This window comes from Vombatus ursinus, unplaced genomic scaffold (assembly GCF_900497805.2).
Source record: "Vombatus ursinus unplaced genomic scaffold, bare-nosed wombat genome assembly UNPS02014818.1, whole genome shotgun sequence".
Classification (NCBI taxonomy): Eukaryota; Metazoa; Chordata; class Mammalia; order Diprotodontia; family Vombatidae; genus Vombatus; species Vombatus ursinus.
This window is the reverse complement of record NW_020954596.1, coordinates 34,282,335-34,354,423: the sequence shown is the minus strand read 5'-3', so window position 1 is coordinate 34,354,423 and position 72,089 is coordinate 34,282,335. Positions and strand designations below refer to the sequence as shown.

At 40.1% G+C, this 72,089-nt stretch overlaps 1 protein-coding gene across 4 annotated transcripts; it reads right to left on the bottom strand.

The window, feature by feature from the left end:
* Positions 1 to 13,376: 13,376 nt before the first annotated feature.
* LOC114023431 (sodium-dependent phosphate transport protein 2B-like) lies at positions 13,377 to 44,504 on the bottom strand. Of its 4 annotated transcripts, XM_027836047.1 has the most exons (15): positions 44,420 to 44,434; positions 44,252 to 44,333; positions 43,957 to 44,163; positions 34,755 to 34,869; positions 34,513 to 34,650; positions 29,686 to 29,814; positions 27,004 to 27,147; positions 26,375 to 26,486; positions 24,133 to 24,328; positions 23,270 to 23,365; positions 22,652 to 22,772; positions 20,671 to 20,838; positions 19,904 to 20,020; positions 19,656 to 19,780; positions 13,377 to 16,454 (listed from the first exon to the last, which is right to left on the bottom strand). In XM_027836047.1, the coding sequence occupies exons 4-15, from the start codon at positions 34,864 to 34,866 to the stop codon at positions 15,834 to 15,836; spliced, it is 2,079 nt and encodes a 692-aa protein (XP_027691848.1). In that variant the 5' UTR covers positions 34,867 to 34,869; positions 43,957 to 44,163; positions 44,252 to 44,333; positions 44,420 to 44,434; the 3' UTR covers positions 13,377 to 15,833. The 4 variants fall into 4 exon arrangements, with proteins under 4 accessions (XP_027691848.1, XP_027691849.1, XP_027691847.1 ...); XM_027836048.1 differs by lacking the exon at positions 43,957 to 44,163 and having other exon boundaries at positions 44,420 to 44,436; XM_027836046.1 differs by lacking the exons at positions 43,957 to 44,163; positions 44,252 to 44,333 and having other exon boundaries at positions 44,420 to 44,504.
* Between the last annotated feature and the right edge of the window lie 27,585 nt (positions 44,505 to 72,089).

Here is a 72,089-nt window from a genome sequence, read left to right as displayed (position 1 = left end):
TTTATTACCATTTTTATTATAAATAGCAACTCATGGAAAGGAGCCAAGATGGCAGAGTAGAGGCAGCCACCCAGCCAATCTCTCACAACATTCTCCTCCAAACAACTTTAAAATAACACCTTGAATCAAATTTTGGAGCGGCAGAGCCAAGGAAAGGTTACTATGAGACATTGTTCCAGTCCAAGACAACTTTAGAGGGCAGCAAGAGAGGTCTGTGAAACTGGGTGAAAGGCCAAACTATAGCATAACAGAGGTAGCACTCTCAGCCCAGAGATGATGAGAGAGTCTTTTAATGATGGCAAAGAATTGGAAATTGAGGAGATATACATCAATTGGGGAATGGCTGAACAAGTTGTATATGATTGTGATGGAATACTATCATGCTATGAGAAATGATAAGCAGGATGCTCTCGGAAAAACCTGGAAGGACTGATGCAAAATGAAATGAGTAGAACCAGGAGAACATTATACACAGCAACAACAATATTGTACGATGCTCAGTTGTGAATGACTTAGCTATTCTCAGCAATACAAGGATCCAAGACAAATTTGAAAGACTTCTGACGAAAAATGCTATCCACCTCTAGAGAAAGAACTGATGGTGCCTGTATGCAGATAGAAGCATACTTTTTCTTTATTTTTCTTGGGTTTTTTTTGTCATGTTTTACATGACAAATGTGGAAATATATTTTGCATGACTATATATATATAACCTATATCAAATTGCTTGCTTTCTTAATGAGGGGGTGAAAGGAGGGAGGGACAAAGAGAATTTGGAACTCAATTTAAAAAAATGAATGTTTAAAATTGTTTTTACATGTAATTGGTGAAAAACATTAAATTATTTTAAAAAAATTTAAAAAATAGAATAGGCAAAATGGAAAAGAAGGTACAAAAAAACACTAAAAAAAGAGAACTCCTTAATAAGCAGAATTGACCAAACGGAAAAATAGGTATAAAAGCTCACTGAAAAAAAATTCTTAAAAATTAGAATTTGGCAAGTGGAATATAGTGATTTCATAAGACATCAAGAAACAATAAGCAAAGTAAAAAGAATGAAAAAATGGAAGGAAATATGAAATATCTCATTGGAAAAACAACTGACCAGGGGGGTAGGGAAGTGGTGCAGTGGATAGAGCACTGGCACTGGAGTCAGGAGGACCTGAGTTCAAATCTGATCTCAGACCAGACACTTGTCACTTACTGGCTGTGTGACCCTGGGCAAGTCACTTAACCCCAATTACCTTGCCCTCTCCCCAAAAAAAGTAGATCAAGGAGAGAGAATTTAGGGATTATTGAACTACTAGAAAGCCATGATCAAAAAGACAGTCTAGACATCAAAATTCAAGAAATTATAAAGGAAAACTGCCTCAATATCTTGGATTCAGAGGGTAAAATAAATAGTGAAAGAATCCATGGATCACCTAATGAAAGAGATGACAAAATGAAAACTCCCAGGAATGTTATAGCCAAATCCCAAGACTCTCAGGTCAAGTGAGCAGTCAGAAAAAAACAACTTAAATATTATGGAGCCACAGTCAATATAACACAAGATTTAGCAGCTTCCACATTAAAGGAACAGAAGCCTTAGAATATAATATTCTGGAAAGCAAGGGAGCTAGGATTGCAATCAAGAATAACCTACATAGCCAACATGAGTATAATCCTTCAAGGAAAAAAACAACAGGTATTTAATGAAACAGAAAACTTTCAAGCATTCCTGATGAAAAGACCAGAGCTGAATACAAACTTTGACATCCAAAGATAAGACTCAAGAGAAACATAAAAAGATAAACATGAAAAAGAAATCATAAGGGACTTAGTAAAAGTAAACTGATTACATTGCTACATGGGAAGATGATACATGTCACTCCTAAGAACTTATTATTATGGCAGTTAGAAAGAGTATACATAGACAGAGGGCATGGGCATGAGTTAATTATGTTGGAATGAGCTAAAAAAAATTAAGGGGTGAGAAAGCGGGATGCATGAGGAGATGGGAGAATGGAGAATCAGAATGGGAAAATTTCTACATTAAGAAGATGTGTGATGAAGAACTTTTACAGTAGAGGGGAAAATGGGAGTAAAGTGGGAAATGCTTGAACCTCACTCTCATCAACATTGGTTCAAAGAAGTAAGAATATATATACACACTCAGTTGGGTGTAGAACTCTATCTTACCCAACAGAAAAGCAGGAGGGGAAGGGGATAAGAGAAAGCAGGAAGGTGATAAAAGGGAAGACAGATTAAGGGAGACAGGAGTCAGAAGTAAAACAGACTTTTGAGGAGGGACATGGCAGAGACAAAGAAAGAGAGAGAGAGGAGGGAGAGAGAAAGAAGAAAATAGAATGGGGGGAAATACACAGTCATAACTGTGAACGCAAATGAGATAAACTGGATATAGATTGATTGGATTTAGATCACAGAATGAATTAGAAACTAGAATCCAACAATACATTGGTTACAAGAAACACATTTGAAGCAAAAAGATACATACAGAGTTAAATAAGGGACCAGAGCAGAATCCTTCATGCTTTAGCTGAGGTCAAAAAAAAAAAAAAAAAAGGCAGGAGTAGCAATCATGATCTCAGACAAAGCAAAAGCAAAAATAGACCTAAATAAAAGGGATAATCAAGGAAAATACATTTTGTTAAAACAGTACCATGGACAATGAAGTAAATGCCAAAAAAATTTACAGCAAGTTTCTCTGATAAAGGCCTCATTTCTCAAATATATAGAGAACTGAGCCAAATTTATAAAAAGAAGATCCATTCCCCAATTGATAAATGGAAAAGGATATAAATATACAGTTTTCAGAAGAAGAAAATAAAGTTATCTATAGTCATGAAAAAAGTGTTCTAAATCACTATTGATTAGAGAAAGGTATATTAAACAGCTCTGAGACATCACCTCATACCTATCAAGAATGACAAATGCTGGAAGGGATGAGGAAAAATAGATACATTAATGAATTGTTGGTGGAGTAGTGAACTGGTCCAACCATTCTGGAAAACAATCTGGAACTTTGCCCAAAGGGCTATAAAACTGCATACTCTTTGATCCAGGAATATCCCTACTAAGTCTGTACTGCAAAAAGAGTAAGAAAAATGAAAAGGACCTGAATGTATAAAAAATATTTATGGCAGCTCTTTTTGTGGTGGCAAAGAACTGGAAATTGAGAGGATGCCTATAAATTGGGAATGGCTGAACAAGTTTTGGGACACAATTGTAATGGAGTACTATTGTGCTATAAAAAAGGACAAGGGGGTGATTTCAGAAAAAAAAAAAACACATGGAAAGACCTATATGAACTGATGCAAAGTGCAAGTGGGAAGAATTGGGAGATCATTGTGCACAATAACAGCAATGTTGTAATGATGATCAATTGTGAAAAACTTGGCTACTATGATCAATTCAGTGATCCAAGACAATTCCAAAGGACTAAATGATGAGAAAATGTTACCCAACTCCAGAGAGAGAACTGATGAACTGTGAGTGCAAATTGAAGTATAATTTTCTCACTAATTTTTTTTTGCTGTTTTTAAATGGCATGGCTAATATAGAGATATGTTTTTCACAATTTCACATGTAAAATTGATATATTATTTACCTTCTCAATGGGTAGGGGAGGGGTAGGAGGGAGGAAAAGAATCTGGAACGCAATATTTATTTTTTTACTTCTAAAAAATTTATTTAGTATTTATTTTTCCATAGTTACATGTGAAATCGATTTTTAACATTCATTTTAAAAACTTTGAGTTCCAAATTCTCTCCCTTCCTCCCTCCCTGACCCACCTTATTGAGAAGGCAAACAATTCTATATAGGTTATACATGTGTAATCATGCTAACCATGTCCATAACAATCATGTTGTGAAAAACATAGACCAAGAAAACCCCCAAACCTCAAGAAAAATAAAGAAAGCAAATAAAGTATGCTTCAATTTGTATTCAGACACTATCAGTTCTTTCTCTGGGGACGAGCAACATTTTTCATCGTAAGCGCTTCAGAGTTGTCTTGGATCATTGTATTGCTGAGAATAGCCACCTCATTCACAGCTGATCATCTTGCAATATTGTTGTTACTTTGTACACAGTACATTTCATTTTGTATCAGCTCACGTCTTTTCGGGTTATTGCACAATAGTATTCCATCATAATTGCATACCACAATTTGTTTAGCCATTCCCCAATTGATGGACATCCCCTCAATTTCCAATTCTTTGCCACTAGAAAAGCATTGCTATAAATATTTTTGTACATATAGGTTCTTTTCCTTTTTTTTTCTTTTTTTATCTCTTTTTGGGTACAGACCTAATAGTTGTATTGCTATGTCAAAGGGTATGCACGGTTTTATAGCCCTTTGGGCCTAGTTCCAAATAGCTCTACAGAATGGTTGAATCAGTTTACAAATCCACCCACAGTGCATTAATATCTCATTTTCTCCACATCCCCTCCACCATTTGTCATTCTTCTTTTCTGTCTTATTAGCCAATCTTATAGGTATGAGGTAGTATCTCAGAATTGTTTTAATTTGCATTTCTCCAAACAATAATGAGTTGGAGCATTTTTTTTTATAAATCTTTTTTTTTTTTGGTTAGGCAATAGGGTTAAATGACTTGCCCGGGGTCATACAGCTAGTAAGTGTTATGTGTCTGAGGCTGGATTTGAACTCAGGTCTTCCACAATCCAGGGTTGGTGCTCTATCCACTGTGCCACCTAGTTGCCCCCCCCCTTTTTTAGGCAACTGGGGTTAAGTGACTTGCCCAGGGTCACACAGCTAGTAAATGTCAAGTGTTTGGTCTGAAGCCGCATTTGAACTCAGGCCCTCCTGACTTCAGGGCCAGTGCTCTATCCACTGTGCCACCTAGCTGCCCTGAGTTAGAGCATTTTTTCACATGGCTATAGATAGCTTTGATTATTTCATCGGAAAACTGTTCATTTCTTTTGATCATTTATCAATTGGGGAATGGCTCTCATTTTTATAAATTTGACTCAGTTCTCTTCATGTTGGAGAAATGAGGCCTTTATAAAAGAAACTTGCTTCAAAAATTTTTTCACAGTTACTATTGCTAATTGTGTTTCCCTCCATTCTATTCATGCCCCCATTTATTCTATTCTCTCTCTCCTTTTACCCTGACTCTCCTCAAAAGTATTTTTCTTCTGACTACCACCTCCCCCAATCTGCCCACCCTTTTTTTCCCCCCCCCCCTTTCTCTTATCCCCTTCTCTTCCTACTTTCCTGTAGGGTAAAATATATTTCTATACCCAATTGAGTGTGTATGTTATTCCCTCTTTGAGTCAATTGTGATGAGAGTAAGATTCACTCACTCTTCCTCACCTCCTCCCTCTTCCCCTCCACTGTAAAAGCTTTTCCTTTCCTCCTTTATGTGAGATAATTTACCCCATTTGACCTCTCCCTTTCCCTTTCTCCTAGACATTCTTCTCTCACCCCTTAATTTTATTGTTTTAGACAGCATCCCTTCATATTCAACTCACACATGTGCCCTCTGTCCATATATACTCCTTGTAACTGTCCTAATAATAAGAAAGTTCTTATGAGTTACAAGTATCATCTTCACATGTAAGAATGCAAATAGTTTAACTTTATTAAGCCCCTTATTATTTCCTTTCCTGTTTATCTTTGTGTGCTTCTCTTAAGTCTTGTATTTGAAAGTTAAATTTTCTATTCAGCTCTGGTCTTTTAATCAAGAATGCTTGAAAGTCCTCTATTTCAGTGAATGTCTATTTTTCCTCCTGAAGGATTATACTCAGTTTTGCTAGATAGGTGATTGTAATCCTAGCTCCTTTGCTCTCCAGAAAATCATATTCCAAGCCCTCCAATCCTTTAATGTAGAATGTGCTAAATCTTGTGTTATCCTTACTGTAACTCCACGTTAATTAAATTGTTTCTTTCTGACTATTTGCAATATTTTCTCCTTGTTCTGGGAGCTCTGGAATTTGGCTATAATATTCCTGGGAGTTTTCATTTTAGGAACTATTTCAGGAAATGATTGGTGGATTCTATCAATTTCTATTTTACCCTCTGGGTCTAGAATATCAGGAGAGTTTTCCTTGATAATTTCTTGAAAGATGATGTCTAGGTTCTTTTTTTGATCATGGCTTTCAGACAGTCCAATAATTTTTAAATTATCTCTCCTGGATCTATTTTCCAGGTCAGTTGTTTTTCCAATGAGACATTTCACATTTTCTTCTATTTTTTCATTTTTTTGTTTAGTTTTATTGTTTCTTGATTTCTTATAAAGTTATTAGCTTCCATTTACTCAATTCTAATTTTTAAGGAATTATTTTTTTCAGTGAGTTTTTGTACCTCCCTTTCTATTTGGCCAATTCTGCTTTCTAAGGCATTCTTCTCCTCATTGGCTTTTTGTACCTCTTTTACCATTTGACCTAATCTGTTTTTCAAGATTTTTTTTCTTCAGTATTTTTTTGTGTCTCCTTTGCCAAGCTGTTGACTCTTTTTTCATTATATTCTTACATCACTCTCACTTCTCTTCCCAATTTTTTCTCTACTTCTCTTACTTGATTTTCAAAATCCTTTTTGAGCTCTTCCATGGCCTGATACCAATTCATATTTTTGTTGGAGGCTTTAGATGTAGGAGCTTGGACTTTGTTATCTTCTTCTGAGTGTATGTTTTGATCTTCCTTGTCACCATAGTAACTTTCTATGGTCAGATTTTTCTCTTTTGTTTGCCCTTTTTCCCAGTCTATTTCTTGACTTTTAGCTCTTTGTTAAAGTACAGCTCTGTTTCCAGAGTGGAGGGTGCACCGTCCCAAGCTTCAGTGGTTTTGTGCAGCTTTTTTCAGAGATACTTTTAGGGACCTCTTAGTTTTCTGTTCTTCCAAGGTGGTATGAGCTAAGAAGAGGTGTGTTTACTACTGTCTTGGCCTGCACTCTAGTCTGTGAGTGACCACAAGCACTCCTTTCTGCCCTGAAACTATGATGAGGGTCTCCGCTCCATTGTGGCCACAAGCTGTGGTGTGCTAGTTCTCCTCCTTGCCCTGGGAATGCCATCCAGGACTGCAAGCTGGATCTGAGCAGGGTCAAAGCAACAGAGGCCTACCTCAATGCTGTCAAAGAGACCCCTGTAATCTCTTTCTGACCAACTGTTTGACAAACTTATCCTCTGGAAGCAGCTGTTGCCTCTGCTGATTCAGTGGCTCCCAAGGCCTGCTCCTGGTTTGCTGGGGCTAGGTCTGTGCTGGTGCAGCCTGTACTAGATTGTGTTCCACTCTCATCCAGGTGTAACAGACCTTTCCTGCTAACCTTCTAAGTTGTCTTTGGCTGGAAAGTTATTTCACTCTGTCCTTTTGTGGGTTCTGCTGTTCCAAAATTTTTTTTTTGCGGGGGGGGGGCTAGGCAATGGGGTTAAGTGTTTTGTCCAGGGTCACACAGCTAGTAAGTGCTAAATGTCTGAGGCTGGATTGGAACTCAGGTCCTCCTGACTCCAGGGCTGGTGCTCTATCCACTGCACCACCTAGCTGCCCCTTTAATAGCACTGTTAAAAGGTGTTTGAAGTTTTAGGGAGAGCTCAGGCAAGTCACTACTTTTTCTCTGCCATCTTGGCTCTGCCCCCTGGAACTCAAAATGAAAAAAAAAGTTTTAAAAAATAATAAATATATTTCTAAAAAGAAAAACAACAACCAAAGAATTATTGTACTATTAGAAAGTTATGATCAAAAACAGAGCTTAGGCATCAAATTTCAAGAAATTATAAAGGAAAAAAACTTCCCTGATATCATAGATCTAGAGGATAAAATACATTGCAAAAGAATCTATGAATCACCTCCTGAAAAAGATCCCAAAATGAAAACTCCCAGGAATATTATAGCCAAATCCCAGAGCTCCCAGGTCAAGGAGAAAATATTACAAGCAGTCAGAAAGGAACAACTCATATATTGTGGAGACACAGTCAGGATTACATAAGATTTTGCAGCTTCTATATTAAAGGAGCAGAGGCCTTAGAATAAAATATTCTGGAAGACAAAGGACCTAGCATTACAATCAAGAATAACCTACCCAGGAGGCAACTAGGTGGCATAGTGGATAAAGCTCTGGCCTTGCAGTCAGGAGGGACCTGAGTTCAAATCTGGCCTCAGATACTTGACACTTACTAGCTGTGTGACCCTGGGCAAGTCACTTAACCCTGATTGCCTCACCAAGAAAAAAAAAAAAAGAATAACCTACCCAGCGAACATGAGTATAATCTTTTGGTGAGGGAAAAGGGATGGATGTTTAATGAAAAAGAAGACTTTCAAGCATTCTTGATGAAAAGACCAGAGCTGAACAGAAACTTTGACATTCAGACACACGACCCAAAAGAAGCATAAAAAGATAAACATGAAAAAAAATCACAAAGGACTTGATGAAGTCCTACATGGGAAAACATTGCTACATGGGAAGAGGATACATGTAACTCTTAAGAACTTTATCATTATGAGGGTAGTTAGAAGGAGTGTACATAGACAGAGGGAATGGGTGTGCTTTGGGATTGTATTGATTGTGTTGGGATCATCTCAAAAAAAGTGAAGGAGTGAGAAAAAGGGATACACTGGGAGAAGGGGAAAGAGAGAGGTAAAACAGGGAAAATTATGTCACATGAAAGAAGTACACAAAGAAGAGTTTTTATAGTGGAGGGGAAAATAGGGAGAGGGTGGCGGGAAATTCTTGAACCTCACTCTTACCAGAATTGGTTCAAAGAGGGAAGAATATATATGTATGTATGTATGTATGTATGTATGTATGTGTATGTATGTATGTATGTATACATATACCACACATACATATATATGTATACACATACACATATGTACACACACACACACTCAGCTGAGCATAGAAATTTATCTTACCCAGCAGGGAAATAGGAGGGGAAGGAGACAAGTGAAAAGAGGAGAGTGATAAGCATTTGGAGCCTTTCAGTCCCCTGACATATAATTTCAACCCACTGAACATTGCTGTTGTTTGTCCTTCATTCTAGAAGAGGGTCACTGACACCTGCAGGGTGATGTCTTGACTTGCAAGTGAATTGAATTTAAATGAGGCAAAGTCATCAGCCTCACTCTCTTCTCTAGCATCATTGGAGTCCAGTGGCAAGATATAGGTCTGGACTACTGGTGATGGCCAGGGATGCAGTGGGGGACCCTGGACAAGTAACTTTTTGTCTCTATTCTTCAGTTTCTTCATTTGCAAAGCCAAAGGGTGGTACTAGAGGATCTCTTGTGGTGCTTTTGATGGCTAATATTTGTATTTCAATGGCTCTGTTATCACATTGCTGTAGGTACTTCTTCAAGTGGGGCAGATTGGATTCTATCCATGCCTTTTTATTTTGTCCAACTCCCCCCATTCATCACCCCATACACTCATTTTGTTGTGAGATTTCCTCTATGTCTTGATATTGTGTGTATCCCAATGAAGCACTTCTTCGTTGGTAATATGTTTCAGCCTATTCACATTCATCATGTACCTTTCTACTACCCTTGAGATGACCTGCAAACTTATTTTCTTGAAGACTTTATAGTATTCCATTATCTGAAGCCATCCAACACGTCTGAAAGATTGTTGATATTAAAAAGATAGGCTGTTATTTGAATTTTTTTTGAGGCAATTGGACTTCAGTGACTTACCCAGGTTCACATGTCTAGTAACTATCTGAGATCAGATGTGAATTCAGATCTTCCTGACTCTAGGGCTGGTGCTACATCCACTATACCACCTAGCTACCCCAAGATAGGCTGTAATTTCAAAGATTTCTGGTGAATGTTTGGGGTAAGATCAAGAATCCCCAAAGGAATTCTTTAGCACATACTTTTTCTTTGTCCTCTACTTTGTACTTTAGTTATTTAGGAATATGCTACATCCCCATACTTCTTGGATCAAGGGGGAGAGATTGGGGGCCTTAGAGAACTGTGGTCTGAGCAAAGCACTACTGATAAACTCTCCATAGAGGCTGTCAATAATATAAACAAATGGGCTTGGCTAATGATACCTTTGACAATCAGCTGATTGTGAATTTTGACTTTTGAGGAATTTGAACTCCATGTAAATAATCAAGAAATCATTACTGACAGTCACCTTTGTATCTCACCTGTCTCTTCCCCCTCTCCCCAACTAGGATTATAGGGATCATCTCTTTGGCCCTGTCACTCTATTTGGCTTTTATTCCATGTGACTCTGGGCCTGTTAGGTTGGTGCCAAAAGTCCATTGGTCCTCCTTTCTTCCCAGGTATTTCAAAATATCCAGATTTTCTAGTGTTTTCAAGGCAGTCTTTCAAAGACCTCCCTAAATTCTCCATGTTTTAAGCTCTAGACATTCCCTTCCCTTCCTTGAAAGCTTCCGTTTGTCCACTGTTCTGTATGTCCTTTAAGAGCTCTCTGACTATTTTGATATATTCCTTGAAATTATAAATTTGTCATGGACAAGTATTTGACTAGTTACTTTTGAAAAGTATCAGAATTGAGTAAAATTTATAAGATTACAAGCCATTCCCCAATTGATAAATGGTCAAAGAATATGAACAGGCAGTTTTCAGAGGAAGAAATTAAAGCTATCTATAGTCATATGATAAAATGCTCTTAATCACTGTTGATTAGAGAAATGCTAATCAAAACAACTCTGAGGTACCACATTATACCTATCAGATTGGCTAACATGACAAAACAGGAAAATGATAAAAGTTGGAGAAGATGTGGGAAAATTGGAACACTAATGCAGATGGTGGAGTTGTGAACTGATCCAACCATTTTGGAGAGCAATTTGGAACTATGCCCAAAGGGCTATAAAAATGTGCATACCCTTTGACCCAGCAATAGTACTTCTAGGGCTGTATCCCAAAGAAATCATAAAAATGAGAAAAGGAACCACATGTACAAAAATATTTATATCACCTCTTTGTGTGGTGGCAAAGAATTGGAATTGAGAGGACGCCCATCAATTGGGGAATGGCTAAACAAGTTGTGGTATATAAATGTAATGGAACACTCCTGTGCTGTAAGAAATGATGAGCAGGCAGACTTTAGAAAAACCTGCAAAGACTTATGTGATCTGATGCTGAGTGAAAAGAGCAGAACCAGGAAAATATTGTGCACGGTAACAGCCACATTGTGCAATGACTAAATTTAATAGACTTATCTCTTCTCAGCAATGCAAAGATCTAAGACAACTCCAGAAGACTCACATTACAAAACGCCGTCCACATCCAGAGAAAGAACTATGGAGTTTGAATGCAGATCAAAGCATACTATTTGCTCTTTTTTATTGTTGTTGTTGTTGTCTTCTTTCTCATAGTTCCTCCCACTGGTTCTCATTCTTCTTTACATGAGTAATGTGAAAATGTTTAATATGAATGTATATGTAGACCCTATATCAGATTGCATGCCCTCTTGGTGAGGGGAAAGGTGAGGGAGGGGGAGAAAATTTAAAACTCAAAATCTTATGGAAGTAAATGTTGAAAACTAAAAATAAATTAATTAATTAAAAAAAGAAAGAAAGAAAAGTATCATCTTGTCTCTGCTGGTATCATAACTACTGGTTGCCTAAAAACTTGGTTCTGGAGTCCCAAACCACCACTGAGGAAACAAAATATTTAAAGGAAAATACACTTAAAAGTACAAGGTGGCTCCTGATATAAGATGGCTACTTTCACAGTATGTTCAGATAGTCTGGAATCTAAGGTCTCATATCCCAAGTAAGCTGAGAAAATGGCACACTGGTAGGAGTAGCCATGCTTGCCAACCCAGCATTCTTAGATTTCCAGGACTATCTCCTGGGTTTCACAACCTGTAGCCACTTCGCTGGGCTCTTTTGGTCTCCACTCTCCAAGTTCCTATTCTTCCTTAACCCATCTCCTCTTGAAGCTAAAGTCTCTCTGCTTCCCTCATATGGCTGAGTAATGCTAACTCCAATTGTTTACTCTATGTGCCCCATCTCCCTAAATCTCTGGGAGGAGAGAGCTTTAGATACATAGTATTTGCCAGAGTTGATATTCCCATAACATTTTAAAGGCTTGGAAAGCCCTTTCTCATTCCTTTCTTAAAATAACCCTGGGGGGTAAGCACTAGGTGTGCTATTTACTTTCTCCAAGTTCAGCACTCTTTATACTACCCCACAGTTGTGCAGCCATGGAAGAATGGTGCCACCCAAAGAGAGATTCTCCCGGCCAAGGGAGGAGGAAGAATCTTCTAATCTCAGCACAAACAGACTGGCACCAGACAACCTTTAAGCCTCTTTGATTAACCCCAGCCAAAGGAGAGGGCCTAATTTATGTCCTGAGAGCATAATGTATGCTCCCCATCCCAGCCACCCAGGCTAGACTGGCAAGTGTGACTTATTCACAAACTTATCTTCTGATGGCAAAGTTGATACTTAATAATGTACTCCTCGGTATTAGTGTGGACTACAGAAGAACAGGATAATTAGGAGAGTTTCCAAAGGGCTAGGTTTTCATTTGCATCTCAACCTTTGGCAGCCTCTGGCCCATCATCTGTCAGATCCCACCACCATTTTGAAATCAGTCACATGATGCTTCTCAGGGTACTGACTAATTAAATGGCATCTCCATGCTTTCTGGCTTGAGCTGATGGCAGCTCTCTGACCTAACTCCTTAACCTGGAAATATTCAATTAGAAAGAAAAGTACAAGAAATGATACCTTCTAACAATAATTATGTAGATTAATTTCAGGCTTCTAGATCCAGGAACTGGAATAAGAAAAAATAAAGGATCTCACAGGGTGGACCCTAACTCTAGCCCTAAGATTCTCAATCAGATTCCAAACAGGATACTTGATCTGACACTTATTTTTGCTAATTGAGGAGAGGGGTGAAGGGCAGAGGGGCTCATATGACCAGGAAGCATCTTGAAGAGTTTTTAAGGATAAGAAGAAAATGTTAGAGTAAATTAAAGTAACCCATTCCGGAACCTTCAAAAATGAATCCCCTCTGGGTTTGAATATTTTTTATTATTTCTTTCTTTCCAAAAATATTAAAATCATATTATGTACACAGATCACATGAATAATCCAAATGGAAAAAAGCATACAAAGTACAAATGGGACTACTGAGGTGCTTACCATATGTATTTACAGTGTGGGGTGGACAAGTTAAAAAGATATTGCAAAATATACAAATGTTTTTGCTTATGTTGGCTTTTTATATGTGTGTGTATATATATATATATGTATATATTTCATAGATAAACACTTTCTTGTTTCCAAAGGTGAGCAATATAAAACCAGAATCATACAGGTTATTTTCTATATAACATGATAAAAGGGGCAGCTAGGTGGCGCAGTGGATAGAGCACCAGCCCTGAAGTCAGAAGGACTTCAAATCCGGCCTCAGACCAAACACTTGACACTTACTAGCTGTGTGACCCTGGGCAAGTCACTTAACCCCAACTGCCTAAGCAAAAAAAAAAAAAAATAATAACATGATAAACTGTACAATTCAGTGACTATACATACAGACTATATTGGTATCTGTCTGAGAAAGGTTATACACATAGTAGAAAGTCAAGGTAAGCCTCCAAATGATCTGGGAGTTGGGAAATGGGCTAGTTGTTCTTCTTTCTCATCTTATATTCCCCTTTGCTACATACTGTTTGGAGCTGGGAAATTGTTGGTAGAGCCTAGTTAAGTGGGATGAGGTGGGAGTATTAGAGAGGGTGTGTTAGAGGGAAAGTGATGTATGTGGCTGGTAGAAAGGCAAGTGAAGATTCTTCTGTCTTAGAAAAAGGGCCCATGAAAGGCAAGGAGAAGGCATCTGAGCTGCTAGGTACAGGCTCCCTGACCCCACCCACGTGCACATACACATAACATACATCAAAAGGGGCTTTGGGACCAAGGCTGACTGGTCCATTCAACCTTCTGGCTTACGCTCAGCTCAAGCCTTTCCAGTCACATGCTCACCAATTAGCCTCTTTTAAGAAGCAGCAGTTTAAGGGCCAAAGAGGACAGGAGATGGAAATGGACAAAACTCATTCCTGGCAAATGAAAGAAAATCTGGAAAGAAGTTCCAGATTAGTCTTTAACAGGTTATCTTAAAACAAGGTGCTTTTTGTCTAGCCAGACTATCATCCTTTGAGGATATAGAAAATATAGATGGTCTGTCTGAGGAGGATCATGCTCTTGAAATCCACATTCTACCTAGGGCATGGCCACCTGCCACCCTACCTTCTCTCAATGGGTCTAGGAGGTTTTCCTTTCTGTGAAAGGGACAGAGAGACGCAAGGATCCAGAAAGAAGAGCTCACAGCAAGATCATTCACCTCAGAATCCTTCAACCCCACCCCCTTAAAAGGTTAGGTGGCTGGTCCACTGGCGCCTCATGGAAGGTCCAAGGTGGGAAGGACCTCTGAAGATGGTCCCCTGATTCTGCAGTCAGCTCAGTTTATTCTGTTCCCCCTCCATCTGAGGGCAAAACAAACTTCATGACATGACTCACAAACTACTAACTGGGGTTAGCAGAAGAAAAAGCTTAGCCCACAAAATATCAAGGCCAATTCCCACAGCCAGAGTTTGAGAGACTGGCAATGGCCTAAGATGGACAGAGGAACTGATCTTTTCTAACCATAACCTGCCCAACCTCCTCATGACATCTGAGGCACTTAGACTATCAGAGTGGGACCAGTTCTTAGCACTGACCTTTATGAAGCTGGCTTTCTGGAGTATCCCAGATTGAAAATGACTCATGGCAGAAGTCGAAGCTGCTGCTTAGAAAGAAGCTGCTGACCAATTAACAACTAAAGTGCTAACTGCCCTGGGAACATTCCCACCTTCGTATCTCTCCAATAGGAAGAAATCCAAAAGCACATCAGTGACCTTTTTTGCTTCTTAATTAAATTACTATCCTTTAGAAATACCTTTTCAATGTTCTAGAAATTGCCTGGCTTTGGCCAGCTTATAGACTGCCCAAGAGAAACTGTGGAGACAGTAAGGAGGGAAGATCAGGAAAGAGGGGGCATGAGCATACACAGTAATTCTACCTCACTAGAATTTATCTTTGGTACTGGGCATCATGGTCATCAGCCTATGGAGGCAGCCCAAGCCTACCTAACTAACCAGCATGCTGCTGACCACCAGCAGTTTCTCCTGGGCATGGGAAGGGTATCCACATAGTTTGCTGTAGATAAAACATAGTCCTTAACCTTGCCCTTCCTGCAAGTCTCCATATGGCAGGGAACGGAGGAACACGCGGCTTACTAAGACTGGGCTGGGTGGTGTATGTCACTGGCTGGCATCTTCTCACCCAGGCCTGCCCTGCCTCCAAGCTTTGTGGGACCAGGGAAGTACTGATTTCCTATTTACAGTCAGGTCTTTCCCGGGAAGAGCCATGTGCCTTAGCAACCAAACTCACACTTATTTAAAAATAAAAGTGTAACTATGTATATTTGAGCAACGGAATTCTTTCCGCAGGCTTTTTCCTTCTGAAAATTGTTTAGGGCTTTAAAACATGTCCTGTTGGTCAGTGGCTCTAATGTTTCTGGAGAGAGTGTAAGTAATTGGCCTAGTCAGAATTTATGTTGCAAAATCCCTATGGTTCTTGTCCCAGGCCTTTCAGGGAGCCAGAAATCAATGAGAGAGAATTGTGGCCCTAGTAAGGATGGTGCTTTGATCACTGTTTCTGCCAATACTGAGTCAGCCCTACCTGCCAGTGCTTTGGGTTCTGGGGTGAAGGGTGGGAATAGCAAATGTCTGGGACTCCATTTTTCCAATGGTAGATAGCTAACCATCTGCCCCTACCCTTCCCACGCTTCAAGGGAGGAAGGGCAAGAACAAGAAACAATCCATCTTTTCTCCTCTGCAATCACCATCCTGCTATAAAGCCGTGCTGCTAGAGAAGGTTTTTACATCTTGGTCCCCCTGCTGGGTCTCCTTAGTCACGACTGCCGTATTCTCATACACCTCGGAAACCTTGATGGGGATTTCCTTGACGTTCTCCTCATCTTCAAGCAGATCGCAGCACTTACTGCAGCGGCAGAACCGGGGGCAGTTGCACAGCAGGCAGCACGACCGGCAGCAGATGCGACAGCACCAGCAGCAGGGCAGCTGGCAGCAACTGCCCGTGAGCAGAGACACCAGCCCATCCCAGGGCTGAAGAGAGTGCATCCACAGGGGCAAGAAGTCCCAGGTTTGCAGTTTCTTAGGGAGAACCTGAGGACAGCGCGCTTGGAGCACCCGCATCACCAGCACCACAAGCAATACCAATAGGATGGGTGCCCCTACACCCACCAACACGGGCCACCCCGCCAGCGAGAGGCCAAACACAGCCAGGGGCACCAGGAGAAAGCAGAAGATCAGGTAGAAGATGGCGAACCAACGGTAGTTGGCTGTGATATTTCCTAGGCCCCTGGCAAGACGGATCGGCAGGCGTGTGAATGGGATTGGGTACCACAGAAGTATCCCAGAGATGTTGAAGAAGAAATGGCATAGGGCAATCTGAAATTAAAAGGATAAGATGAAAACTCATCTGACACATACAAGGAGTCAATCAGGGAGAGAGAAGGGAAATCAGGAGGCAGGTGGTGATGAGAAGGGAAGGAAAGCTCAATGGTGTCACAGAAACTATCATCACAAATATTTAAGGGCCAGGAACACCAGAGGCATCTAGTCCAGTCTATTCAGTTTTGCAAGAATATAGAGCAGCAGGAGATGGCTAGATGTTATGTTAAGTGTGACCTAGAGAGCAGTGGACCTGAAGTCAGGAAGACTTGGGTTAGAAGCTTGCCTTTCCCTCACTTTCCTCATCTGTAAACACAGCAACAGAGCCCTTAATTCACTGGGTTATTATGAATGTCAAGTGAGATCATTATGTAAAGTGCTTTGGAAACTTTAATGCACTCTACAAATAAGAGTACTCATTATGATGTCATGAAAAGAACAATGCATATGGGAGTCTGAAGACCTAGCTACAATTTAAGTCAACAAGCATTTATTAAGTGCTTCCTATCTGCAAAGCACTGTGCTAGGTGCTGGGGACACAGAAAGGAAAGGTACCTGCCCCCAATAAGCTTACATTCTGCTCTTCTGAATTTTGGTTCTGCCTCTTACTACCCGCATGGCCTTGACCTTCAGCAAAACACTTTTTCTTATCTACAAAATGATGACTAGATGATCTCAAGGATCCCTTCCAACTCTTAAATCCTGTGAAAATGGGCCTCTTTGCAAATGGGCATACAGGAAGGAACTAAATGCAATGAATAGCTTGAGTCCTGGCGTACAAACAAAACTAAGTTGATAATTTAAGCCACTTTTGCCAAGTTCCAAAGCAGTGGTTTCAAAAACAATTTACTTAATTAAAAACATTGTTCCAAATGGAATTAAGTACCAGTGAGTTAAAGAGCAATGAAATTAATAAAAAGAAATTATTGCATTCCAGAAGCACTGAGACTTTCATTGTAATTGTTTTCAAAATCAGTTTTGGAATTCATTGTTTTACAAAATTAATTTCATTGTCTTATCATGCTTTGAATCGAGTTCTACTCCTCACCCTGCCACCCACATTCCTTTGTCACCTTTCTCCTACCCAGGCTTTGCCTGGCCTGCCCACACACCAGCCTCCCTTGCCACAGAGGGGAGAGGAGGAAGAGGAGAAGACAGGTGCCTAGTGAGGCAACATTCACACTGGAGAATGTTCAGGGCACCCCCATCCTGTCCTTGTCTAGGCTGCCAATCTCAACCTTGACCCCTCCCTCTCTCTTGCCTTCCAAGGCATGACTTTCTAAGTCTTTCTGCAGCATCTCTTGTATTCATCCCCTCCTTTCCATTCCTGATGACATCACCAGATCTTCATTTTTGTGACCTGGGCTTTGTACTATGGTGGAAAATAACACTGCTTTTCCTCTGATTAGTACTATTTGTGTGATGTTGGGCAAGTCACTTAATCTCAATTCCCTCATCTATAAAATAAGTGGGGATTGGACGGTTTCTTTTCTTTTCTTTTTTTTTTTTTTGTATTTGTTTTTTTTGCTAGGCAATGGGGTTAAGTGACTTGCCCAGGGTCATACAGCCAGTACGTGTCAAATGTCTGAGGCCCGATTTGCACTCGGGTCCTCCTGACTCCAAGGCAGGAGCTCTACACACTGTACCACCTGGCTGCCCCTGGATAATTTCTGAAAGCCCTTCCATCTCTAGATCTATGACCCTAGGCCTATTCCAAAAGCCTCCTCCCAGCTGGTCTCTTGGCTCTAATACATCCCACACACACATACATTTCCCAAATCAAAATTCTGATGACACCTACCCTTAAATCCAATACCTGTTGCCTTCCCAACGTTTGAAGGACAAAAACCAAAATCCTTGGTTCAGCTTTCAAGGCCCTCTAGAACTTGATTCTCATCTGCCTTTTTCAGCATTACCTCCTGCTGCTTAAAGGAGACAGTGTCTACAACAGTCCTATTATCATCATTCATGTTAGGACTGCCTCTGGGACCATTATCATCCATTCCAGTGAAACTGGTTCTTCAGAGATGCTTGTTCACTGGACATATCCCTGGGACCTTTGTTCACATCCTTCTCCTTCTCATACTTTTCCTTCTGCTCTCTGCCCAAACAGATCCTCAATATACTTCAAGGAAGAGGCTTCTCTTTCCCCCATGAAACCAACAGTCACCTCTCCCTCCTCTAAACACAAAACATGGATCTATACCAGTCACCTAGCAAGTAACAGAGGTGGGATTCAAACTTAGGTCTTCTGACATCAAAGTCACAAGTTCTTGCTACCATACAACCTTTTCTGACTGATAGAAGGGCAAAAAGGAGGATGTAATCTATACCTTTTTCAATCATATTATGTGGGGGGCAGGGGATAAGGTAGGGGATGAGGAATGTAACTATTCACCATCCTAATTTGTTTATTACAGACACAAGTTTGAGATATTTAAAACATCTGAAATGGTTGGATTAGCTCACAATTCCACCAACAACGAATTAGTGTCCCATTTTTCCACATCCCTTCTAACATTTGTCACTTTCTCCTTCAGTCATTTTAGCCAATCTGATAGGTATAAAACAGTATCTTAAGGTTGTTTTAATTTGCATTTCTCTAATCAATAAGAGCATTTTTATGTGACTATACATTGTTTTGATTTTTTTCAAAGGAAAGCTGCATTTTCTTATCCTTTGACCATTTGTCAGTTGGGGAATGACTCATATTCAAAGGAAAGCTGCATTTTCATATCCTTTGACCATTTATCAGTTGGGGAATGACTCGTATTCTTAGTGATTTGACAAAGTTTGAGACCTTTATTTGAGAAACTGTCTATAAAAATGTGTTCCCAATTTTTTCCTTTCCTTCTGATCTTGGCTACATTTGTTTTATTTGTAGAAAACCTTTTTCATTTAATATAATCGAAATTATCCATTTTACGCCTACCTGCTTTCTATCTCTAATTTATTTATATATCTGGTCATTATTAAAAAAAAAGTTCAGCTTCTGAGAATAATAGATAGGGACAGTTTTCTAACCCACAGGTCACCATTCTAAGACAGGTAAGATCTCAAGAGTTATAAATGTCCCCTTGTGATATGAAGAATCTGATAAGAAAGAAACCAGCAGGTTTATTTGAAGGATTTAGTAGTAAGCTAAGAAAAAAAGAGCTTAATGGAAAGAGGTAATGAATCACAACTCTGCATCCTGACCTGGAGCGAACTTTGTAAAGTATTTCCAGGGCTAGCTAATGCAGCCAGGATGGCAGTGGTGGTGGTACCGATGTTGGAGCCCAAGGTTAAAGGGTAAGCTCTCTCAAGGCTGATCACACCGATGCCTAAGGGGAAAAAAAAGACATTGGATTCCATCCTGGGTGGGAATGACTGAGCATGGTGGGACCACATGTCAAAATGGAGACATGGGCATGTGAAAAGGGAAGGGGGAGGAAGAGAGGACTTACCAACCAGAGGAGTGATTGCAGAGGTGAACACAGAGCTACTCTGTACAAGAAATGTAATTCCAGCTCCAACTAGAACGGCGAGGTAGCCTGCCAGCCAGGTAAAAGGGAAGGGGAAATCTGGGAAACAGGAGAAGAAAAAGGCACCATTTCTACAAATGTCCTGGTCAGTATTTCATATCCAATGCAAAAGATCACTCTAAGGGCAATTCAAAAACAGTAGTTTTACTAAAAATTCATTCCAAAACCTCAAGCAGAAATAATTCCTAAGGCAATTAAAGGCAGTCAGCAAGGAGTTTCCTGGGTGGGGCAAAGGAGGGTGTCTCAGGAGCTCCCTGCCAACATCCTAAAAATTACATTTATACCCTTCTTTGCTCAAATGAGATAATATTTGTAAAAAGCACTAAGCACAGTGCCTAGCACATAGTAGGCATTATAAAAATGCCCTAAGGTGAGGGAACTCCCTCTCGCAATGCAGGCTGGCAGATTCTCAATAATGTATAATCCCAGAGAGTCACCCAGACCTCTGAGGGCTCTCCAAGACTGGTTCAATAATGCAAATTCAAGACAAAAGAGACAACATGGATTCCCAGGATTGTTGATCTGGAAGGAAAGAACACAAGGGGAGATCAGGGTCATCTGGAGTTCTTGTCTCCAGACAGATGGGTCAGGTGTGGACCTCAGTGAGCACAATGAGAGGAAAACCAGCAAGTGTCTTTTTTCTTAAGGACTCTGCCCACAGAAAGGCCCAGGGAGAGTGAAATGCCTACCTGTGTTGATGGTCTTCTTAATCACAGCAGCAACTTGTCCCTTGAGCACAGAGTTCAGGACCTTGACAATCAAGATCAAACATGTGCACAGGACCAGCAAAGAGAGGGCTAGAAGAATGAGGCCAATACCCAGATCTGAGAGATTGGCATTCACAAATGCATGTTTGCCTGGAAGGAGAAGAACCACTTAGCATCTTTCTCTTCCTCTTCATCACTTAAGGTACACAGTGTTATATACAGCACCATGCCTTGAATAAAGTGAGCCTAATTAAGCAAAGGTTTATACATTCAAAAACAAATCTCAAAAAATATGTAAGTGAAATCCAAATAACATTTAGCCCCAGGACCTACTTCAGACCTTTTTATAAGAAGCCATTTTTGATTTTTTTTTAATGAATAAAACTTCTTTATTAAAATTTAAGAAACATAATAGTAAGTTATTTTATGGCAAAAATATGCTCCATGGTGATCCTGTATAGTTCTTTTTCTTTCTTTCTTTCTTTTTTTAGGTTGCTTATATTTTATTTATTTATTTTAATTAATTTAATTTTAGTTTTCAACAATCACTTCCATAAGATTTTTAGTTTTAAATTTTTTCCCCTCCCTTCCCACTTTGCTTCCCAAGACAGCATGCAATTTGATATAGGCCCTACATATACATTCCTATTAAACATATTTTTACATTAGTCATGTTGTAAAGAAGAATTAGAACCAATAGGAGGAACCAAAAGAAAGAAGAAACAAAACAAAACAGAAGGAAAAAAAAGAGCAAAATAGTATGCTTCGATCTGCATTCCAACCCCATAGTTTTTTCTCTGGATGTGGATAGCATTTTCCATTATGAGACTTTTGGAAATATCTTAGATCTTTGCATTGCTGAGAAGAGCTAAGTCTATCAAAATTAGTCATTGCACAACATGGCACTTCTGATTTTTATTTATTTATTCATTCATTCATTCATTTGTTTAAGTGAGGCAATTGTGGTTAAGTGACTTGCCCAAGGTCACACAGCTAGTACACATCAAGTGTTTGGTCTGAGGGCGGATTTGAACTCAGGTCCTCCTGACTTCAGGGTCATTGCTCTATCCACTGCGCCACCTAGCTGCCCCTGGCACTTCTGATTTTTAAAAAGCTTTGAAACATGAGTGTGAGAAGATGCATTGACAGTTAAGTCCCTGTACACCCAGCATAACAAATGGAAAGAGCACTGGGATTGAAGTTAGCCATCCTGAGTTTGAATCTTGATTCTGCTCTCTGCTGTGCTCTCTGTGACAGCGGGCAGCTTCCTCCACCTGTCTGGGTGTCTGGTCTCCTGCTCTATAAAATGAGAGGGTTGGCTAAATGACCTCAAGGAAGCCTCCCCACTCTAACATTCTATGATCTTTGCACTAGAGATTGCATGTCCCCTTTCCCAAGAATGGATTTGCCTGAGTTTGTATTACTTATTCAGTTTAATTGTACAGAAAATATAATGAAGTACTTTGTAAAGTGTTATACAAATGTAATAACAACAATAATGACAGCTAACATTTATATGGTGCTTGAAATGTTGTATGGTGTTTGATCCTCACAACAACCCTGGGAGGTAGTTGCTATTATTATCCCCATTTTACAGATAAGGAAACTGAGGCAGACAGCAGGTTAGTGACTTGTTATTCAGATTAAGTCTCTGAGGCTGGATTTGGACCAGGTCTGCCTGCTTCTGGGTGCAGAGTACTAGGCACTGCATCATTATGAGGAGGGCATTGTTAGAATTGATGTTTAAACTTCAGTTCCTAAATTACTTCCTGGTAGTAAACTATAGACATTTAGGTAGGTAGAGGTAGTTAGTCTCTGGAGCCATTATACACTATTGGGTTCAGAGCTCTATCCACCACACCATTATGAGGAGGACACTGTTAGAATGGATAAAACCATGTTGAGAATAGGGTTAGAAATTCCTCTTTCACTCAGCAGACTTCCCAGAAGATTTCCTACTCACACTTGGCAATGTTCTCTTCATATGTTGTGTTCAGGAGGGTCCAGGTCATGTTTCCATCAGTCCAGCAGAGACTGGAAGAGGTACAATTTTCTGGTGAGGGAACGGTAACATTGCTTAAAGTCTAGATGACAAAATACAGAAAAAAATTTGTTACTAAGAATGATTATTATGTGAAGACACAATTTACAGCACTGAAGACATGAACCCCACTGGTCACTGAATCCCCACTTTCCCCCTCTTGTCTACTTCACCCTCCTCTTAATCCCCAGAGAAGATCTTTAGTCTTTGTGCTTGGTCTATGGAGCATTGGCTGAAGCTACAGAACATCTGGATTACTTTTGAAGGCCAGCTGAGCTGCACTCAGACTGAGCACTGTTACTCCAGAATGGGGACCTGGGCAGTCAATTGCTTTATTCCTATCTTGGAGTAGTCTTATTATAGTCATATTATGCCCCACAGTCTGAGGTGTAACTAAGGCAGGGTGACTAGAGTATTGGTCTATGGCACTAAATTTAGAGAAAACCAACAGCACTTGCAGTCCCTCAGCATCACAGAAGGAACAGAGAATTCTCAAACCCCCATCTATGTCCTTTTTTTATACCATTTTCTGATACTTACCACATTTTTAAAAGTTTCACACCAAATCTTTATCAGGCTTTTGTTTTTTGCTGCCTCATTTCCTGTAGCAATTTCATTTATGACTTTTTTATCCAGCTGGGGAAAGCAACAGACATGAGGAAAAGGGTTAGCCTGTTCTTCAGCTATGAGTTGTGAGTGAAAAGTTAATTAGTTACTCTCCTAGGGGCTCCAGGGTACAGAAGAGAAAACCAGGATGTGTGTAAAAGAGAGACACAGATGGGTCTCATTTCCAGAGGACTACACTTGTCTTATGTTAGTTTGACTAGGATCAGCCCAGATGAACCCTATTTGCCCCATTTCAGGGTGGCTCAGTAGACCATCAGCTCCTTGAAGCCAATGAGGGTCTCTCTTCTTTGTCATTGAATCCTCTAGTACCTGGTCCATGGTAGGAGATTAATAAATGCTGATTGGTTATGAGGCATCCCTTGGGAAAGAGCTCCTTTTGGGCCAGATGAATAGCAAAGCATATGCAGAATTAAAATGTTATTGCTAGAGACAGATACATCACACTGATCTAATGGGTAATAAATACAATGATATCAACATCATCCAAAAAAGAGCCATCTGGCATGAAATGGTAGAAATGCTTGAGTCTTGTTTTGGCCAGTGTGGTGGTGAAGAGTGAATCTCTACCCACATGCAGGTATAAGCAACCCAGTGCTTGCTCCGTAGCTCCACTCACCCAGGCAATGAAAGAGGGAATCACAGCAAATAGGAGAAACATCCAACTAGCACTACAGATGGGGGGAGGAGATTTTTAATTCCCCTTCCAAGGGAACCAAGCTTATCACTGGTGCTATTTCATTTTAAATTTAAAAATCAGAGTGAGTTCTGATGCCCACCTGGATGATGAGTTTTGTTAAGGGATCTGTGATGACTTTGAGGAGTTCAGGGGCATCATCTCCACTCTTGATATTAAAGGATTTCACTATGACATTGGTGAGGTGGTAGAGGTAGTTTGTGATCGCCTCCAGAGGCAGCAGCACCAGCACTGATAACCAGTTAAAAAAATCATGGACAGTAGCTCCTGCAAAAGCCCTAAAATAAGGAGAAAACCCAAAGCATTTAATGTTATGATATTGTCTTGTCACTCTCATTAAGTGCTTACTGTGTACAGAATGAGAAAGCATGGTGTAAATGTCATGAAAAAGACTAGCTTGAAAGTTAGGAACACCTGGTTTCAAGTCTCCTTCTAGTTATAGGACCATGAGAAGTCACTCAATACTTTCAGTGACCTAAGCCCCTGCTGGAGCTGCCAATCAGTATCAACAAAATGGTGGGGTTTCCACATTGGGAATTTCCTCACATCAGTAAGTTTCAGGTTTCCTTCTAGTTATAGGACCATGAGAAGTCACTCAATACTTTCAGTGACCTAATCCCCTGCTGGGGTTGCCAATCAGTATCAACAAAATGGTGGGTTTCCACATTGGAAGTTTCCTCACATCAGTAAAACCACAGATCCAGTTGCCCCCCAAAACTTAATAGAGCACATGAGGGGAAAAGACTGCATTGTCTACATACCCGCCTCACCATAATAACACCTGAGTTACTTTGCCATAGTGGCAAAATGGATAGAATACTGTACCTGGAATCAGGAAGACATGAGTTCAAATAAAATCTCAGAAGCTTACTAGCTGTGTGATCCTGGCCAAGTCACTTAATCTCTGTCTGACTCTTATTTATAAAAGGGGATAATAATAGCACATGCCTCCCAGGGTTGTTGTGAGGATCAAACAAGACAATATTTATAAAATGCTTTGCAAATTGTAAGCTTCTATATAAATGCTAGCTATTATTATATTACATGACACATAATATTAGATATTACATAGCTGTTACAAAGAGAGGTAGCTAAGTGACACAGTGAATAACATGCTGGACCTGGAGTCAGGAAGACTGAAATTCAAATCCAGCCTTAGACACTTACTAGCTGTGAGATCGTGACCAAGTCACTTAACCCATGTCTGCCTGGCTTTCCTGTGCTGTAAAAAATGGGGACAATAATAGCTCTTCTTTCACAGAGTTGTTGAGAGGATCAAATGAGACACATGTAAAATGAATAATAGCACAGTACCTGGTACATGGTAGGTGTGGTGCTTAATAAATACTCATTTCACTCCATTCCATTATCATTGCTATGAAACATGAGAGCTGTAGGGAAGCTCCCTACCATAAAGGGGCATATCATAGAAATTCTCTTCATTTCAGTTAAAAGTGTCTACCCTGTGACCAACTTAGGTCTATTGGGATAGACAAAGAAGCTGTTATGTTCACTTAGGTATTTATTGGACATTTAATCTGCAGGATCACCACTATGTATTGTAGCGTTTGTGATTCACAGACTGAAGCAGAATTGCATTAAAAAGTGTCAGTGGGAGTTAAATATGAGTGGGCCCAATGGCCCATAATGGTCAAAGGATGTATATACTCAGTTAAGCTCTTCTCCTGACTTGCTTCTATTGATTAAGGGACAAGGTATGACATTTATTGTCAAGGAAGTGTGCCATTTCTCCACACAAAGTCCTATCTGAGATTCCCAATCTGGCTCTGTCTCTGAGTACAGTACCCTGATTATATCACACAAGAAAGGCAAAAATGACACGATCATCACTTCTACAATTTTCAGTCTAACTTGCTCTGATCCCCTTATAGGAATTAGTAAAACCTGAAAACCAGTTCAGAAAATGAAATACTGATGATATTCCCTTCACTAGCAAGACAAAGATTTCCTTTGTCTTTTATTCGGCGGCACCACTACCACCCCCAATGACCTGTCACCTCTTCCCAGCCTTATTCCTAGAATATATTTTGCTTTTTATGAGTCTAGAAGAACAAAATGTAAAAGGGAATGCATTATACCAAAAATGAAATCATTATCAACCGATAATTTATGACTAAGCTAAGTCATTTGAACTGCTTGGTATATATGCTCATCCCACAATCTGCACTGTAACAAAGTCCATTGGAAAAGCCTGGGATGTATCTGTGCAGCTGAGTGAAGGTTTTCAACTTTGTTAATCAAAGATAGTTACTGCAGTGATGGAGAAGACATGACTAGCAAACAAGTGAGACAAAACTTCCTACCTTCGAAATTCATCCCTGTCTCCAGCCTGCATGAGGGCCACGATAGTATTGGTGACTGAAGTCCCAATATTGGCTCCCATGATAATGGGAATTGCTGCCTTTACTGTCAACACTGTCAAAGGAAAAAGGTAAATGAGGAAGAAAAAATGTGGAAATTCACAGGGAAAAAAAAAAAAGCTTAAACAAGTTAAAGAATCAGCTTGGAAAAAAAAAAAAGTTGGGAAGGCTATGGAGTCCAACCATGACCAAGAAAAGGAATCCTTTCTACAAGGTCCCCAACCAGTCACTCATCCAGCCTTTGCCTGAAAAGCTCCTGTGTAGCAAAGAACAGCTAAATACAGCTGAGACCAAGTACTCAGACCTGTAACTAGAGTATGAAATGGCAAGAAAACTAGAGACCACAGGAGGCAATGTTAAGGAGTGTCACACTGCTCCAATAGTGTCCGTGACAACAGCTCTGTCCCAAGATTGGAAAGATGGAAAAGCAAGAAGATAAAAATTAAAGGCCAGCCCACATTGTAAACAAATACATAATTCTAAAATTTGGAATGAAATTCTTTGAATGGATCCGGGCTTGCCTAACCAACAAGGCTGTGTGTGTGTGTGTGTGTGTGTGTGTGATAACTCACATGAAGAGGACACCATGCTGACAACGATGGACGAGGATGTGCTGGAACTCTGCACCATGACAGTCACTAACACACCAATCACCAAGCCTGCCACAGGATTGCTCAACACTGAACCATCACGGAAAATCTCCCCGGCCATTTTTCCTGCAAATGTAATGAAATTTTTAAAAAAATAATATATATGATAGTTGGTTGGGACTGCTGGGCCACAGGCCAAAGGCTAGGGACCACTGTGTGGGAGGTGGGGAGTGAGTAGGAATCACTGGCTGCCAAGGCAGGCAATGTGGCAAAGGGCAGAGGACTGAATTTCATTTTAGGAAGCCATGAGTCAGTTCCTGTCTCTGTCTCACTGTGTGAGCCTAGGCAAGGCACTTCACATTTCTGCACAAATTTTAAAGGGCCATAGAAATGCCAGTTATTATCATCTTTTGCCCTGATCCTCACCACATTCTCTCACTCCAGTTTAATGCCTCTGCTGTATCAGAACAAATTCACTTGCTATTCCTTGCACATACTTACATGTTTCTGTGCCTGGAAAGAATTACTCTGGCCTAGAAGGGTGCCTCTCTTTCCTCCACCCCCTCCTCAAGTATTCCTTCCATTGGAGGTGAGGGACACTCTCTTCCTTCAAAACTTTTCCACCCAACTGTATCCCTTACCAAGCATCTCTATTGCACTGAGGGATTCTAAGGCAACCAGTTAATGTAGTCTATAGAGCGCTGGACCTTGAATCAAGAAGACATGAGTTCAAATCCAGCCTCAGACATCTACTAGTTGTGTAACCATGGACAAGTCACTTAATCATTCTCAGCCTCAATTTTCTTCATTGTAAAATGAACCTACCTCACAGCGCTATTATGAGGATGAAATGAGATAATATCTGTTGAGTGCTGAGCACAGTGCCTGACACATAGTAAATGATATATAAATGCTTATTCCCTTTCCCATTTGGCTTATTTAAGGTATATTCATCTGTAGGGTGCTTATAAGACCTGAAATCCTTTTCATGTGCATGTTGTGTCATCCCAACAAAACTGCCAACTTCCCGAGGTTAGAGATGGGCTTTCCATTTCCTTTGTATGCCCCCATCCCTGACCCAGAGCTTAGTAATAATGGCTACCCATTATTAGTCTGCTGAGTAAAAGCATGAAGGTCAGGCTTTACTCAAAGGAAATGTATGAGTAAAGAATGTAGAATGAAGTCAATTGTCTAAATGTATGAGTAAAGAGCGAAGTCAATTGTCTAAATTGTTGTTACCCAGTCTTCTCAGATGTGTCCAACTCTTCCTGACCCCATTTGAGGTTTTCTTGGCAAAAATACTGGAGTGGTTTGCCATTTCCTTCTCCAGCTCATTTTACAGATGAGGAAATTGAGGCAAACAGGGTTAAGTGACTTGTCCAGTAAGTGCCTGGGGCCAAATTTGAACTTAAGAAGATGAGACTTCAGGCCTAGCACTCTATCCACTTCACCATCTAGCTGCTCAAATGGGCAAATGGTTGGAATAAAAAATAAATGACCATCTGTCCATGATATCAATTAAAGTCAACAATGTAGAAAACATACTAGGCCAGACTGGGGACTAAATACACACACACACACACACACACACACACACACACACACACACACCCCTGCAGAGTCTCTGCCTTCAAGCACAGATTGTTTTGAGATAAAACTGGAAGAATTTGTGGAGAGAATGGGGATAGAGGAAGGCTTGGACAAAGTGACCCCAATTTTCCTCTTCACTTTCTTAGTGTAAATCTGACCTGTTTCCCTTTTCTCAGATACCCAGTCCTGCTGCCAACACAGCACAAAACACACATATGCATCTTAGACAGATTCTAGTCTCTGAAACTAGAGATTATGTTTCAGACATCAAAAGAGGGATCAAAATGCAGAGTGCCATCCTCACCCCCAAAATCTTAATCTTATACATAAATATGCTATCATATTATATATACATATACATGTGTGTATATGTATACACACATACAGAAACACACATTATATATATACACATATAAATGTATGTATATGTATACACACAAATGCATACACATACTCACTGGGCAAAGGATCTATCACAAAGTCTTCTCATAAAGATTTTTGAAGCCTAGTTCCTAAACTGACTTACTTCCAAAGACTATAGTCTATATAAGGTGGGTTGGGCACTGGAGAAGGAGGAAGAGAGAAAGGGGTAAAGTATGAACCAAGAAGCACTGTGTCAACATATCTCTGGAGTGGACAAAAAGGTGAGACCCCCTTGGTCAGAGTATAGTCTAAAAGAGATTACTTGGGTTGAGATTGCTTGTGGATTGACTATAGGCCAGGCCTGCACAGCATTCAGCCTGCACAACATTTGACCTGCGCAGCTCAAGGCCCATTTGAATGTGGCTGCTAAAGGATTTCAGCCAGTGGAAAAATGTAGATGAAACTACTGCTCAGGTCATCCTCAGGCCCCAGGGCTGTTCTCAGACACAGCTAATAGGGCTCACTGTTCCTGTAAGAAAAAGTGATTAAGAGGCTTGATACCCTTGGGCAGGCATGGGTAACACACAGCCTGCAGGCCACTTTGGTGGGTGTATGTTGTGCAGGCCTGCTATAAGCTGAACTAAAATCAATTAGAAAGAAAAAAAAAACCACCCACAAACCTTTGACCCTTTCTGATGTTGCTTTTCATACCTCCAACCAGCTGGAAAGCACTGCTGAGGATGTCCAAGGAGCAGACAAATAGGTAAAGAAATCCCAGGAGGAGAATCACTTTCCCAAACCCTCGGAAGACAGCAATTATTTTCCCTTTGGTGTCTCTCTCTGCAAAAACAAAGGCGAAGTGAGCAAGCATTTATTAAATACCTACTGTGTGCCAGCCACTGTGCTAGGCACTCTTCCAAATATTGTCTTATTTATTACATGCTTGTGTGTAGAACATGCTCACGTGTGTATGCACACACACAGAGGAACTAGCATTTTGTGCAAGAATCCCCCATCTCTTTTTAGCAAGGAGAAGGTAGGCTGGGGTTGTCAGCTTTAGTGATGCATTAGAAAGTGCATTTTAATAAATATGCCATTTACTTGAAATGGTCCCCAAATCCCCCCCCCTTTTAAAAAAAGCCACATTTGTGGAGAAGCTTTTGGGCACCAATAACATTGTGGTCTGGAGGGGAGGTAGGGGGAACCATAAGCAAATCAAGGCTGCATTCTTAGCTGAAGCATTGGTTTGCTAAGTGGTGCAGAAGATAGTAGCAGCCAGCTCCCAGGCAGAGGGGTCCTGACATAATGACCAGCCAAAGAACTTAGTGCTCTTCAGAAGGACCTTAGGGATTACTTTTGAGTATTGGGCTTCTCAGTAAAAATGACAGTTTTGCTTTTGTAAAGACTCTTTTGGCTCCCAAATATTGCTCATGATGTTGGCCAGCCCTAGGAGGATTAGCCCAAGGTGCTTTAGTCCTGCCCCACCTCACCCCCTCCCCAGAGCCCACCAATGGTTCCCATCTCAGAGCACCTGCCCTTCTTCTCACCGGCCCCTAGGCTCTACTGGATCGCCCCTTTCACCCAGTATTCCTTCTCCCAGCTTCCACTTTTCTGCCTTCCTTCATCGTCCATAAGCAACACTTGCCTTTCAAAGGCCCAGTTAGTCCCCTTTAGCAGCCAGGTGAGATAATCATTCATTCATTTATCAATAACCATTTTTTTTGTGAGCCAGCTATGTGGAAAGCACTGTGCCAGAAACTGGGGGTAGATAAAGATAATTGAGATACGTTCCTTGCCCTCACAGGTTGTAGTCTAACAGGGATGTAAAATATGCCCGAATATGAAATACTATGCAAGAACAGGTAGAAAATGCTACAGATGGAAAGAAGGAAGGAGTAATGGTAACAGCTAACATGTAGATAGTGCTTTAATCCTCATTTATCCTCACATTAACCTTGTAAAGTAAGTATTATTATCAATTTTATAGCTAAGAAACTGAGGTGGAGAGCTTAGGTGACCTGCCTAGGGTAACAGAGCTAGGAAGTGTCTGAGGCCTATTCGACTCAGGTGTTTATGACTCCAGATGCAGCATTCTATCCACTGTGCCACCTAGTGTACACCTTGTGGTATACATGGAGGGGAGAAGGTGTGAAGATCCTTACAAGCATATCTGGTTTTATTGTGTTTTGCACATATTGTGCAAGTCCATCTGCGCCATTTTTCCAACAGCACGTGGTCATATAGTGTCTCTGTGTCACATTTTGGTAATTCTCATAATATTTCAAACCTTTTCATTATTATTATATATGTTATGGTTATCTGTGATCAGTGATCTTTGATGTTACCACTGTAATCGGTTTGGGGCGCCACAAACTGAGCCCATAAAACAGTGAACTTAATTGGTAAAGGTTGTATGTGTTCTGTCTGCTCTACCTACCAGTTCCTCTCTCCCTCTCCTTGGTCTTCCCTATTTGCTGAGACACAACAATATTGAAATTAAGCCATTTAATAACCCTACATGGCCTCCGAGTGTCCAAGTGAAAGGAAAAATCAATAGACAGGGCAAACTTCATTGTTGTCTTATTTTAAGAAACTGCCATAGCCACCTCAACCTTCAGCAATGCCCATCTGATCAATTAGCAGCCATCAAAATCAAGGCAAGACCCTCCACCGGCAAAAAGATTATGACTTCCTGAAGGCTCAGATGATGTTTAGCATTTTTTAGCAATAAAATATTTTAAATTAAGTATATATTTTTAGATATAATACTACTGAATTTAATTAAGTACATTGCTTTTTTAGAAATAAGACCATTGCACACTTAATAATATACAACAGTATAGTGTAACTACAACTTTAATACGTACCAAAAAATTCATGTGACTCATCTTATTGCGATATTCACTTTATTGTGATGGTCTGGAACTGAACCTGCAATATATCTGAGGTATGCCTGTATATACCTTCCTCCCAACTTCAGAAATGATGCCCAGAACTTTCATGAGCCCACCCTGGAATGCAGGAGGGAACTCTTTGGCTTTACACAATTTGCCAGAGGGCTGTCTCAGCTGCTATTCCCATGCTATGCATTTGCCCATCATCTTGCCTCTTCCTACTGACTCTGTGGAGCTGCCGCCCTCCCTCAGGACATGATCCATATCAGTCTCACTTGCTTTGTAGCATCCTGAGCACACCATCATAAGCATGGACGCATTTAGTCAATTGTATTTGATGTTGATGATGGTGATAATGAAATTCATCTTTAAGGCACCAACAGTGCCCAGCAGTGTAGCTGGCAGACAGCAAATGACAAAATATGCCCCAGCACTGGCTCAGGCCCACTTCTGTCTCCCAAAGCTAAGCCAAGGAGACAAGGATGACCAGAACCAGAAACACTAATGACCAATGGGATCACAGACAATTCTATCTTATGTAGGGCCCAGGTTATTAACCATGTTTGTATATCCCAAAGCCCATACCTATGTCTTACACATAGTAGGCTTCCAAAAATGCTTGTTGAATGAGTCATAGTATATTAATTGTTGGAAGGAACCTCATATCATCTAGTATTCCCTTCCAATTCCTTCCAAGACTCCCTTGTTTCACATCTCCAGTCATTCAGGGTCTAATTGTACACTTGCACTAATGGGAGCTCACTCCACTTGCGGACAATTCTTGTGGAGCCAATATCTACCTCCATGTAATTTTACCTACAAGACCAATAAGCCCCTCTTCCACATGACAGCCCTTCATATATTTGAAGATGAGTCTTTTTGTTTCCATTTAAGCATTCCTAGCTCCTTCATTACAGTTCAACTAGCCTGCTTGCCCTCTCCTAGATGCACTTTTATCTAATTCTATCCAATCCAAATCCCTTTCCTTAACTGCAGCACCCAGTTCTTTATTTTTTATTTATTTTTTTTTTTTGGTGAGGCAATTGGGGTTAAGTGACTTTGCCCAGGATCACATAGCTAGTGAGTGTTATGTGTCCGAGGCCAGATTTGAACTCAGGTCCTCCTGACTCCACGGCCGGTGCTCTATCTACTGCGCCACCTAGCTGCCCTGCACAGCACCCAGTTCTGAACATAGTACTTCAGATATGCTCCAACTAATAAAGAACATAATGGAACGATCACTTAACGTGATCCAGACACTCTCCTTCTATTAATGCAGCCTAACATTAAGAGGCAGGGTGATGCAGCACAGAGAAGGCTCACCTTGGAGTCACTAAGATCTCAGTTCAAATCCTGTTCTCGCACATAGTAACTAAATGATCATGGACAAAATATTTTCCTAAAATATTTCTCTCTAAAACTATAAGATATAGATGAATTGCCAATCTGTATCAGCAGAGGAAATTTCTATACCAAGAGTTTGCTATACCTGTGAAATCAGATTTGAACCAAAAATAAAGAGATTACCTCAGTTTTCAAATAAGTCAATGAGACAGACATGGCATGCTATTGGTTCCTATTAAAATTAACTTTTTTACATGGACTACTATAATGCCAAGTCTCCTCCATCATGTACTAGTTAATTATATTATAGAACAGTATGAATGTTAATGTCTATAGGAACAGAATTACATGCGATTTGGATAAAGGAGGTAGGGAGAATCCAATGGTTCCCACTAGCATTCTCCAAGGAAGACTGGGAAACCAAAGATAGAATGAAAAAGCAGAAAGTGGAAAACCATGAGGCGTATTGCGTCAGAGCCATAGACTGAGGCAAAAATTGAATTCAAGCAGTCCAACAGCCATCCACACTGAGAGATACAGTATAATAATGAGAAAGAAATGTTCACAAGGCCTTAGCAAAGAACATCCTCAACCCCTGCAGGAAGATGGCCCTAACTGCAGGCTTGGGGGCATCAGAAAAATGATACTAGATCACCTTTATGCAGTGCTTTAAGACTGACTCAATGCTTTCTCACAACAATTTTGTGAGGTAGGGAACATGAATATACTAACATTTCTAAATGTGAAATTTCTCATCCTGATTTTAAAGAAGCAACTGAGACTAAGAATGATGAAATGACTTGTCCAAGGTAACACACATTTAGCAAGGGTCAAAGGGGTAGCGAGGTGGTCCAATGGATAAAGCACCGGCCCTGAAGTCAAGAGGACCTGAGGTTAGATCTGACCTCAGATACTTGACACTTACTAGATGTGTGACCCTGGGCAAGTCACTTAACCCCATTGCCTAGCTCCCCTCCTCAAAAAAAAAAAAAAACGTGACTCAAACCTGATTTTTTAAATACAAATTCAGGGCTCTTTCCACTATACTACATTACCTGGAAATGACAAGATACTGTAGCCTCCCACAAAAAGAAACATACTCATGCCAATATTCTTTTTCTCTATTTCTCTGTCTGTCTCTCTGTGTCTTACACCGACATACAAAACACACACACACACACACACACAGAGTTATAATACCCAAGAAAGAAATGGCTACCAGAAATAAAGCAGACCACAGAAGCAGCACCAGGTCATATATCCCCCACTGAATGAGATGTTCCAAGGGAGTCAGCATTACCTGACCACTTGATCCCAGAGTCCGTAATGTCAGGCATGTCCCATGGGTCTTGCTCCTCCACTGGCTCTTCAATCAATGCAATAGTGGAGTAAGATGGCAGAAGTTCTATCTTGTTTACAGGAGAATGGGCATTATCTGCTAAAGAAAGCAAAAGAAAAAACAAAAAACCCTCAGGGATAGGGCCCATTTCTCCTGGGGAGGAGGTCCTGTTACTTCAAGATGAATGGGAGAATAGTACTTACTGCTGGGGTTTCCTTTATCTTTTCCAGACATAGTAGATTGTTGGGTGATGGTCTCTTCGATGTACTTATTAGGATTAGAGTGGGAGTTTCCCAATTCAGGCCAAGGCGCCATGGTCTATGAATAATGAAATTGAAACTTAAAATGTACATCAGCTGGATTTTATGTCAACAAGGAACCCAGAAAGATTAAGTATACAACAACAGCACTAACAAAACAGAAAAAAAATCAATAGTGCTAGAGTTCATTTAAAAAAAAAAAACCCAACCAACATATTTCTTTCTTCTAAGTGTGACATTATGGGGCCATTTTTTAAACTTCAAATTGTTCTTTCTCAACCACATATCTAACTTGTTACCAAGTCGTGTCCCTTCTCCCTGGATTCACTCTTTTTTTTTTTTTTTTTTTTTGGTGAGGCAGTCGGGGTTAAGTGACTTGCCCAAGGTCACACAATTAGTACCTGTCAAGTGTTTGGTCTGAGGCTGGATTTGAACTCAGGTCCTCCTGACTTCAGGGCCGGTGCTCTATCCACTGCACCACCTAACTGGCCCTGGATTCACTCTCTCCTCCTGCCCCAACTTCATAACTAAATTACTAATCCTGGTCTTGGTCATTGCCCTACTGGATTCCTCTAATCTATTCCTCTTTAGCCTCTAAATTGGAGATATCTCACACAACTATCCAGACCATCTGTCTTAGTCACCAGCTCAACAAATGTCAACTTTCTCTTCAGTAAAGGCTCCTCTTCTAATGGGTCTCCAATCCCTTTCATAGCTAATCTTTGCTTCAAACTTATCAATTACTTTCATCTCCTTTAATTCCTAGGTTCACTCTCCTGACATGGAATGCTTTCAATCTTTTCCTTCCATACTATTTCTGAGACTTCTCTACTGTCCTCAAACTGAATAATGTTATCTATGAAAAGCACACTTTCCAGCCTCTTTTAAGACTTCCTGATGATTCAGTTTGGCAGAGATAAAGAATCCTGCTACTGACATATCATGATATACATGAGTTAGAAAATACATGCTAAATCACAAAGTAGTAGAAATGTTTACCATATGTTCCTTTCCCACTTAAACATACTAGTGTTTTGGCTCAAGGTTTAAAATCGCCAGCTCTCGGGACGCATGTTGTAAGTGTGCAGGGCACACAGATTTTGAGCAACTAAACAGTGCAGAACCTACTCGACATAGTAGGCCCCCTTATAAACCTGAGAAATATTATTTGACATGGGGATAATGATAATGCCATTAATCTTGTGCACAGCTGAAGTTACTTCAGAATTCTTTTTTCTTGCTTCCTTGTTGGGAAACGAAGGTGGGGATTTGGTTTCAAAATATTTTGCTGTTAACAGTCCAAATTCACTTTCCTTCTCTCATACTGCTTCCTGGAATGAATATGCTTCAGGGAATGGCCTTAACCTGCTATGTTGTTTTTTTACTCTTCAAATGGGTCCAATGAAATATCTGACAACCAAATGGGCTACCGAGTGAACCTGGTGCTTACAGAATCTGTCACTAAGGAGCCAGTCCCAGGAAAGGTAAGATGAGAAAGAGAGAGAGAGAGGACTCGAGTGCACGCGTGCGTGTGTGTGTGTGTGTGTGTGTGTGTGTGTGTGTGCATGAGTACTCGAACCTGGGCTTTAATTAATTTGGAAGAGGAGGATGGGGAAAAGTGAGGGAATGGAGGTTCGCCTTGGCATGTTAATTCTGGGAGACTTCCAATTCTAACTCCTTGCATTTAGCACTGGGCCTGGCACATAGTAGGTAGGTGCTTAATAACTGGTAACTGACTGACTTTGCCAGGTAAGTGTTCTTGTTAGGTAGCTGTACCTAAAATGGTGCAGATATCTTTTTTTTTTTTAAAAAAAAAGAACAAGACAATTTCTGTGCACTTTGATTTTTCTATAGATTAAAAGTGTTAATTTTTCCATATTAAGGGTATGAGTTAGTATCTGGCTTGTTTCCTTCATAAAGGCATCTTTAGGAATTATCTATTTCATATGAATGCCATCCTGAAAATTGATTTAATCATAAAAATAGCTCTTTAAAGCTTATAAAATGTTTCACAAATAATGTCTCATTTGATTCCCACAAATATAAGGTAGGTACTCATATTATTTTTATAGATGAGGAAACTGAGGCTCAGAGAGGTTAAAGTGATTTTCCCCAGGTCACATATTTAATAAGCGTCTGAGATGGGATTTGAAGCCAGGTGTTCCTTGACTGCAATTCCAGTGTCCCATCCATTATACCATAATGTTGAAGTCATGTGGCAAGAATAAGTGAGTCCCTCCCTAATGGTATGGTTAGCACAGAAAAACCCCATGATCCTAGAAAGAAATCCCCAAGACTAGGGCAATAAGGATGAGCTTTCATAATCCATATAGACAACACAAGAGTCTTCCTCATCAGTGGGCTGATAGAGAGGGAGAGATTCTCTATTCTCCAGCCCATGATATGCCTCTGATATGATATGCCAATCACTTGCAGTGTATAAGGAATGATTTTGATGAGATAACCCACAAATTTACATTTGCTGGGCTCTCACTTCCTATCTCCAATTGCCTGTTGTACATTTCCACTTGAATGTCCTGTAGTTATAATAATTTACATTAATGTATTCCGATATAAATGACTGAACTCAACATATCTACAATTGGACTCAGCATTTCCCTCTTTAACTATGCATCTATGCTCAACTTTCTTACCTCTGCCAGTGATCCCACTATTCCTTCTCCCTCCTCACCCTCACCCAGACTTGAAACCTGAGTTTTACTCCTCCCTCTCCCTCTTCTATAGCAAAGTCCTCTCGACTCACCTTTCATAGCAGGCCTCATAACCACTCTTACCTTTTTGCTTCCACTGCCATCAGCACGGTTCAGACCCTCCTGATTTCCTGCCTGGACAATAATGTTCTGTCCCCTGATCTCCCACCTCTTCAATTCATATTACCCACTACTGGTGTATTATTCATTTCTCAGGAACCTTGGTGAGAACTTGTCCTTTAGATTTTCTCAGCTGGTTTGTTCCCCATAGTTTGTGTGTTCATTCAATCACCCACTCATTCATCTCACCCCTATACCACAGGATATTTTAAAACACAAATGCCAAGGAGGGTGGGATGCCGTCATATTCAATGTAAGACTATATCCAAGATACTGACTATTTGGTCGATGAATCAGGTAAAAAGCCTGCATGATAGAGCAATCCTACTTAGAAATGTAATTTTCAACTATCAGAAACTGGAGAAGCAGCTTCTCTCTTGACTCCTTTGTATGCTCAACATTCCATCCAAACAGGATTATTCATTGACCTTCCTTCCCCACCTCATCTGGGCTTTACTTATCTGCTCTCTTTCTTCAACCCTGTCTCCAAATAGCTTACCCATCATTCAAGGCCCAACTCATGTTCTACCTCCTTCATGAAGCCTCACTCCTGAAAGTGATCTCGCTCTTTTGATCTCAGAGCACATGGTACTCACCCTACAGTTTGCATATTCTTTATAGACACAATAACAATTGTATACATTTCACCAATCAGACTCAGTAATTGCACTAGGATACTGTCATATTTATTCTATAGAGTATTCTAGGCATTGTGTTGATTTTATTCTAATATGAGGAAATTCTTCCCTTAATAAATAACCAACTTCTAAGTCAGCCTAGGATACCAAGAGGCTAAGTGATTAGCCCACAGTCACAAACCTAGTATGTGTCTGAGACAGGATTTGAATCCAAGTCTTCCTGACTCCAAGGCCAGCAGCATGCTCCCTTTGGGCTACCACACTGCCTCTCTTGCCTAGCATAGCACAATCACCTATTTGATGCTTAATAAAAGTTTGTAGGATGAATGAATTAAACACAATCAACCTGATTACTTCAATCAGGTTCCTGCCCACCACTCCTTTCAGGGAGAGAACCAGTTAATCAAACCTTCAGTTGAAAATCAAGAGGCCTGGATTTAATTCTTAATGCCCAGGCTTTGTGCATCCATTTCTTTAACTGTAAAGGTTGGGGATTAGACTAGAAGATCCCTTCCACGTCTAAAATTCTTCTTGTACGAGACTAGTGATAAATAGCATCAGAATACTACACGACTAAAGAAAACAGGGACCTTCATATCACAGTGACTTGTCCAGTCATGGAGTCAACAACATCTCAGGGAACAGATCCACACTTACTATTAAAAATCAACTTGAAATTTAGAGTCTTCTACTGTTCCTTCTGGAGAGGATTTTCCTAGCCAGGAAAAGACATCAATACAGTAATTTTTCTGTTTACCTTCTTAGAATACAATGATATCTATGCAATCCCTTAAACATCTACCTTGCCCCAAAAGATAAAACTAGAATAATCTGACTTCTTAACTGAAATATCAAGTCAAAAAGAAGTCCCAAGACATTAGTTACAAGGTATCACCACCAAATAGATGAGAAAACCAAGGTCCAGAAAGATTAAGTCACTTTCCTAGGATAATAAGTCAGACAGCTCACGTCTCCTGACTCCCAGACCGGAATTTTTTTTTTAAATCCCAGTAAAGTCAGAGATAACTGACACACTCCATAGTTGTTGTTGTTCAGTCATTTCAGTCACGTTCAACTCTTTGTGACCCTATACGGGGTTTTCTTGGCAAGGATACTGAAGTGGTTTGCCATTTCCTTCTCCAGCTCATTTTACAGATGAGGAGATTGTGGCAGAGGTTAAGCGACTTGTCCAGGGTCACACAGTTAGTAAGTGTATGAGGCCATATTTGAACTCAGGTCTTCCTGACTCTAGACCCAGCGCTTTATCCACTGAGCCACCTAACTATTCCATGTCCCTCAAAATTCCAGATTGGAATACAATACACAGAGAAGTATGCTGTTTGTCAACTGTCTATTCCCAAGATGTCTGATGATTTTCACTATATTTACTGAGCTAGATTCTTACCTCAGTTAACTGGCTCTTGGGCTATATAATTGGAGGAATGATTTATTTTTGGACTAGTCAAGGCTCTTACAGCCAAAAATAAAGAGATAAGGAATTCTCTCCTGTCACCAAGAGCATTATTTCTTAGATCTTTCTCACCTTGCCCATTTAAACAAAACAGTGAACTTGTGAGACAGAGAGAACCTGATCAACAAAAGATTTGTTCCAGATGGAAACACTTAGGAAGAAAAAATAAACATTTGAAGAATGAATCAACAAATGTCAGCCTCTCACAGTCACCTGTTAGCCACTGACGGTTTAAAGAAAAACAAAATATTTTCGACCCCTTTCTATCAGTAAGTGGTAGAAGGTCACTGGGGAGATTTCACTTTCCTTCCCACTTGGTTATCCATGTAGTGAGAAACAACATTTAACCTACTTCACCCTTCTTCGCCTTGAAAATAAGGCCAGAGTAAGTTTAGCTTTGCAAGAGATTTCACCTTATGGGCTTTTTCACTCATGAAGTTGGTCAGTGGCTTAAATGGAGCAATTGGCAAAAAGAGCTGAAATTCAAGGTCACGCTCCTCTTCTAGGATTCCAAGATGCTTTTCAAATGTTCAGAAGGAAAAGCCCACTGGAGTTTATTTCAGCAACATTTTAGCATTTACTTGAAGTAGTTCCAGAGAAACCCCAATCCACCGAGGCAGGAATCCCAAGCATTGCTAAGTAAGTTGAGTTTTAGGCAAGCTTCAGTACCAATGGGGCCTGGCCATTTCATACTCATGAGGCCAGAAGCCAGAAGAGCAGGATAACCTACCTAGCAAACATTTGCTTCAGTTGTTTGTGAGCCACTCCCTTCCACTTTTTCTGGCCCTCTCCACCCCCAGAGCCAAAGAAGCTCCTGTGGATGAGAGAGCTGGGTGATAAAGTAGGGCACCTGGCAGCTTCAGAACAAAAGGTAAATGAAGGATGTTGGCACCTAACCAATCAACACCCTTTTCCAGGTAGACATACAGAGACCCATTTACCCAATCCAACAGGCTTTTGTAGAATCCAACCACTTTGGAAGCTCCAGTTACTACATTTATCCTCCATTTGTCCCAGGTAAAACAAGAATAGATAAAGACAGGTAAAACTAAAATAAACTCCCAGTTATCTAGGGGCTGCTGAGCTAGTCTAAGGGTAGCCCAGGCTGCTTAGGGTTGCCATCAAACAGCAAGAGGGTGAGTGTAAGGGATACAGGGATGAGGGACTCTCTTAAGGTCTGCAAGAGTGCTTCAAGGGCAGAATTGTCTTTCCTTCAGGAAGAGCTAAGATTTCAAAGATGGAGCCAAGGTGTGGCTGGGAAGAGAGGGGGGAACTGTTTTGGTGTTAGTGACACACGTCACTATGGCCAATTCACTTAGATTGCTTGAAATCCTAGGAAAAAGGTAACAGCATGTGCTGTCCCATTTCCAACCATTTGTTTAATTAAGGCAAACTAGGAACTTTGCTTGTAAACTCTTCAGAGATTGCATTGTTGTTGTTCAGTCAGCCACGTCCAACACTCTGTGACCCCATGAACCACACATAGCACTGCCAATATTGTCCATGGGCTTTTCTTGGGAAAGATGCTAGTGTTTTGCCATTTCTTTCTCCAACAGATTAAGGCAGATAGAGGTTAAGTGACTTGCCTAGAGTCACTCAGCTGGCAAGTGTCTGAGGCTGAATTTGAACTCAGGTCTTCCTGATTCCAGGCCCAATGCTTTATCCATTGAGCTACCTAACTGCCTCCTATTTAGTAGGTGGGTCTTTGATAAATGATGGCTGATTAATCTCAGACGCATCAAATTGTCTAAACTGGGGACGGGATGCTAAATGATCTGGACTAGGTTCTTTGGCATAGTCCAAAAGTGTCAGAAGGGTAGGGTAACACTGCTCAGTATTTTCAATTACATGAGATCTACCCTTTAATAAATCCCGATTCTCCTGAAGTGTGCCCCTCCCCCAGGATTTCTCATACTCTTGTCTCCCTTACCTTCCTCAAGGCACAGACCTGCCTTCATTTCTTAAATGGCCAAGTCAGTCCCAAGTCAGGTAGGGAGTAACCCCCACTTTTCCTTAGCCCATTCCCTCTATAACTTCCAATTTCTCCCACTAGGCAGCGAATAGAGGACAAGAAGGAAAGGAGAGAGGAAGCAGTTGTGGTACAATGGAAGGAACACAACTTCTAGAGACAGGAGACCCTAATTCAAATCCTACCACTGAGGCTGATCATCTGTCTCATCTTGGGAGAATCACTTAACATCCCTGGGTCTCAGGTTTGTCAGCTGTAAATTGAGGGGGTTAGACTTGACCTCTGAGGTCCTTTCCACTTCTAACCCAGAACTGGTTTGCAGTTCCAAGGAAAAGGTCTGCCAGGAAAGGAGAACTATTTTTGTTGTTTTCCTGCTGAAAATTATTCTGCACAATTGTTAAAAGACCTAGGCTCCAGTTCCAACCCTTACTGGCTAGCCATGTGGCCCTAAGCAAGTCTCTTTACTTCTGAGTCAGTTTTCACATTTGTAAAAGAGGGAGGTGAATCTTTACCCTAGCTAGGTCATGAGTAAAGGCAAACAGACAATAATTGTTAACATTTATAGCATTTTACACATATGATTTGATGTGGATTCTTATTGCTTTTTTATTACAAAATAGAGAAAGACTAAGTCTCCAATTCTACCCTGTAAAACACCAAAGAGTAGTTCCATAACTCTTGTCTGACCAGCACTGACCAGCACTGCTCCATCCAGGAGAAAAAGCAACATGTGACTATCAAAACAGAAAGAGCCAAGTCATAGAAATGGAGGCTTATGATAGCACAGTCATCAGAGAGGAAAGATGGGGATGAAATAGAAAAACCACCAAGACTTTTCACTACAACACAAGTACAATAGATTTTTTAGGTCTTCCTTCCAAAAATGTAGTTCAAAGGTTTCCAATTTCATCTGATTTTGTTGATGTTTTTATTTCTACTGAGCATGGCAGAAGAAAGCTACATAGCTCCCACTTTATTCCAAATCCCAGCAATCTACCAGAGATTCAGAGCTACAGGCCCCCTTCCTTTATTAAATTGAATGAATGGAGTAATATTGGCTTTTTAACAGCAATAACTGACTCAGACTAACACTACCAAGCACAAATTACAATGAGGTATGAGAACAAAGGAAAATTCAATTATTTGAGATTCTCAAACAACATGGCAGCACACACCTTACTTGCCCCAAATACTGTTAATAAACAAAAAGATCTTTATCAAGAGCACAGTTGGCAATCTATAGATCTAAAACAATAGTATGGTGGTTCCTGGCCACCTCTACTTTCCTACTGACTAAACAATGGGGGAAGGGGAAGGAGGGAAGAGAGAAGAAGTGCTGGAGGGCATTAGGCAATGAACATATACACAGCTAACCCAATATGCCACTAACTAGATCAGCCTGCAAAATATCAGGGAGCAGAAATGATTTTTTAAAAATTTAAATGGCAGATGGGATACAAGCAGGTAAAGTCACTTCAACAGCAGAAAGAACACTGGCTAAGGAACCACCCAAACTGAGTTCAAATCCAGACTCTACATTACCTGTGTGGCAGATTACCAGAACCTCTCTGGCAGTTTCCACATCTGTAAAGTGAAAGGTTTGGACTAGATGCTGGCCTCTCAAAGCCCTTCCAGCTCTTAAGTTTATGATCTCTGTAGAACTTACAGAGTTTGCAAAATATTTTCACCACAATATTATCCCCATTTTACAGAGGAGGAAGCTAAGGCTCAGACAGGGGAGAGGTCACTTAACCAAGACTGGTATCCAGAATTTGATCCCAGATCTCCAGTCCAGCAGTAGTGTTAAGCAAAGAAACCATAGGATCTAAAGAAAGGAACCTTAAAGATCACCTAGTCCAATATTATCATTTTACAGATGAGAGAACTGAGGCTGTTCCATGTGCAGTCCCAATGTCTCCCAAACGGGAAGGAGCAGGTGCTATGCTTCCAAAGCCAGCCCTCTTCCTACTCCTAACTTCCAATTCCCTCTGGCCATCCTTGACATCAACACTGCCTTAAACTTTTGGATTACTTTCTCTGTGCCATCATAAATTAGCCTACTGTCCTCACCTCTTGATACTAGGATAAAGTCCCAGAAGATGTTGCACTCTTCTGACATCTAAGTGGATCAACACTTAAAATATGTATATTCCCCTACAAAAACTGCATCCCCACAAGCCTGACTACTTGGCCACATCATTGTCCTGTAGCCGCTGAAAAGTGACAGCTATCTCACCCTCCACTCTTTAACTCAGAGAAAACCTTCCTTCCAGGGTAGCAGGCAGCCAGCCACCCTTCCGCACAAGCACTTTCAGGCTCCTTTTCCAGCAGGTAACACTTTGAAATCCTTGTAGGCACTGTGCTGTGAGCACAGTCTGTCTAATGGACAGCTGACAGAAGCATCATTTGGGTCTCAGAGTCCCTACTTCTTCAATCTCAAGACCTAAAGATAAATAAAAAGCAGAAATCTAATGATAAAGAGTTTGGACTTCAAACAAAACAAAACAAAACAAAACAAAACAAAACAAAACCTTCGTTAGTACTTCCCAGAAATGCTACAAGGATGGCCAATACATCTTCCGCCCTCAGTAGCTTTTTACGAGCCAGAGCTGTCTGGAGAAAAAGAGGAGTGGAAACAAACTTTTGAGTGATTTTAAAATAAGAATCTCTGTCCTAGTTTCAGAGTTGCCTGTACTCACCAGTCCTTTTTTTCCTCCCGGGCTAAAGAACTAAAGGAATGACTCCACCAGGTATTCCCGAGCCCCGGGTATATATAGAGGAAGGTGTTGCGCAAAGATACGGCTGCTCCAGCAACTCCTGCTGCTGTCAGCGCACACTCCACATTCCAATCCCGCACCTGGCCAACCCACCGGGCCACAGCCTACCTGCCGTCTGCGCAGTGATTCCAGTCACGCTTCCCAGGCAGGGCAGGGCAGAGCAGAGCAGAGCAGGGCAGAGCTCAGCAGAGCGGGCTGGCAGCCGGGTGAAAAATGCCCACCTGCTCTCACCCTCTTAGTTCTCGGACACCAGGGACCCTTCTCATTCCATGCGTAAAGCCCGACCAAAGGAGCTGCGAATCTGAGTCCAGGCCACCCACAATTCTAGTGGCTCTGGGCGCTTTGTGGCCACCCGGAGGCTCTCCCCGGGCCCCTGAAAGTTCCTTCTAAAGAAGGTATGGGGAAAACACTGTGGCTACCAGCCTCTTTTCAGGGCTTAATCTTTGTGGGGATAGGCATTTATAGGCCAATTTAAAAACAAAGGGCGGGAAGAGTCGGATAGAAACGGCAAGCCAATTAAAAATCCCTTGATAAATCCTTTTAAAACAAAGAATGTTTACCCCAATCAATGCTCAGGTGCTTAGGCAGGTGGAAGCCCCATACTCAGCATTGCTTCATGTAGTTAGTGGATTGCTGGGCCAGAAATAGGCCTGGAATAATAGATAGATAGAGAGATGGATGGATGGATAGATGGATGACAGAAAGGAAGGAAGAAATAATGGATGGATAGATCTTGGTATAAGATTAAGGAGAGGATTTGAATTCTATTATTGTTCATTTGGAGGATTTGACTTCTTGGAACTAGTCTTTATTCTTAAATCCTCAACAACAACAACAAAAAAAGCTGAGGGGGAGGTAGGGCCAGTTAATGGGCTAAAGTGTGAATCAAGTCATCAATCAACAGCCATTCATTAAAACCCTTAGTCTGTTTTAGTTATTTGGGACACAAAAGAAAAAAGTGAAAGAGTTTCTGCCTTTTAGAAGATTACATTCTCATTTTCATGATGGGGTAATAGTTTTTTCCTATTAATCAAGTTGAAAATAATTTATTAAACACTTGTTATGTGCTAAGCCCAGGAGATACAGATACAAGCTTCCCTGAAAAGGCAGCCTTTAGCCCAAGGAGCTTACATTCCAATGGGAGAAGAGAACACAGGAAAGAGAAGTGAAAAAAAGAGTGGGGGTAGAAAGAGGGTAGGATAAGGTGTTGAGCTGTACTGGTTGAGAGTGAGGCAATTCTGAGTGTGAATAATATCTGGTCCATACCCTTCCTTAAAATGGAAGTCCTCAGAAGAACTCACTCACAGGAAAAGGGGCTTCAAGGGTAGCGGGTGAAGGCCAGAAAGAAGATGCCAAAGTCAAAGAGTAAGCAATGAACAACCATTAATTACACAGAGGCAGGTAGGGGAGGAAAACCTGGCTTCACACACTTACTAGCAAATCACTTGAACTCTCTTGTCTACTTTAGTTTTCTCATCTGTAAAATGGGGATAATAATAGCACCCACCACCCTGAGTTGTGGTGAGAATCAAATAAGATAACATTTGTAAAGTGCCTGGCACCTAGGGGGTGCTTAACAAATGCCTGTTCTCTTTCCCAAAACATCTAATTTGCCCTAGGGCTATGAAGTCAGAAGTGAACCATTTAGTCCCTGCCTTCAAAAAACTTACGTTCTTATTTGCTGAGGTGGGCAGCCTCATTTCTTACAGTATGTTTTCCCACTTTTTAGTAGAAACATAACCAGAGGATGACAGCCCTAGAACTGAAAAGGAAGTTAGAGGTATATTTTAATCAAATCTCCTCTTTTTTACTGAGGTCCTGGGCAGAGTCACACAGTAAGTAGAAGAGTCAAGATTCAAGGCTCGTCCTATGAGTCCAAGTTCAAACCTTCCCCCCACCTAGTCCCTTCCACCAAGGAAGGGTAAGGTAAGAACAGCCTCCAGGCTAGTATGAGAATACTTTATTGTCGTACAACAGATCTTTATCCTCACGCAACATTTATTAAATGTGTGCTATGTACAGAGTCCTCTACTAGGGGTGGAGGAGGAACTGGTTTCAGCCAACCTATTAAAATTTACTCTTCCACCCACTCTGGTTCCAGCCATACTGGGACATTTAGTCTCCCGTCTCTATACCTTTGCTTAGGCTGTCCCCATACCTGGAATGTATTCTCTACCCACCTCTGACACACATAGTCCCTAATTTCCTTCAAAGCTCTGCTCAAGAACTACTTTCTATATGAAGCCTTTGCTTCTCCCTCTCCCCAATTACCTTGGTAATTTTTTTATTAACACATACTTCTATATTTATATATTGTCTCCCCTGGCATTATATAAGCCATGGTATAAGTAGGGACCTCACTTAACTCAGGGACCTTGGTAGGTACTTAATAAATGCTTGTTGATTGATTGCTATTCACCTCCTGAAATGCGGAACAGACAGACACTTTTTTCATTTGTCTCCTATGGAAAAGAGTGTTAACACTCCAGGGGTGGCTAAAAAAGGGTGTCTACTCTCTTGCAGTGCAGTGGATAGAACTCAGGGCCCGGAATCAGGAAGACCTGAGTTCAAATTTGTACTCATACACTTAATAGCTGTCTGACTCTGGACAAGTCACTTCTGTCAAACTAGTAAGTGTCTAAGGCTGGATTGGAACTCAGGGCTTTCTGACTCCAGGCCCAGAGTTCTATTTGCTGTACCATCTAGCTGCCTACACTGTTTCTCTCCATCCCAACTCTGCTCTAAGCTTCATCCCCACATTATACTCCAAAAGCTTGACTGGGAATACATGGACTCCAGAAACAGGGCAGGGAATTGAGGCATGGAGATGAAGAGAAAAGGAGGTAAGATAAACACATTCCCTGGTCCTGTCTCCTACTCAATATCAGACCCTGGCATCTTCTCCCTGCAAGTCATTCTTTTGGGGGTCATCTGTGTAGTACAATTTCCAGTCTCAAGCAAACATTAGAGCTGTTGGAAAGTAGAAGAAATCCTTAAAGGTAAGCAAAGGTTGAATGGCTCTTTCTTAGGTATATTGGGGTGATTCTTAGTCACGTATGGGTTTTTCTGGATGGCCTTTGAAGTACTTTACAACTCGGGGAGTCTGTATAGGGGGCCATCTCCAGAGAACAAAAAAAAACTGGATGTACTCACCATCTTGTTGTAATCTGATGGCTGGGTTGTGACTTGTGAGAGAAGGGTGGAGGTTGGTGATATGAGGAAATCAACTGTAACACACTTATCTCCATCATAAGGCAATGGAGGTAAAGCTGCCTCCATCTTCTCCTTCCTGTCCACCCTCCCCACCTCCCACCCCATATGTACACATGTCCTTCAGATTATATGTTTTGTTACTTGTTTCTCATCAATATAGAAAATTCAAATAAGTGAGAGCCTCTCCTGGAGTTGATATAACAAGGTATGGTGTCAAAATTATGCTTGATTATTTCAGCATCAAATGATCCCCTGCCTTTTCTACAGCTGAGATCCTAAGTCAGCTGAGGGGTTCCTTTTAGTGAGAGCTTCCCTGGGCACTGACTCTATAGGCCTGGGGCCCAACAACACCAGACTACCTGGTCTCTACTCTTTCTCTCTGATGTCAGATGGAAAAGTTAAAAAAAAAAAAAACTGCACATTCTCTCCCCTGAAGCTCCTACCCCAGCAAATAGCCACTTTTTTAGGCAAAAAAGAAAAGCTCCGTCCATTCCAATACTTTCAGGGTGTGGGGAAATGAAATATGTGGCTTTTGTTTTAGCTTTAAAAAATTTTTAACCATGAGGATTTAGGGTTCTCAGCAAGAGGTCTGAAATCAGACTATGTGACTCTGCTCAATCAAATTCTTTACTTATTACTTAAAAGACAGACAAAGTGAATTTAAGTATAGGCCTCGAAGACATCCAGCAGGTATGAGTCTTCTTTCGTTCTAGCTTTTTTCTGGGCTTGACAAGAATAGACGGTGACTCCCAGATTCCCTGATAGGTCTGGGGGAACTTAAACTCTACCTATAGAAATTGTTTCTTGGGGTTAAGGAATCTGTTAAAACACGTTTCCTAGAAAAGAAAATGCACATTCACACAGAATAGCAGATTCCTTTATCTGGTAGGTACATTTTGATGATGGAAAGGCATCCTGGGATCAGCGACTTGGAGCTGAAAGGTATCTTCGAAGTCCAGAATCAGAGAACTTTGGAAATGGAAAGCACTCCAGAGGCCATCTAGACCAGTCCACATCTGCAAAGGAATCCCCAGGATAGTGTTCCTAACTCTACTTGGAGAATGTACTATTTCTTCAGGGAACCCATTACACTCTAATTGTTAGGAAATTTTTCTTGATATCAAGCCTAAATTTATCTTCTTGCAACTCTACCTGTTGCTCCTGGTTTTGTCTTTGGGGGCCCCCTAAGTACAGGGGCATACTTACTACCTATGTGACTGGGCAAATCACTTAGCTTCTCTGGGGGTTTACTGCTTCATCTGTAAAGTAAGAGGATGGGCCTAGAAGCCTCTAAGCCCCTTCCAGTTCTAAATCTAGGATCCTATGGTTCTTTGTCACTCTCATGAGAAAAGGGATCCAACCCAACATTTACCTGATGCTGGAGGAAGACTTTGGCAGCTTCTGGTACTACACAGGCCTACAAGGCAGTTCAGGGCCTATACCTGGCTAATGAAAGCAGTAGTGTTCTTAGAGGTAAGTCAATTCTTGGGAAATTAATTCCAGGAACTTCCTCTGGCCCGGGACAGGCCAGAAGGCTAGCTCTAAATGCGCCTGTAGTCCAAAAGCTCAATCTACCACAAATCTTAGACTGGCCAGAATCCACTAGGAGGATGGAGAGAATACCTCACATGTGAATGGGAGCTTTGAGCATTCCAAACTTCTTCTATGACATCATCAGCACCAGGAAGTGATTTGTATCCCAGAGACAGTTGTTTTTGTATCCTTCACAAGGCCTTGACATAGTTTGGGAATCTTAACCTTTTTTTTGTTGTCTTAGATCCCCTTTGGCATTCTGGTGAAGCCAACGGACCCCTTCTCAGGATAATGTTTTTAAATGAATAATATAAAATGAATTAGATTTCTAAGGTAATCAATTACGCTAAAATATAATTATAAAAAAATACAATTACCAAAATATTTTAAAAAAGAAGTTCACAGACCCCAGGTTGAAAACTCTGTTGCAGTTACGTGCTCAAGAAATGTCTGTGGAATGACTGAGACTCGGGGCTTGATCACCATATCATACTGTCTACTCTCACCCTTCTAATACCTCTTCTTGCTTCCATTAATTCCACTGCTTGATTCCTGGCCAAAATGGGGCGTAAATGACACATGACCATCAGAGGCTCTGGGAAGGAAAACAGGATATCATCCATGGAGGCCAGCTGCCTTGATATGAAGCAAAGAGAGTCCTTGGTAAGGGACATATGGGACTGCCATACCCACAGGGCTCCAATTTCTCTACCCAGTTTCAGACTCTCATTCAAGTTAAGGAAACAGTTAAATAAGTAGGTAACTTCAGACTAATGTAGAAACATGGTCCTGGACCTTCCCACTCCTGTGCTTTTCCGGAGACAAATAACTGATGTGAAACTCTCAAATGTAAAGCAAGGGGAAAACCAGGGATGAAAAAATACAGGAAAATCTTAGTTCCCAACTTCAAAAGGAGTGTTGTGAGCTAAAACTGAAACTGAACCACTCATAAGGCATTTCTGCTCTGATGTCAGCTTCACCGAGGAACACAAAGCCATTCACTTGAAACTCTTCGTGTTTTAGATTTCCTATCTGTAAAATAAGAATAAGGACATTTGTTTCTTACCAACCACTAGCAGAGTAGTGGCAGCTGGATGGTGGCTCAGTGGATACAGCCTTAGGCCTAGAGTTAGGAAGAACTGAGTTCAAATCCAGTTTCAGATACTTACTATCTGTATGACCCTGGGCAAATCACTTAACTTCCATTTGCCTCAGTTTCCTTAAATGTATAATGAGGATGATAATAATTGCACCTACTTCTCAGGGGGGTTGTGAGGATCAAATGAGATAGTAATTGTAAAGCACTTAGCACAGGGCCTGATTCATAGTAATTGCTATATAAAAGCTAGCTATTATTAGCAGAGTGGTTTTGGAAATAACAAGAAGTATAAACTTTGAGGCACCACTTCTAGTAGCAAGACAAACGCCGGATCTAGAGTCAGATCCCAGGTTCAAATCCCCTCTTCGATACCAGCTAGCTCAGTGACTTTGGAAGAGAATGACGATAATGATAATAGCTCACATTTAGACAGCGCATACTATCAGCCAGGCACTATGCTAAGGCCTTCACGATTATCATCTCACTCTGAGGAGGGAGGTGTTGTTATGATCCCCATTTTATATTTGAAGAACTGAGGCAGATAGAAGTTAATAGACTTGCCCAGGGTCACACAGCTAATAAGTATCTGAGGCTGGATTTGAACTCGTCTTCTTGACTCTAGGCCTGGTACCCCATCCACTGCACCACCCAGCTGCCAAGCTAGGAGAATCATTTAACCACAGAACCTTAGTTTCCTAATCTGTAAAAGGAGGCATTTGACCTAGAGGCTCTCTAATACCACTGATGGCTCTCCATCAAATACCCCTTTCATGCATGCAAAGAGTCGCATGTCTGCCTTCATTACATTTATTTGCTTGAGTCCTTCAGGGTCATCTCTCTTCATCTTAGCCTCTGACCATAGAAGGTTCATTAAATATCAAATGATAGGTATAAAAAGGACTATTTATAAGTAACTCCAGAATGACTTTTCCTGAAAATAGTATCTTACAATAGGAGATGGGATTGTGATTTCTTTGGCCCGGGGAACTCCCAGTGAGGAACTTCTTCTACCAATCCAGGTCGGCACCTTCTCTGAAACTTTGGGTCTTAGAGACTTACCTGGATCACCAAATGACATAGTGGGTTTGAGATAGCACTTGATCCCAGGGCTTCCTGGCCCCAAGAACAACTCAGTGGCCTTTATAAAGCCACCAGGAGGTAGATAACAGCTAGGTTGAAAAATGGATAGAATGCTAGGCTTGGATTCAGGAATTCTCAAGTTCAAATCCTGTCTCAGATGCTTACTTAGCTGTGTGACCTTGGATAAGTCACTTAACCTATCTCAGCCTCAGTTTCCTCATTTGTAAAGTGGGAATAACAAGAGCAAGTCTTTCATGCCTTATAATAAATTATGGAAGACAGGGTCATGTTGCTAGTTCTGCCAGATCTGACCATGATTATGAAATGTCTGTCTTATCTAAGCATTTCATCTCTTTCTGCACCAAGCAGTAGGGTGCTTGATAAATGTGAAACTGAATTTCCCTCAAAGCACTTTACATGTATTATCAGATTTGAGCTTCATAGCAACTCAGTAAGGTAGATACCACATGTATAATTTTCCCTGTTTTACAGATAAGAAAACTGAGACCCAAAGAGATTAATAATAATCACAACTATATACATATATACGATAATAATGATTACAATTTATCTAGCCCTGTAAGGTTTGCAAAGCACTTTACAGACATATATGATCTATTTAATCCTTACAACAATCCCAGGTGGTAATTGCTCTTGTTATTCCCACTTTACACATGAGGAAACTGAGGCTGAGATAGGTTAAGTGACTTACCCAGGGTCATACATCTAAGTAAGTGTCTGAGACAGGATTTGAACTCAGGAATTCCTGAATCTAAGCCTAGCACTCTATTTGTCAACCTAGCTGTTGTCTACCTATTGGAAGGGCTAGCATCTAAAAGAAAATGTTGCCTTTTAATGTACTCTTTCAGAAAGTACTAGAATCGGTGAATCTAAGTTACAGGGAGGCAGACTTTGGTTCAGTACAAGGATGAATTTTCTAACAATTAAAGGTCTGCTTTATAAGATAGTGAGTTCCCTGTTACCACAAGTATTCAAGCAAAGGCTAGATGACCAGCCTTTCAAGGATATTATAGAAGGGATTCTTCTTGCATGGACTAGGAGATTGGGTGGGATGATTTCTAAGGTTCCTTCCAGACCTGAAATTCTATGATTCTAGTTAGTGATGCAACGATGCTTTGCCTGATATTTCAATTACAGAACTTACAGAACATGGTAAGTGCTTGACCTATTTGTTGAATGAATGAATGAAGGAAGGAAGGAAGGAAGGAAGGATCCTTCCATACCATGAATCTCTTCAGATTTAGCACTGACCATAGCAAATAAATTAAAGTGTTCTCATGGGTTTATACATATTATCTTTAATTTATTTCAATTCAACAAAGAGTTACTAAGAACCAACTATGTGCAAAGCTCTGTATTAGGCACTGGGGACCCAAAGATGAAAGTAAAACAGACCTGTCCTCAAGGAGCTTACATGCTACTGAAATTCTGCTATGAATTTTGTGACTTTAAAAAAATCCTCTATTCTTTCACTGAAAGTAGGCTCAAGCATCTCCACTAATTTTTCTCCAGGGGTTTTTAATCTGGACCTGTGAACTTTAAAAGAAATTATTAGATCACTGTATTTCAATATAATTGGTTTCCTTTGTAATCCTATTTATTCTATTTTATATGTTTAAAAAGATTATTCTGAGGAAACCAGACACTTTGATTGCCAAAGGGATCCATGTCACACAAAATAGTTCCTCCCTTCCTCTCTCCTTCCTTCCTTTCTTCCCTCCTTCCCTCCTTTCTTCCTTCCTTCTTTCCTTCTGAGAAATTTGTGATAATTGTGTGAACCAAACTGACTCCACCTTGTAAAATTGACTCCATTTGGAGACCTAAGTTTCCTTTTTTCTGTAAATATCACCTGGTTGCTAATCGTAGGAATTGAGTGACATTCTGTTTCACATCCAGAAAAATCTACCTGCTCGCTTTTCCCCTTCCCAACTCTCAAATTCACTTATCCCTCTCCCAACTCAGAAAGCCCCTAATCTTTTCTCCAATAGAAATCAGATGACCTAATCTTGTATCCTGATTTATATCATGATAATTGTTTTCTTTTAATGCATAAAAATCTGCCTTCTCCAGTATTCAGAGTCCAGTGCCATATTGCGGAGGCCCAGTCCTGATTTGTTTTGTAATTAGTATGCATTGCTTAATAAACAGATATGCTTGGAAGCTCAAACCTTTGTTCCCACAATTATTTCAGATTTACCTGTCATCCTTCTTTCCTTCTATGAATCTTCCTCTCCCTCAGGTTGGAAGTGCCACTCACTAATCACCAAGGGACCTTTCACCTACTCCACTGTCCTAGATCTGAGTCTGTTGGACTTTCCTAGGCAGCCTGATGGTTTCCCCACTGTTAGTACCAGACTTAGTGAGGGCACCTGATCAGCTTTAGCCCTACTGCAGCTCAGTATTCCTGAGTTCCAGGGGTCTACCAGCCTCAGTCTCCCCAGTAGCAGGGATTGTAGACGTCCACCAACAAATACAGCTAGCTCTCCCATCACTAGCACTCTAAGAGTGCTACCTCAATTCCTCCTAGGAGGAGCTTAACAGTTCTTCCACCTTAGTACCTTCTTGGATCTGAAAATTCCTTATCCCTATCTTTCTTGACCACACCTACATACCCTCCCATAATGAGGAAGAGAACTTCCTATTTTCCTTAAAGGTCCATATCAGTGTGAAACTTGAGAAAATCAGATAGATAACCAAGTATCTTATGTAAAAAAAAATGTGGCATAAGATACATGAAATACGTTCTGTAATAGTAGCAAGATAGGGAGGCTTATGCTATGTTCTCACAATCAGATGAAAAATCTACCTTCCTTAGGGAGTCTTCTCTGATTAAAACCAAGCTAATAATCTCACTATTCACTTTCCACCCACCTCTAATCAATATTGTTGTTTAATTGTTCAGTCATGTCCGACTCTTCATGACCCTGTGGACCATAGCATGCCAATGTTGTCCATGGGGTCTTCTTGGCAAAAATACTGGAGTGTTCTGCCATTTCCTTCTTCAGTAAATTAAGGCAAATAGAGGTTAAGTGACTTGCCCAGGATCACACAGCTAGTAAGTATCTGACATCAAATTTGAACTCAGGTCTTCCTGACTCTAGGCCTAGTGCTCTATCCACTGAACCACTCAGCTGATCAATATACTTAGATTCTGTTCTACACATACACACATACATATGTACATGTACACGCTGGGTTAACTGCATATGAATCAGTTCAGTGTCTTTCACTTAACTGAAAACTGTTAAAAGCCAAAGACTAATTCTTATCTACCCCCTGTATCTCCTTATTACCTCCTACTTCCTTAAAGCTCAGCACAAAGACCAGTGTTGCTGACTGATTGAATAGAGGCAGGTTGGAGGTCACAAAGGGAGACAGTCATTTATGTATAGGGAGTTGATGATTCACTATTTCCAGGCCAGCTTCCATGCCCAGAAGTAGGATTGCTACATAGGACTAGATTTTCTTTCTTGTACCACCATCCCTTCCCTGCCTGCCTGAAGGTAAATCCCTTGGACCTCAATGGCAACATAGGACCAGAGATTTAGAGCTGGAAGTTACCTTAGAGATCATCTAGTCCAACCCCCTAACTGCCATTTTGGAGAGGAGGAATAAGGCTCAGATAAGCAGAAATTTGTTCAAATTCACACAGGTAATGTCAGAGGCAGGATTTGCACCCAGGTCCTCTGTCTCTAAATGTAGGTCTCTGTTTCCAGTATTGTGTACTTCAATTTACATGCCCATAAAAATGACCAGAATGTTCCTCACCAATGAGTCACGTTCATGAAGACTTCTGGGCTCCCCAATATATTATAATTAGTCCAGCCATGGGATATATTAATTTCATCATAGAAGAAGACATAGTAAGGATATCTGGAATACCTATATTCTAGCACTTGTGCATGTATGTGTATCTATACATACATATCAAGGTATACCTTTGTGTATTTAATCCCTGAGTAGATACTTTTTTTTTCCTTTGAGGCTTTTATAATCAGAAGTAGCACACATGGATGCCAAGAAGTTTGCCTGGTTCAGAAAGGATTAATACTAAAAATTCATATTTGTATAGACTTCAAGGCTCATAGGGTGCTTCTCCCCACCTCGTTGCCCACCCTCCCACCCCCCACTCCCACAAAAAAGAGAGAGAGAGAAATGGCATAAGTATTATCAATCCCATTTTAGAAAAAAAAAAAAGAAATGTTGTCTCAGAATTGTTAAGAGTTTTGGTTCATCTTCACATACCTATTCGCTGTTACAGCCAAGAACTGAACCCAGGTCTCCCAACATGTTTCTACAAAATTCCCAGTTTCCTTCATGTATAATTCCCATGGGGTAAGTGGAGGTAGAAGAGCAGTGTGGAACTTTCTGAGGGTTGGAAGCTTTACTCATAAGGAAACTGAAGCCAAGAGGAGGGGAAATGACTGTCCCATAGTCACATAGATACTAAGTGGTAGCACTAGTAATTGAACCTGTCTTCTGAAACCATATCTTCAGTGTCCTTCATACTTTGCCCCGGAGCCCAAGAATTTAGAAGCTTAACCTCCTGGAAAGGAAGCTCTTTTCTTTATATTTCTTATAAGTCCCCCCCCTTTTTTTTTTACAGTCCTGGGCTCCATCTACTCCCCAGTTCCACACAGGTCAGCCCTAGAAGTCCCTTTATTTTTTTTTATTTCATTTTATTTAACATTTGTTATTAATTTATGTTTTTAAATTCTAAACACAAAAATAGCATTTACAAAAGAACAGCACAAAATGAGTATTGTATGTGAAACCATGAATCTCCATTTCACACTATTTGCTTTAAAAAAAGGGATATAATCAACTTACTTTTAAACAACCTTACTTTCAAAACTGTCCTGTTTTTCTGTGCTTCTTCTAAATCCCCTTCTGCTCTCTACTTGAACACTTACACAGTAATAGAGAGCTCATTGCCTAACAGGGCAGCCTAATCAACTGAAGAAGGAAGTAAGAAACTTGGAAGCATCTATGAGCTGCACCACTCATCTCCAAATAGTATACCAGGAGCATATGTCAAAATTTCTCTGAGACTCAGTTTCCTATTCTTTGGGGGTATTGATACTTGTAGTGTTAACCTTACATTGTTATTGTGAGAAAATTGGTGAACAGTCATTGGAGAAGCAACAGGAAAAGGCAATTTCTTATTATAATAGAAGGAAAGCTCTAACACCAGTCCTGTATTGGCAAATGCCTAATGGACATCTCCGCTTGGATATCCTAAAGGCACCTCAAACTCAACATGTCCAGACAGAAATATAATATTTCCTCGAAAAGTCATCTCTCTTCCAAACATGCCTATTTCTACTGATAGAACCAATACCAATTCCAACCACCCAGATTCACCACTTTATGGTCATCCACAATATTGCCCTTAACCCTGACATCCAATCACTTGCCAGTCTTGTGGATTCTACTTCCCCAACCTTTTGTATCATCAACAATCTGTTAATTAGTCTCCCTGCCTCCAACTCCTTCCCTATTCAATCTCGCTTCCATATTGTTGCCAAATTGATATTTGTAAAATAAAGATCTGACTATCTCATTCCTCTACTCAAAAATCTTCAATGATTCCTCATTGCCTCTTGGATAAAATACAAACTCCTCAGCCAATTATTTAAAGCCCTCCATAGTTGCAACCCCATCTATCTTTCTAGTTTTATTTCATATTACTCCCCTTCATGCGCCCTCCATAGCAGTCAAACTGGCCAGATAGATAGATAGAGAAAAGGAAGGGAATAATCATGTAAATAGTATCTACTGTGTGCCAGGAACTGTGTGCTAAGAGTTTTACAAATATTATTTCATTTGATCCTCACAACACTGCAAGGTAGGTGCTATTATTATTCCCATTTTACAGTTGAGGAAACTGAGGCAGATAGTGTGTGTGTGTGTGTGTGTGTGTGTGTATGTATGAGAAAGAGAGAGAGAAAGAGAAAGAGAGAGAGAAAATGAGAACTCTTATTAAGTGTTTACTATATGACAGGAACTTCGATCTATTCTCTATATTTAATCTTCTGCCTCCTACCCTTTGCACAAATGGTTCTCCATGTCTGAAATGTACCACCCCCATTTCCTCCTAGAATTTCTAGCTTCCTTCAAAGCTCAGCTCAAATACTAGCTCCTGTACGAGGCCTTTCCTCATCCAATTCCCTTCAAAATCACTTATCACTCTCTCTATATGGTTTGTATTAATTTCCCTGAATATAGGTTACAACTTCTCACCTCCAGTAGAATTTAAACTCTTTGAGGGCAGGAACATTTTTCATTTTTTTGTCTGAACCCCTAGTGCCTAGCACAGTTGCTTGATAAATGCTGTATGCTAAATTGAATTTAATTGTGCAGGCTCTCAGATTCAGGACCCAGCACTTTTGGCAGGCGCAGTAAAAGAAACGATAGAAACGATGCCTTTGACTAGCATGGGAGAAGGATGTGATCTGTTAGTAGCATGCTAAGTACAAGGCTGCTACTGGCTGGGAACTGGTGCTTCTGGGTAAACCAAGAAACACAGTCCCATTTTGCTCAAAATAACCCCATAAAATTTTAATCTCTGTCCTTCCTTGCAGGTGACTTTATAACCCCTGAGAAAGGACTGCTGAAACCTGACAATCTTTAACTTTTGTGTTGTTTCATGTTCTATAACACTTGGGTGATGGAGTGCTGAGGATTTGACCGTGACATATTGGGAAATGCTAATTGAAGAGAGACAGTGGTGCAGACATAATCAAATTTCACTAACACGTTACTTCAGGAAGAAGACTTCTCCCATTTCTAGATCACTGTATGTACTATTCCCCTTAGCTATAACACACCCTTCCCTAGCCCCTCCATCAAGCTATGCTTCTACCCTGCTTCAAAACTCTACTAGACTCCTGCAAAAGAACTGCAGATTTGCAGCTGAGGCCTCAGGAGGTTAAAGCAACATAGGCTTTAATTGGCAGAGTTGGAATCCAAACTCAGGTCCTTTCCCTCCAAATACAGGGCTCCTTCCACAACATCATACTGGCTTCCATTAAGTTAGACTGAGATTTACTGAAAACCTCGTACATATCAACGAGACTGCTGCTAGACGTCACAAATATGGCATCCTCTACACAAAGAAAGATGAAACACAGTCCCTGCCTTCAAAGACCTTACAATCTCGCAAACTTCTATGAAGCTTTCCAGATTCTTCTTGAGTAAGCCCCGATACCTCAAAAGAAATTGCTCCCATGCTCACAAAAATCTTCAAAACATCCATCATCTTTCCCACCTCCCTAATGGCCATGATGTGTGTTTATGGCCATGAGTGTCTATATACCTATACCTACTTTTGTCTGTGGGCCTGCCACTTATATTTTCAGGTTGTCTGAAATTCATGTTAAAAAGGATCAAGGAATTTTGGAAAATGGAAGGGACATTATAATCATTTAGTTTAACTTCTTCATTTTAAAGATAAAGAAACTGAAGACCTAAGAAGTTTATTCTCAGGAAGACTGAGCAGGACTGAAGACTGTTGTTGAATTTTATTATTTTGTTTAGCCCATGGAATTATGGTATTAATAGGGCACTGTTTAGAAATTATTTCAATATTCATTTTTTATTTAATAAATTCCCCTGAAGTCCTGCTTTGATTTCTCATCACAGTGTGATGGTGACCCTAGGTTCTTGAAAGCTATTCCAGCAGAGCTCTGGTAGGCTCTGCCAGGTTAGAAAGGCTTCAGATATGGCAGATTATCATCACCAGATTAGCCAATGAGTGACGGATGTTTCAACCACAACAACTCTCAAAAACCAAGTTGCAGAGAGGATCTTATGGATGTTGGTAAAGGGAGTATCTACCCCCAACAAAATGATAGTTCCTAATGCCCAGGTATGACCATGACATCATAGATTTAGGGCTGAAAGGACTCTTAGAAATCATAGACTAGTCCCCTCACTGAGGAAACAGAAGAAACCAAGAGATGTTAAGTGACTTGTCTGAGGCTGATAGAGGTAGTAAATAGGAGAGCTCTGGTTGGCATTTAATGCTCTTTATAATCTAATTCCCTCCTACATTTCCAGTCTTCTTACACCTTCCTCCCCAATATGTACTCTGGGATCTAGTGACACAGTGGCCTCCCCACAAACAAGACACTTAATCTCTGGGCTCCCAGCACTTTCTCTGGCTGTCTCCCATGGAATACTCTCCCTCCTCCACTCCAACTACTGACCTCCCTGGCTTCCTTTAAGTCCCATCTAAAATCCTACCTTCTATAGGAGGCCTTTTCCAACCTCTTAATTCTAGTACCTTCCTTCTGTTAATTATTTCCTATTTATGCTGCATATAGTTTGCTTTGTATATATTTATTTGTAGATTGTCTCCCCAACTAGATTGCAAACTCTTTGAGGGCAGGGATTGTCTTTTGTCTCTTTTTTATTTCCCCAGTGTTTAGCATAGTGCCTGGCATACAATAGACACTTAATAAATGCTTATTGATTGACTGATTAAATCCCAACTCAATTTGTTTACACAGGCATATTGATCATACAATATCATTGCTCGTCACTATGCATAATGTACATCACAGGGTGTCTGGCTGGTTGGTGGACCTGTTTGGTCCTTGGTTACCCTGAAGAACAAAGGGTTAGAAATGCATAGTATTATCTGATGATAGTTAATTCAACAGAGGGTAACTTGTGAAGTGCACTTTGATTAGAAAGGATTATGGGAATTTGCTTTCATGACCCAAAACTACAAAGCTATCAACCATTAAATATACACAAATATTAATCAAATTAGTCACTTAGGGGTGAGGTGGCTTTTTTATTTGGACCAGTCTTTTGGCATTCATGTACCAAAGTGAAGTAAACTTGAAAACTGGTTTACTTATTTCAAGCACAGAGCCAAACCTTAATGGCTTACCAGAAAACCCAGTTCCCTATTCTCAAGGAGCAATGTACACACTAGGAGAATCTGGGTCAACAAGAAATAATATTTACAAGACACTAAGCTACGAACTATTCAAAGCAAGTGAAATATGTTCTCATGACTTCACATGGCAGATATCCTTCCCTGGAAATGTGAGGTCTAATCCAATTTACACTTCTTAATTCAATCACTCATTGACATTTATCATATTAGGCCTCTCAGGGTTAGGTTAGCTTCTCCTATCTTACCTCTTGATCAAGATTACAAACGTTTTATAGACCAGATGTCTTATATATCTCTAGATTGCACTTCCACCCAATCCCCAGTGCACCTAGATCTGTGCCTCATCCATTGAATGATCACTCAATATAAGTTTGTTAGTAGATATTTTATAAGAACTTGAGGAAGTCACTATTTAATAGAACTCCAAGGTATGTTCTTTTGTAAATCAAAGAAACATTTTGGTGAACAACCAACTTTAGCTCACCTAGTTTATAAGTCTTTTGTTATTGTTAAGTCATTTTTCAGTTGTGTCCAACTCTCCATGACCCCATTTGGGGTTTACTTAGCAAAGATATAGGACTGGTTTGCCATTTCCTTCTCATTTTACAGATGAAGAAACTGAGGCAAACAAGGTTAAATGGTTTGCCCTGGGTCACACAGCAACAAAGTGTCTGAGGACAGATTTGAACTCAGGAAGATGAGTCTTCCTGACTCTAAGCTCAGTACTCTATCCACTGTGCCACCTTGTTGTCCCTAATTTATAAGTCTAGATTGCCTCATGTTCAAATGGTGTAGTGGAAAAGGCATTGGACTCCAGCTGAGAAGAATTGAGTTCAAGTACTACCTCCAACACTTATTAGCTCTGTGACTTAAGACAAGTCACTCAACCTCTGGGAAACTCTGTAAAATGGGAATGATAACCTAACCTAACTCATAGCACTATTATGAAGAAAGTATTTTGTAAACTATAAAAAAACACTACTCTGTAAAAGTGAGTTATTTACAGACGAGAAGGAACCTTTTTTTTTTATTATTATTGCTGAGAATCACTAATTCTCAGGAAATAAAATCAACCAAAGGCCTTATAAGTGAAAAACAGGTTAGTTTTTTGTTTTGTTTTGTTTACAGGGAGGAGTAGAAATGCTTCCCTGCTTTAAATTTTAAAATAGGAAATATAAAAGTCTATTTAAGTGTAGGCAGCATGGATGCTCTAGCCTTCTGTCCCAGAACAAAGCAGGCAGCTTTCTCACTGCAGGGTTTTAGGCTGCCCTGAGGGGTTGAGGTATCTCTGCTTTACTGCCTTACGCTTGACTCCCCACTGGCTGTATTCCCACAGTTGTTGGAGGCTTGTGACTAGCATCCCAGTTCCATTTAATCACTTAGCATGAATTAACTTTTACAAAGAGTTATTTCCTGGGAAGGTATAGCAAGAACAAAATAAAAGCATTTCCCAACCCAACCCCCAACACCCCTATACCACTTCCATCTCTGGGAGAGAGTAGACTCAACTTAGCTTGCGCACTTAGTGTTTGTCCCACCACATTCACATCCAAAAGCTGCATTGGTGCCAGGTGAGTCCCTGTTTTAGCTTTTTCTGGTATGTGAAGATCTCTCCTTGTTCTCTGGGGCATTGATACTAGACCCAGCCTGGAAGCCATGCTCTGGAATACCTGGACATCTGAGGACCCTCCTGAGGATCCTTTCAAAATCATTATGTTATGAAGATCTCTTAGACCTAGCAGAGAATAAATGAAAAAGGCAAGAATTGAAGCCTATTTCTCTGGGCCATGTGGCCACAGTGGGAAAAAGCCCTTAGAGCATGCTTTCTCATTGGACACTGTGAGTAGAGTCACCAAATGAAGCGGAGAGTGAATAAAAATAGATGAAGCCCACAGGCCTTTTTGAATGCTTCCAAAGCCGGTCAAACAGCCCCTTCAACATGTGGATAGCCAAAACCAGTTGCATAATATCTACATGTACACCACAACCCCTCCAAAGCACTTTACTACATACCATTGCTCCCTAGCATTACCCACTATTTGAGCATGCAGGGGAGGTCTATACATGCACCAGAAGTCCATTACATAAGAAATATAAAAAACACATGTGGACTTTATATTATGATCATTAGTAAGCTAGAGATAAAGAATGGAGGGGAAGTAAATTGGAGAGGGCAAGAGCAACACAAGACACAAATAGAGGCAGATAGAAGACGTAGAGAAATACTAGAGAAAGAAATACTAAAAGAGAAAGAAAACCACGGGAAAAGAACATCAGAGGCAGAAATGGGAGCAAATACAAAAAGGGCATGCACACACACATAGAAAATGAAACAAAGAAAGCCAGACACAAAGACTTGGACACACACACAAAGGTGCACAGGCAAATAAAGGCACACACATATAGGAGAATGGAGGAGACAGGAAAAGAGGTAAAGGCCTAACGTATACTAAGCTTACTCTTTAAAAAAAAAAAACCCTCTGGATTCTTTTTTTAAAAAAATTTATTAATTGTTAGCTTTCAACATTCACTTTTATAAGATTTTGAGTTCTAAATTCCCTCCCCTTCCCGCCTACGTTTCCCCCTCCCCGAGATGGCATGCAATCTGATATAGGCTACACATGTATAATCGTATTAAAAGTATTTCCGCATCAGTCATGTTGTGAAAGAAGAATCAGAACAAAAGGAAAAAACCATGAGAAAGAGAGAGAGATAGAGAGAGAGAGAGAGAGAGAGAGAGAGAGAGAGACAAAGAATAGTATGTTTCAATCTACATTCAGACTCCATAGTTCTTTCTCTGGATGTGGATAGCATTTTCCATCATGAGTCTTTTGGAATTGTCTTAGATCATTACATTGCTGAGAAGGGCTAAGTCTATCAAAGTTAGTCATCGCAGTGTTGCTGTTACTGTGCACAATGTTCTCCTGGTTCTGCTCACTTCACTCAGCATCAGACCATACAAGTCTTTCCAGGTTTTTCTGAAGTCTGTCTGCTCCTCATTTCTTATAGCACAATAGTATTCCATTACATTCATATACCAAAACTTGTTCATCCATTCACCAATTGATGGACATCCCCTCAATTTCCAATTCTTTGCCACCACAAAAAGAGCTGCTATCAATATTTTTGTATGTGTGGGTCCTTTTCCCATTTGTATGATCTCTTTGGGATACAGCCCTCGAAGTGGTATTGCTGGACAAAAGGGTATGCACAGTTTTATATTTGGGCATAGTTCCAAATTGCTCTCCAGAATGGTTGGATCAGTTCACAACTCCACCAACAATGCATTAGTGTTCTAATTTTCCCATATCTCCAACATGTATTATTTTCCTGTTTTGTCAGGTTAGCCAATCTGATAGGTGTGATATGGTACCTCAGAGTTGTTTTGATTTGCATTTCTCTAATCAATAGTGATTTAGAGCATTTTTTCATATGAGTATAGATGGCTTTAATTTCTTCATCTGAGAACTGCCTGTTCATATCCTTTGACCATTTATCAATTGGGGAATGACTTGTATTCTTATAAATTTGATTTAATTCTCTATATATTTTAGAAATGAGGCCCTTATCAGAGACACTAGCTGTAAAAATTGTTTCCTAGCTTTCTGCTTTCCTTCTAATCTTGGTTGCATTGGCTTTGTTTGGGCAAAAACTTTTCAATTTAATATAACCAAAATCATTCATTTTCCATTTCATAATGTTCTCTATCTCTTGTTTGGTCATAAATTCTTCCCTTCTCCATAGATCTGACAGGTAAACTATTTCTTGCTCTCCTAGTTTGCTTATAGTATCAGCTTTTATATCTAAATCTTGTACCCATTTTGACTTCATCTTGGTATAGGGTGTAAGATGTTGGTCTATGCCTAGTTTTTGCCATACTATTTTCCAGTTTTCCCAGTAGTTTTTGTTAAATAGTGAGTTCTTATCTGCTCATCATTTCTTATTGCACAACAGTATTCTCTTACATTCAGATACTACAACTTGTTCAGCCATTCCCCAATCAATGGGCATACCCTCAATTTCCAATTCTTTGCCCCCACAAAAAGAGCAGCTGAAAATATTTTTGAACATATGGGTCCTTTTTTTTTTAATGATCTCTTTGGGATTCAGATCTACTAGTGGAACTGCTGGATCAAAAGCTATGCGCAGTTTTATAGCCCTTTGGACATAGTTTCTGGATTCTTTTTTAAAGTATTACATATTGTCTAATTATTTCTATAACAAAAATTTTCCATTCCTATCCAAAACTTTTCTAAATTTGTAGGCTCAGGAATTCTCAAAACTTTCTTTCTCTTCCTGGTTTTCAGTAGGAAAACCCTAACTTTACCCTCTAGAAAAATAGCAAGTTCCCTATCATATTTTATAGAGAAAAAGATGACTTGATAAGGCTTCATGCATGCTAGGAAACAAAAGACCCAGGTTCTTCTCTTTTGGACTCTACCATTGATGAGCCAGATGACTTTGAACACATTACTTAATCTAGGTCTTAGTTTCTTAACCTGCAAAATAGAGATAATAATACCTGCCCTGAATTGCAGATAGAGTTTTGGTGAAAATCAAATGAGATCATATATGTGAAAATATGTTGCAAACTATAAATTGCTGTACAAATACAAGGCATTGTTATTGACCATCATTTGTATGGCCTTTTAGGATTTTGACTTTAATGACTTTTAAAGAAATGATATATTGTCACTATTTACAAAAATGGGTTTACTTCCTTCTACTTGAGTCCTAAGCCAAATAAAATTAAGTTGAAGGGCAGATGTGGGCAATGGACAGGAAGTTTCCTGTCCTTGTTCTAAAAAAATTATAGTCTAAAACAATTCCTAGCTTGAAGTTGACATGGCTATATGACTGGAAGATTCTTCCATTTATACTCCAGGATTTAGGAAGAGCTCATCATCAATGGACTCTCTGTGACAGAACTAGCATAGGCAATTAGGTAGCTGAGCAGATCAAGGGCTGGGACTGGAGTCAGGAAGATTTGAGTTCAAATCCAGCTTTAGACACTTCCTAGTTCTATAACCCTGGGCAAATCACTTAATCTCTGCTAGCCTCAGTTTCTCCGATTGTAAAATGGGGATAATAACAGCACCTCCCTTGAGAGGTTATTATGAGGATCAAATGAGATAATATTGTTTAGTGTAGACCTTGACACATAGTAGGCGCCTAATAAATGCATGTTTTCTTCCTTCTCTTGCTCTCTACACTCACCACTCTCACCCAGCATTACAGGCAAATGCACAGAAGCTTGGGGTAGGCTTACTTCTGAACATACACGATGGAGGGGACTCTTCCTCTGACTTTAGAACATGCAGAATATTCTCTACTTGGCTTCTATTAAATACCCAGAACCAACTTTGCAACCAGCTCCAGTTGCTGAAGGAGCCTTTCTAACTCTTCTGACTTTTTTTGTTTTAAACTCACAGTCATAAAATGAACCCTCTCTATTAAGGAGGCTCTGTGAGGAGCCAACTTCTGGCCATAAGTGACTGAAGGGCTGGTATCATGGAGTGATAAAGAGTCTTCTGCCTGGTTGAGCCAGAAGAACTGATAGTGCAGAAAAAACTGAGCCAGACCTGAGTGTGCCCACTAAAGTCAGGATATCTAACTGATACAACCCAATAGTGGACTGACCAGTCAGCCTAGACAACATGCTGGCAAGAAGCCAGCCGAGCAAGGGAGCAATTTGTGCTGACAATGCCTGAAGAAAACCTGGTGGAGACTGCACAAAGAGAGGAAATGACTTCCAGGGCCAAGAATTGAAAGATGCCCCTCAGCTCCACATGTTCCTATCTGTGTGCCTGCCTCCATTTTAGCTTTAAGTTAGAACTTACTCTCCACAGGGATATAGTGTATACAGAAGAGAGAGTACAGCCCTGCTTTGGGGGGATGCTTTTATAATGTCTCTTTCCTATATCACCTTAGTAATTACATCAACTGTTTGGTTCATATTGAGGGAACATGCCAGGTAGGGAGTTGTGAAGGACCATACTTGAAACCACAATACTTCAGGGTTATTCGACACGGAATCCTAAAAATTTTAGCCAAATGACCTTTGAGACCCAGCCTGTTTGATTAATTAGGGGAAGTAGCTGAGAGAAAGTACCAAACAAGGAATTTCTCTCAGTGTCATATTGACAGCCATGATGGTGTCATTGACTGTATGGAGAGCTCTTTCACCTTCTCTGACCACAGCGTAATACTGGGACCTAGTAGATTAGGTGAATCCTAGAAGAAAACAGCTTTCAACTGGTAGATATTCACTTACTTGTTCATCCTCAAAGGAACAGCAATTTATGTTCAGACTAACACTGGGATGGGAAATTCAGCTTCTATAATGTAAATTATTTCTCACCTTTTCCTAATCTCCATACTCCTAAATTTTCTATAGCATTTAACTAGTTGTCAACCACCTCCTCTTTCCTGAAATTTTCTCCTCCCTTGGCTTCCTCAGCACTGCCCTGTCCTGGATGTCCTACTTCTCTGACAGCTTCTTGGTATCATTTTCTGTCTCTTCTTTACCTTCCAGCACCCCAAATATAAATACTTTCCAAGACTCTTCATTGTCCCTACTCTCTCCTCAGTCTTCACTATCTCTCTTGGAGATGTCATTCAAAGCTTCAATTGTCACCTTCATTGTTGATGGGTTTCCAAATCAATATCTCTGACCCTGGAATTCCTTTCTCCCTTTCATCTCTGAGCAAGTCACTTCAGCTTTGTTTGCCTCAGTTTCTTCATCTGTAAAATGAGAATAATAATAGAACCTACCTCTCAGGGTTGTTGTAAGAATCAAATGAGATAATAATTGTAAAGCATTTAGCACAGTGACTAGCACATAGTAAACACTATATAAATGTCAGCTATCATTATTATTATTATTATCTTTGCCTGTTAAAATTTTACCCCTCTTTCAAAGCTCAACTTAAATGTTACCTCTTACAAAATAATTCCCTTGTTCTCCTAGACAAAAGTGACCCATTGTTTCCCTGCTCTCCTATGACTCTTTGTGACATCAATATGGCATCCATCATTACAGGAACTTATAAAAGTAATAAAATACAGGTATTACAGGTATTTATAGACACACCTAACCTCCCATAATAGATTGTAAGCTCCTTAAGGGCAAGGGCCATGTCACACACTGTACTACACCTACCACAATGCTTTGTACATAGTAGTTGCTCAATAAATACAATGAATGAATGAGTGAACAATTGAACTTACCACCAAACTGGCAGGGCAATATATATCACTTTGTTTTGGGGTTTTTTTGGGGGGTGGGGCTAGGTAATGGGGTCAAGTGACTTGCCCAGGGTCACACAGCTAGTAAACGTCAAGTGCCTGAGGCCGTATTTGAACTCAGGTCCTCCTGACTCCAAGGCCAGTGCTCTATCCATTATGCCACCTAGCTGCCCCAATATATGTCACTTTGAGGAAATCTGTTTGAATAACATCATCACAAGAGTTTAAAATGGATATAAAAAGAAGCAGCAAATCAATAGTAAATAATTCCTGAATCTCATAATTGCTTGTTACTAGTCACAATAGCTAGGTGGCTCAGTGGATAGAGATAGGGCCTTCAGTCAGGAAGATTCATGTTCCTGAGTTAAAATCTGGCCTCATGCACTTACTAGCCGTGTGACGTGACCTGGGCAAGTCACCTAATCCTGTTTGTCTCAGTTCTTCATCTGTAAAATGAGCTGGAGAAGGAAATGGCAAACCACTCTAGTATCTGTGACAAAAGAACAAACAAACAAAAACCAAATGGGCTTATGAAGAGTCAGATGACTAAAACAACCAAACAACAATAGTCACAATAAGCCAACTCCATGAAGAAGTAAAGAAGTCATCTATTTTTCTAGGCAAGATATTAGATCCCCTTCCATTATACACACATATTTGGAAAGGAAAATCAATGTAAATGTTTGGTTTTCAACATAACTTCATTCTACTTTTTGCTTTGAAATTAAGGCTAAGCAAGATATACATAATAGACATCTATAGTATGATGTATAGCCACCTTTTCCCCTTCTGCTACACACACACACATACACATACACATATATATGAAAATAGCCATTTTGTTTAATATTAAATTCAGAATAAAAAATTTTTTAAAATTCAAAATGGCAGAGTACAGGTCAGGACCCAGGTGAGCTCTCCCAACATTCCCCCTCAAACAATTTAAAAAATAACACCTTAAATCAATTTTGAAGTGGCAGAGCAAACAAAAGGTCAAGATAAGACATTTTTCCAGTCTAAGAAAACTTAAGAGGTCAGCAGGAGAAGTCTAGGAGGCCTGTCTGGAGTCCGCACATGGACAACTGGTCAGAAAGAGATAACACAGGACCCTTTGCTAGCATTGGATACAGCTGGCAACTATATTGTCCATATGAATTCTGAGTCATAGTTACAGGGCAGAGAGGAGTGCTGGGGGTCAGTTACAAGAGGGTAGGGGCTTGGTCACAGTTCCAAGAAAAAGAAAGTGTTGTTAGGGTAGCAGGGGCCCTTCCTGGATAAAGACCAGTATAGACAAGGAGAACAGTGACCATACCTCCCCAAGAATCACACCACGTTGGAAGCACCAAACTTTGCAGAACCCCCCAAACTGGCTTTGAAAACAGCAGCGAGAAAATGCTTGAAGCTTAGGACAGTGTCTCCCCACCCCCAGGTAAGCAGAGCCCAACTTTACCATAAAATTCAAAGTCAAGAAATAGGCTGGGAAAATGAGCAAACAACAACAACAAAAGAGAATTTTGCTATAAAAAGCAAAGTTACAAGGGCGGCAGGGAAGACCAAAATATAAACTCTGAAAAAGACAACAATGTGAAAACAGTTACCAAAAAAGCCTCAAGTAAAAATCTAATTGGATGAAAGCCTAACAAAAATTTCTAGAAGAGTTAAAGGAAGAGATAAGAGTGCAGAAGAAAAATTGGGAGGAAAAATGAGAGTGATGCAAAAAAATTATGAAAAAAAGAATTAATAGCTTGGAAAAAGAGGCACAAAAAAAAAACCCTAAAGAAAATAACACTTAAAAAACAAAATCAGCCAAATAGTAAAAGAGGCACAAAAATACACTGTAGGGATGAACTCCTTAAAAAGAAAAATTGACCAAATGGAAAAGGATAAGAACTCCTTAAAAAGCTGAATTAGCTAAATGGGAAAAGAGGTACAAAATCTCACTAAAGAAAATAATTCCTTAAAAATTAGAATTAAGGAAGTGGAAGCTAATGACTTAATGAAACACCAAGAAGCAATAAAACAGAGTCAGAAGAATGAACAAATAGAAGAAAATGTGAAATATCTCATCAAGAAAGAAAAACAGAACTGGAAAACAGATTGAGGAGAGAGAATTTATTTAATTTAATTGGACTATCTCTGAAAGCCATGATCAAAAAAGAGCCTAGAATCATATTTCAATTAATTATCAAGGAAAACTGCCCTGCTATGTTAGAACCAGAGGGTAAAATAGGAATGGAAAGACTCTACTGATTATCTACTGAAAGAGATCCCAAAATGAAAACTCCTAAGAATATTACAGCCAAATTCCAGAGCTCCCAGGTCAAAGAAAAAATACTTCAAGCAGCCAGAAACAAACAATTCAAATACTGTGGAGCCTCAGTCAGGATCAAAATTTAGTGGCTTGCATGTTAAAGAAGTAGAGGGCTTGGAATATTCAGGAGGAAAAAGGACCTAGGATTATAATCAGGAATTACCTGCTCAGAAAAACTTAATACAATCCTTCAGGGGGAAAATGGATATTTAATGAAATAGAGGCCTCTCAAGCTTTTTCCTGATGAAAAGACTAGAACTGAATAAAAAATTTGACTTTCAAATGCAAAACTCAAGAAGAAGAGGCAACAGGAAAGAGAAAGTATAAGGGATTCAATAAGGTTAAACTGTTTACATTCCAACATGGGAAGATGATATGTGTAACTCTTAAGAACTTTATCATTATTAGGGCAGTTAGAAGGAGTTTACATATACAGAGGGTTTGGCTGGAAGTCAATTATGTTGGAATGATCTCCAAAAAAAATGAAGGAGTAAGAAAGAGGGATGCACAGGGAGAATGGGAGAGGTAGAATGGGGGAAATTTTCTTATATAAAAGAGGAAGAACTTTTACAAAAGAGGGAAAAGGGGGGGTAGAAGAGCAATATTCGAACCTCACTCTCATCAGAATTGTCTCAAAGAGGGCAGAACATACACACACACACACACACACACACACACACACACACTCACTTAGCTATATAAAGAAATGTAACTTACCTGATAGGGAAATAGCAGGAGAAATGCATAAGAGAAAGTTGGGGCAAGGTGGATGATAATAAAAGCGAATTAAGGAGGCAATGGTTAGAACTGAAATAGATTTTTGAGAAGGACAGGATAAAAAAGGAGAAAGAGGAAGAAACAGAATAAAATGGGATGGAGGGAAATTCACAGTTAGCAATGATAACTGTGAATAAAAATAGAACGAGCTCATCCATAAAACTGAAACAGCAGAATGGATTAGAAACCAGAATCTAACAATATGTTGTTTACAAGACACACACTTGAAACAGAAAGACACACAGAGTTAAAATAAAGAGCTAGAGCAGAATCTCATGCTTCAGCTGAAGTTAAAAAAAAAAACAACTGCAAGGGTAGCCATGATGATCTCAGACAAAGCAAAGGTAAAAATAGACCTAATTAAAAGAGATAATCAGGAAAACTACATTATACTAAAAGGTACCACAGACAATGAAATAATATAAAAAATTTTATAGCAGGTTTCTATGATAAAGGCCTCATTTTTCAAATATATAGTAAGTATAAAACTGAGTCAATTTTATAAAAATAAGAGCCATTCCCCAATTGATAAATGGTCAAAATATATAAACAGTTTTCAGAAGAAGAAGCTATCTATAGTCACATTAAAAAAATGCCCTAAATCACTGCTGATAAGAGAAATGCAAATTAAAATAACTCCTAGGTACCACTCCACACCTATTATATTGGCTAATATGACATAAAAGAAAAATGACAAATGTTTGAGGGGATGTAGGAAAATTGGGACACTAAGGCCCTGTTGGTGGAGTCATGAATTGGTCCAACCATTCTGGAGAGCAATTTAGAAGTATGCTCAAAGGGCTATAAAACTGTGCATACCCTTTGGCCCAGCAATACCACTACTAGGTCTGTATCCCCAAAAGATTTTTTTAAAAGGAAAAGGACCTTTATGCACAAAAATATTTGTTTGTACAAAAATATTTATAGCAGCTCTTTTTAGGGTGACAGAATTGGAAATCGAGGGGATGCCCATCAATTGGGGGATAGTTCGACAAACGATGGTATATGATGGTGATGAAATCCTATTGTACTATAAGAAAAAATGAGCAGAATGCTTTCAGAAAAACCTGGAAAATTTACATGAACTGACACAAAGTTAAGTGAACAAAACCAAGAGAACATTGTACATAGTAACAGCAATATTGTACAATGATCAACTGAACGACCTAGCTGTTTTTAGCAATACAGAAATCCAAGACAATTCTGAAACACCTATGATGTAAAATGCTATCCACCTTCAGAGAAAGAACTAATGGAATCTGAATGCAATTTTGTTTTTCTTAGATTTTTTTGGTCTGTATTTTCTTTCACAATATGACTAATATGGAAATATGTTTTGCATGACCCCCCATTATAATCTATATCAAATTGCTTGCCTTCTCAAGGAGTAGGGAGGGCT

Excerpts from the sequence above, each read along its gene's own strand:
- LOC114023431 (XM_027836046.1), bottom strand. The coding sequence starts at position 34,866 with ATGGCGCCTTGGCCTGAATTGGGAAACTCCCACTCTAATCCTAATAAG. Across the intron at positions 20,839-22,651 it reads TGAAGAGAACATTGCCAAGT|GCAAACATGCATTTGTGAAT; the intron begins GTGAGTAGGAAA and ends TTCTCCTTCCAG. Across the intron at positions 20,021-20,670 it reads TAAGAAGACCATCAACACAG|ATTTCCCCTTCCCTTTTACC; the intron begins GTAGGCATTTCA and ends CCTGTTTCCCAG.